Source organism: Anabas testudineus, chromosome 22 (genome assembly GCF_900324465.2).
Source record: "Anabas testudineus chromosome 22, fAnaTes1.2, whole genome shotgun sequence".
Lineage (NCBI taxonomy): Eukaryota > Metazoa > Chordata > Actinopteri > Anabantiformes > Anabantidae > Anabas > Anabas testudineus.
The window spans coordinates 11,864,054-11,924,281 of NC_046630.1; the positions used below are offsets into that span (position 1 = coordinate 11,864,054).

The 60,228-nt window shown below is 39.5% G+C and overlaps 2 protein-coding genes across 3 annotated transcripts; one reads left to right on the plus strand and one right to left on the minus strand.

Moving 5' to 3' along the window:
• Positions 1-2,196: 2,196 nt before the first annotated feature.
• sppl3 (signal peptide peptidase 3) lies at positions 2,197-20,374 on the minus strand. The gene is made up of 11 exons (XM_026339164.1): positions 19,862-20,374; positions 11,459-11,536; positions 9,226-9,317; positions 8,972-9,091; positions 8,653-8,731; positions 7,718-7,830; positions 6,905-7,011; positions 5,555-5,718; positions 5,005-5,195; positions 4,789-4,898; positions 2,197-4,209 (listed from the first exon to the last, which is right to left on the minus strand). The coding sequence occupies exons 1-11, from the start codon at positions 19,885-19,887 to the stop codon at positions 4,138-4,140; spliced, it is 1,152 nt and encodes a 383-aa protein (XP_026194949.1). The 5' UTR covers positions 19,888-20,374; the 3' UTR covers positions 2,197-4,137.
• A 7,405-nt stretch (positions 20,375-27,779) lies between these two features.
• gnaz (guanine nucleotide binding protein (G protein), alpha z polypeptide) lies at positions 27,780-49,882 on the plus strand. Of its 2 annotated transcripts, none has more exons than XM_026340216.1 (3): positions 27,780-28,078; positions 39,217-40,504; positions 48,400-49,882. In XM_026340216.1, exons 2-3 carry the CDS (start codon positions 39,782-39,784, stop codon positions 48,742-48,744), a joined length of 1,068 nt encoding a protein of 355 aa, XP_026196001.1. In that variant the 5' UTR covers positions 27,780-28,078; positions 39,217-39,781; the 3' UTR covers positions 48,745-49,882. The 2 variants fall into 2 exon arrangements, with proteins under 2 accessions (XP_026196001.1, XP_026196002.1); XM_026340217.1 differs by lacking the exon at positions 27,780-28,078 and adding an exon at positions 38,525-38,615.
• The last annotated feature ends 10,346 nt before the right edge of the window (positions 49,883-60,228 follow it).

Consider the following 60,228-nt stretch of genomic DNA (forward strand, 5'->3'; position numbering starts at 1 on the left):
TCATAATTCTCTCTGAGTATTTGCAGATATTTATACTGTGTCGCCATCTGCTGGAGAAGGTCAGACACACTTTTATGCTAATCACTGGTCGATAGCGATGGATTCAAACCCAAATACGGGCTGGTGGGAAGGCCATGAAGGGATTTCCTAAAAAGGTGAAGATGAAAAGCAGAGGAATTTTAAATGCACATACTTTGTTGGAAAAATGAAGCATCCATTGTTTTCTACATCTTATGTGTCCCCCAACCTATTTATTAAAAGTTACACAATCTGATTAGATGACTTCTTTACCAGCCATAATAACTGTGTATACTATATAATATCTGTGTATACTATACACCTTTGGCTGCATTGCGTATAAAACTATTTAAGCAGTGTTTTGTGTAGATTTCAGCACCTAGATACTTTTACAGGATGTCACATGTTCAGTGTTTCCTTGTGTTAAATCTGTAATTGAAAACCGAAAATGTAACAGTGTCAAGTTTTTATTAAGACTGTAAAGACAATTTTATTACTGAAAAGTGTTGAAGCTTCTGTTCTTGTTGCTACACTAAGGTCACAGCTTTCGTTTTATTCAAGATGATATTGAGAATCACATTAAACATCAATTCTTCAGTCACAGCAGACATGTTGTTTCACATTACTGCTTCAAAAGGAGATTTGCTGAATTAACTTTGCACAATTCTTACTGTCTGAGCCAATAGTGTAGACTCACTTAAGATCCCTCTCAAGTTAAATGAAAAGAAAGACGACTGCAGTAGCAGATAACAAAATAACTTTGCCTGATGCTTCTGCCGATAAAAGCTGAGCTGTAAGCAAAACAGTGTCCATTCATCCAAATAAATTTAGGAGAACAGATTTAATACAGCAGTAAAAATGCAGGAGAATCGGCTCATGGTTTCATTATTATTGTGAATCATCTCCAACTATTTCTTAATGACGAGAAGCAGGATTTCTCCTATTTAACAAGAAAAACGTGTCCACAGAGCGACATGACCCACATCATTTACAAATGTCACATTATTAGTATTAAAATACGGATGTTAAAGGCATCTCCTCATACAAAAAAAAAGATGAGGCTTTAATAAACTGTGACACCAGCGTTACAGTTAGAGTCATGTTTATTTACAGCAGGATGCTGAACGAGGAGGGGAGGAAGGGGGATGGGGCGAAGGGGAGCGTTAAAAGGAGACAAAATGTTTTAGATCAAGCGCTTCAGGGTTCATGTTTCACTACACAGTTCTTATTTTATTTTATTCACCATTTTTCTATACAGAATCCATTCGGTCATAATGTCAATGCACCAACAGAGCTGTAGTCCTCTGCTGGAGGGGAGAGGAGGTGGACAGAAAAACTAAAACACTAAAGAAAAGAAAAAAAAAAAAACTTTACAAAGGGGGTAAAAACAAAACCTTTTTCTATAAAAAAAAAAAATCTTTTGTCATCACCATGATAGTCATCAGTTATTTATATATATATATATATATATATATATATATATACACACACAAACACACATTAACATGTATATGTGTGTGTGCATATAAATTTATATTTTCTTTTCCATGAAGAGGTGATGAGGGCTTGTAGTTCCACACTGTCCGAGATTAGACCACTGCAGTGAGCAACAGGCCGCTTGTCCCAACCTGAGTCCATTCAGGTGAAAGTATTTCACCTTTGTGAATCAGTCAGAGCTGATCAATCAGTCTTTCTGACCTGCCGCCCTTCTGCCACCCAGTGATGTAGGCTCATAGGTCCAGTGCCTCTGCTTCGGCCAGCAGTAGCCCAGTAGTCGAAGAAATGATACTGTACATTTAACATGCATGGCCAGATAGCGTAAAAAAGTAAAAACGACATAAAAAGCCAGCAAACTGCGTCGTTTGTACATGTTTCAGACTTCCTGTCGTACGCTCAGTTTCACTTCTTCCAGTATACATTAAATATTAACTAACAAGCACCACAAAACAGTGGATGGACCGAAACAATACAAAAAAACAAAAACAAACAAAACAAAAGGACTGTCAGTTACCAATTGTTGACAATAAAACAAGCTTTAATTTCTAATTTCCATTGTTGATTTGTGAAGGGCATAATTGATTTTCTCCCCTCCCCAGGTCCAAACAGACTTAATGATATCTGCTGAAGCGCACTCTCTCTCTCTCTCACTCACACACACACACACACACACAATTTTTCTCTCTCACACACACACACACACACACACTTAACTGTCCGTGTCCTGCTTTGTAACTACATATGAATCTAACTACAGTACATCTTCATATGCCACTGACCCTCATTTCCAGGCGTTAAGTCCAAACGTCCACAATAGTCAGGTCTTCATCAACTGGAGGTGAAACACTGACATTTACAAAGTTCAGATGAGATGTGCTGTTATGTCCTAATGCATAATGACCTGTCTTTGTCAGAATATATAAAAAGTTATCTGATATTGTCGTGCTTAGACATGTATTAAGTCCTGAAAGATGAAGTAAGATCATTTTAGTGTTCCCATGACCACGTATAAATACACGTAAATTTAGGATGTGCACAAATAAATTTCAGTACAAAACCCAGCATGATGTCTGATGTTTCACGATGAAAAGCAATTTAAATTAATAAAAAACAAAAACCCAAAAACAAACAAACAAGGAAAAAACAATGTTTACATTTCCACCTGCCATAGAAAAACTGAAAAAGGAAAACTAATGGTGCTGAAAACAAGTTCTCAGTAAATGTTTTACAAGATTAAACAGTTTCCATTTGACCCGTCGTGTTCATGACGCTCAGCTCAATGGAAACCTGACTATTGTTATTGTTAATAACAAGTTCATGATTTCAAATAAGAACCTAGTAAAACAACTGTTCACTCACCTGTTTTGTCTCACACACGCACACAGACACACTTTAACACCAGAGCAGGAAACTAACTTTGTCATCACCAGCCACTGATGAAGATGTATTTGTTGTTTTTTGTTTGTTTGTTTTTTTTTTTTCCAAAAATCCATTAGCTACGTTTCTATCACACAAGCTAACAAACTTTAGAAAAACAACCTCAGAATGATGGATGCTAACTGGTTGACTTTACACAGCTGCAGCCAGAGATTTAACACAGCTAGGCTGTTGGCTGGCGTCAGTTTCCCACCCTAATCAACATGCTCCCCAACACAAATACAAACTCAAGATACCGCAAATACATGTGTACACATATATACAAATAGAAGTGCCCCCTCAAACACTGGGGGCAGCTTAACAATTTATAATGCATCATTTCTGTATATGCCAAGAATAAAACTTTTCTAAATAAAATACATAGTTATTTGTGAGGGTGGGGACAGCAGATGAACAGAGAGGAACGATGGGCTTGCAGGGGGGGTGTCAGAGGAGGGAAGGAGCACTGAATAGAAGCCAATATGGAGAGATGATGGGAGAGATGAATCAAGCCTGTGGGGGGGGGGTGGGGGGGGGGGGGGGGGGGGCAGATGGAGAGGGAAGACTCTTCTTCTTTACCGTGTCGCTCATCCAGAGGACTGTTGTGTGTAACTGCAACACTCCATGTCTTCTCCGTTTGTTTACATCGTTCCATATTAATAATATTAATAACAACAATAATGATGATGATGATGACCACAACAATGCTAAAAAAATATATATAAACCCCAGCCATGTCTCACAATAGTAAGTCCACAAAAAGGGTGGCTTGAGTTCATTTGAGTCATTGACAAACAGAGATGCAGAGGAAAATAAAAACACAGAGGAACATGGAGAAGGCAGAGAAGAGACCTGGCGAAAGGAGGGGGCCAGGGGGGTGGCAAGTGAGACCAAGGGAAGGAAAAAGGAAAAGAAGGGAAGGTGGGTGGGGGGTAGAACAAAAGCAGTACAGGCAGGATGTGCAATAATGATGGAAATAAACTGAAAAAAGGAAGTGGACATGAAACGAGGACCAAAGATGAGTTGTGTTGGGGCATTGTGATCCACACACTGGTGTCCTTCTGAGGGTTTTCACAGAAGATTGGCGGAAAGCATGAACGAGTGATGACAACATGGCCTCACTGTGAGTGTGCCCTCTCTCCTTCCCTCTAATTAAGGGAAAGGATCCACAGTCCTCCCCATGCTGGTCGTTTATCCCAGGGTGCATCATACCTCCAGGAAGCGGGAGCTGCTGGTCTTGGCATGGAAGGGCTCAGACCACATGCGCCGCAAATCCCCCTGACGAGCAGAAAGAGAAATGTCTGAGAATGTTTCATGATACCTGCAACAGGGTGAAGGTTTTTTTGTTGAAGCAAAAATAACATGTTCTTTCATCCTATTTGTATCAAATTTTGCTCCTAGCTGTCCTTAAGTATTTTTCAGGTCACTGGTGACTGGTGAGTGATTAATCAGCCTCCTCTAAAGACGTAAGTAAAAAAAACAAAAAACAAAACAAACAAAAAAAAAAAGCAATGAGCGAGGTTTTGGTGCAGTCAGTAGTGCGGTTGTAGCAGAGGAGCACTGTTAACCTGCCTGATGTGTCATCTGTTGTATTCATAATGTCACAATTAACTGTTACTATTAAGCTTATTACATCAAGAATTTCTAGAAGAATGTTTGAACTGTTTGCACTTTGACCACATGTGAGCGAATTACATAATTTCAACCATCAGATCAGCTGAACTGTTGAAATTAAAAAATAGAAAAATCAAAACCCCATTTCCTGCATTTTACTTCACAATGATAGAATGCAAGGAGACATAGATGAGCTAGATCCTCCAATCACACAACTGTTGCTGTCCCGCGCCCTCGTCGTACCTTCAGGTAGGCCATAGTGAGCAGAGGCAGCAGGGTGAAGGGCACCAGGTAGAGCAGCGCAGGCTGAGCAGCACGATGGATCCTGGAGGCCACAGTGGCAGTCAGCAAACCTGAGAACACATCAACAACATGTTCACGTAAAACAAAAAAAAAAAAAAAATAAGTCGAAGGACCCTTGACCTTCAACAGCCATCTGCTCATTGATTGCTTGCTTACCCACAAAGTATCCGATGAGAGTACAGTGGAAATAAGAGACGCGCTGCATGCGTCCGGACATGTTACCAGGTCCTGGGACTTCCCCGGTTGCTTGCTTCTTATAGTTATCATAACGCAGGACAAAGCACAACAGCAGCCCCGGCATCACAATATCTCCTATTCCCAGCATTGAGAAGTGGCTTCCTGTGGAACTGCATGAATAGGAGGAAGAAAAAAAACGTAGAGATAGGTTTGATCAACATTGGCTGCACAATGCGAGAAAAGAGAAGAAGAAGAAAAGGGCATGTTATGATGAAAACCGTGACTATTTTAGGACCGGCTGAACTCTCTTATCTTTAACTGTGGTCTGTCAGCTTCAGCTTTCAGAACAGCTGCTCCTAACATGTTAATGGCAGTGTGTAAATAAGCATGTTAACATTTAGGGTGGGCAATAATTGTTTTCTCTGCTTATTACCTGGTCTATACAATTAAAAGAAAGACATAGAAAAGCATTAAAACTTCACAATTGAGAATTTGGGTTTAGGCAATGTTTGGCATTTTCGCCTTTTACCTGGGAAAGACAAGTTTGCCAGGTAGCGAGAGGCGGGGGACATCACGACCCATTCCCGGCCCCAGGTGGAGCTTCCTGGACAGAACGTCTATGGGATTTTCAGCAGGTTGCGTGGCAACTTTGACCATAACATTACTATTGAAGATGTACGCTGAGAAGAACACCTGGAGATAAAGAAAATGAAGTCATTCAAAAACAGCCAAAGTAAAGTTTTATACTGCTTTATTTTGATCGAACAACTTCCATAAAGCCCTATTTAATTTCCTGCTGATAGTTCCAGCACTAGATATAGATATAAATGTCAAAATGTTCTGCTGGTGCAATCTTCGGTTTCCTGGATTTATTTTCAAGATGACGACAACGACGACTTTTGTCCTCAAAGCAAGATTCGCTCACTTAATGGTTACACTGTGAACATTAGCGTTCAGTGTCAGTGGGGAAATAAGAGAGAAGGCAGTGTTGTGGTGGCAGGCTGCTATGAGCCCAAAATGAGAGAGCGATGAGAGCAATTACAGCATTTATGTGTGCAGCAATGTGATTTTATATGTAACGTGTATATGATCTTTCTTTTTGACAGGAAACCTGACAGCAAATATTCCACAAATGTGTGATTAAGGGAATAAAATAAAAAAAGAAGAAATATCTGAAAGAGCAACATGCTTTGATCCCCCTGAATGCTGTTATTCTCAAATCAGACTAACTATTTCAAAAAAAAAAAAAAATAATAATAATAATAATTACACATCACAGTTTTTAAAAGAACATGACTTAACATCCTCACTAGTTAACCGCTACACACATTTAAATTAAAATCATTATACAGATACAGCTTCTCCTCGATTTTGCCTTTAAGCAGCCACTTCTGTGTTTTGCACAGATCCAGTGAAGCAATACAGATGTGGATAATAAACTGCACGTATAAATCAAGAAGTGCAAACAAAAGACAGCTAAACTTAAGTGTTTTTAATTCCTCAAATGAAATAAATATGTTTATCCTTGTTTTGAATCAGGCTGCTGTCCTTTATTACATGCTCTTGTTCCTCTTAAGAGATTACTCTGTTCATTTCCTTGAATTTTCTGTTTATGAAGGTTGAGTTTTTGTAGGCAGCTCCTTTATTTGTTCAGCCACAACATCAATCCTTGCCATCAATGCTAGCTATGCACCTTCTTAAAAACAAATTTAAAAGTTTTCATGAGCTAAATCACTACTGCTTTTTTAATATGTATTCATAAAGAGATAATAAGTCTGGACATTTTTATTATGACTGCGTCCTTAAATGCATCTTGGTGGCAGTAGCTTGTATGTCCAGCTGTGATACTGGTCAAATTTGGCATTGGAGTATTTCTTACCCAGAACACATCGTAGATGAGTAGTCCTGACAGCAGCAGGCAAGACACCTTCAGACTGGGAAGCCGCACGAAGGCTATCATGGCGACACACAAGCCCATGGCCAAAGCTAAGGAGAGGAAGAACACGAGACATTTAAAAACAGAGCTCCGCATTTCAGCAGGAAACAAGGGGAAAGATCAACACAGGAAATTATTTTACTGATGGTACTTAATTTATTATGGTGCATGCAATGAGCCTAATTAATCAGATTATTATGATTGAATTCCTCATGTGAGCATAAAGGGTATGAGCATATACTACAACTGCTAGATCTGTTTTATATAGAAACTGACTAAAACACACACATACACACAGTATAGTGTATAGTGAGTATATTCTTCCTGTGTTAGCATACAAGATACTGTAGCACTGATATACTGTTACATGGTTATATATATTATATGATTCAGATCAAGGTCCTTCCTCATTAGATGATGACAATGACTGAAGTCCAGAATCCACAAACTTTACTTAAGACTGTGATGGTTTTATTTATTGTCATAGTTTGCAGCTATTCTAATAAAATTGCTGACTACTTACATAATTAAGAGATCTTTCTATGCTGATATCACAATACTCATCCTAACAGGTTATTGCTGTATTCAAACATCCACTAATATAATTTATGTGACCCTGCCATGCAGTTTAGAGAGATGCGTCTAATATGTGGGTCCCCCCCATGATGTGCTACAGAACTACTTCTTGCAAAACAACCTTCTGAAGTAAATGCAAAACTGGCTACAGACACAGTGACACACGACAGAGTTATGTACCGTCCATGAGAAGCCAGTGTCCAGTCAACACCCAGATGAGCACCAACATAACAGAGAGGGAGAAGGACAGGAGCTCAGCTAGAGTGAACCGCCCACAGCAGCCAAACGAAATCCTGCAACAACACAAATGAGAGATGCACTGACACCAGAAAACAAATACAGTCTAATATTTTACCATTGAGCAATAGTGTGTAGAGGACAACTAGAATGAAAGTGCACTTATCTGCATGTGCAAAGGGAGTAGAGTAAGAATACAATGCTCTTGCTTGTAATTTATAAAATAGAAATCATCTACAGTATTCGTTTTGAGTAGCTCATGGATTGTTGTTAGCTAGCTAATATGAGCTGAGCTAAAAAAAAAAAAGCAAAAAAATAGCTGGTGCATGTTAAGATACACAAGAAACAAATTTAACTGACCAAAAATCATGATTTTAAAGGTTTGGTTATTACTGACTCTGAAAAGCAGACTAAGGTTTACTGAAAACTGACAACAGGCTTTGAATAGAGAAGAGTTGTTCATATTGGTTAGGTGTAGGTGGTGGTGTGGGAAGTAGGTGGCTTATGTTTACACAGTTACAGTATATTACTAAACTGAAACAGCTGATACGTCCTGAGACCTGATGCCGCAGGTTATTCAAAAGGACTTGTATGCAGTAAATGTTATTAAATGGCAACTTACTCCCCGCCATAAAGCCTGGCTGAACATTACAGTTTTATTTCCTGTATTTTGGTTACGTCAGTGAAGATACAGTTATGTATCAAGTTATCATACAGTATATCCTTATTTTAATAAGATTTGACTATTGTGCAGCTTGTAAATGATACACATTATGCTGAATTAAAGAGCTTTATAAATGTTTGCAGACCAGTATGGAGCAGTCTGAGGACTAATAAACATGACTTAAACATACAAAGAATCCACAGGATATCCTTACTTGTTCTGTGGAGCGCAGGGTCTGGTCAGATACTGGCACATTGGCAACAAGAGGAATGCAAATGCAATTGTTGCAAGAACTAATGAGAAGAACAGAGCAAAACAGTGAGACCAAAGGCAAAATACACCTAAACCGCTTGTTCACATAGTATTCTGTCATCTTAATGGGGCAATTAATGGTTTTTACAGTTCCAATAATGAGCGCAGAAAAGAGGCCTTACCAAGTGTGTAACAACTGAACACCATTATAACTGAGCAACATCATATATAAGATTGACAGCTAATGTGTTCTCCACATAACGTTTAAGAGCAGCAGTTACCTGCAGTGCAGATGGTGAAGACCACTTGTACCGAGTCGAAGAAGAAGAACATGACAAGCAGAGAGACAGAGGCTCCTATTGGCAGGAAGAGGGCCTGTGTGGAGTCTATAGTCTGAATACCTGAAAAACAGTGCAAAGTGATTTACAACTACTGCAGATTTTAAAATGTAGCCACAAACACATCAACAAATAATGAATCACTCATTGAATTCAGTACATTTCAGGCCTGGCTATGTACTGTGTGTGACACTTACTATTGTTTGTGTTGTTGTTATTGAAAGACCCCGCTGTGGAGGGGTTACCATCTTTATCCTTCTCCTGGTTCTCACAATCCATGTTTAATGATCTGCAGACGAGAGTAGGAGAGTGTGCTGGATGATGGTATCAGTAATTAAAATCTTAAAAACATATAAGCTGTTGTTATGAGGCACAGGGCAGTAGCTTTTAAAAAATACAGAGAATTTGACTTTTACAATGAGTGAATATCAAGACCGAAACGTAATGGTGGGGAAGTTCTATTAAAAAGATAAAAATTAATCTTTCTTTCCTTTATGCTGATGATTCAGTGTAGAATTCAGTTCAAGTGACAAGAATCTATAGAAATGTAATAGCCTTAGGTCTTCTCTACCACATAAAGCCACATCAGCAGGTAGCTGTGCTTTATGGGTAAATAAGCAAGCTAACGTTAGTTAACTCCAAACTCAAGATTCAAATAACTTTATTAAACCCAGGGGGAAATAGTTTTGCTTTGATACAGTTGGTCTCAAATCAGACAGAAAGAAACTGAACTACAACCAGAAAAGATCCACACCAACACAAAAAAACTTAATAAATAGACTAATCTAATTTTAGATCATACTGAAACTCCTCCAGCTGATTTTAGCCACTTGATTCTTGCGTGATGCTTCAGCCACTATCTGCTGCCAGGCAGTTAACCCATAATAATACATTAGCATTTATTAGTAGCTTCTTCCTAAAAAAATCTTAGACATGTCATTTGGTTTAATGAATATACTTTTTTCAGGAAAAAGTAAGGCAACCTAAAATTTCCTTCAAACTGCCACAATTTGCTGGAGCCGAGAGAGCAGCTCAGCCGCAGGAGGTCTATGAACTTAAAGTGAACCATTTACATTTAGCTTGGCTGATGCTTTTATCCAAAGCGACTCACAAGTAAGGTACAAGGCATTAGTGAGGTAAGGAGGTCTTGCCTAAGGACCCCTACTGGGCCACAGCCGGGATTTGAACCCCAGTCTCCCACATAGAGGGCGACGATCTCACCACTACATTATGCAGACATGGAAACACTCTATACTGAAACCTAAAACTGTCTCTTTCACATAAACCCACAAAAGTTTCTATTTACTTGTTGTTCTGTCCCTGCTCACATCTGACACAGTTCTAGACACACACATCTTGTAAGAATCAAAATATAATATCATTAAAATATTATTTCCACGATATTTCAATCATTGCTCAATTCTCAGTGGGTCCTCAGTTTTACAGGCATCCACATGATGTTACAGTAGGAAAAGCACAACATGGGCAAAAAAAATTAACGATGGCTGAATCCAATTTAACTTCAATAGCAGATTCTGGCTCACTGTCACAACTTAGTGAACTGTTTGCTTTTTTACTGCGACAAGTCAAAATACCAGCTGTTAAAAAGCTTTTGACTGGAAACATCTCATTTAGCTTCAAACAATGAACTCGTCTCTATACTTGTTCAATGCATACTTAAAAGACAGAAGTGGTTGTTTTTGGGCCTTACAACCTCAGAGATATGCCATCGATTGGCTTGAAGTACTACTGTGAAGAACTATTGTGAGTTACTTGTTTCACCTTGCATAAAAAGGAAATCTCTACCTTCTTTCACCTGAGGAATATCACTAAAATTAGGAGCATCCAGTAACAGATAGGTGAGCATAACACACCAGTCTCTGAACTCTGTCTGAGAATCCTAGTACATGAAGCCATTTTCCTCATAATAACACTCATCTAAAACTAATGTGTTTTAGTCAGGGTCCTAATGCAACTAGATCAATCAAAATGCTATTAGAGGCAGGACTGTGGATCCTTTTTGATGTGGAAAATGTACTAAAATCTGGTTACACCTAGCATTCACAGGGCACACTGTGAGAGCCTAACAGTGCAGCAACAGGTGTTTACATTTATCAGATGATGTGCCTTTTTGCTACATCTAACCCTGAGAATCTGGTCCAACTATCAATGCATGGTGAATAAATCATTTTCCCATATTAAACATAATAAACACATGACATTTTCCCTCCAGGAGAAGATTTCTGGAAATACACTAGTGCTTTTCCTATATTGGACAACAAATGCAACAGGCCTGTTATTGTGGGTTGGAGTATAAACTATCATTTTAGAAATTATAGATAAGCCTATATGTTTTGCTTATGTGGCAAATAAAACGTTGCTCTGGAAGTCCACTATCCTCTTGACAAATGATTATTTATTGTTACTTACCTGAAGCTGCCATAGACAATGAGAAGGATGGAGATGAGGAAGGTGGACACCTGGCTGGAGTCAACTAGGGAGTATGCCCTATAGAGGAGAGAAAAAGAGATGTACAAACATAAGCCTTTTCCATGAAATTTAAACACAAATTAACAACCATAATGTAAACTAGTCCTAAAATACAAATCACATTTAAAAAATGCGTCAAACCGTCATTAAACTCACTAGTTCAAATTTGAACCTTCACCTACTACAAGTTATACTGCAGTTGAAACGCTGGTGGATTGACTTTGGCCACTGTTTAAATTTTGACCATACTGCTGATTCATTACAAGCTGAAGTACAAAAAAACCCACACACTTGTTGCTCAAGTTTGCAAACTGACATGAAATATATTCCTTTTTCTTTCAGATCAAATGTATTTAAAATCTTCAGTATGTAATGCTTACTAGGTGTATCGGACATTTCTTCGTTACTAAAAGTAAGTAAGTATATATATATTACAACATAGTGTTGTATAATTATCTGACTAATCATGTCTGATTTCTAACAATGCATCTAAACCTCCAGCAAAAATACTATTGAAAATTGATCTTTACAATAGACAACACACATTTAAGCATTATCTGGGCTATAATCACTTGAATTAAAAGAAGAACAAAATCAGTCAATCAGTAATCTGCAGAGGCAGAAAACTCTAACCTTGCTTTTTGAATAAAAGGTTGGTTTTCTACTGGATTCTATCCTATAATCAATTGAATTCAAAGCAGAGGAGTGCACATATAGACATAAAACCAGTCAGTGTGAATGAAGAATACATCATGGTTGCACAGTTCAATCATGCTGTGGAAAATAACAAAAATGGAGACAAGTCTGCAACTGTAATTTCCATCAGTCATTTCAGATTCTGCTCTGACAATCTGACGTTGGTTCTGGCAATTTTGTAACAACAATTTGAATCGCTGCATTCACACAAGTCAGTTCTCCCTCTGAGGTAGATGGCAAAAAGATACTCTGACAACCACAACTAATATGTAGGATTGGGCAAATTACACACCAGGAATTCGGATTGTAAAGTACAGTATGTGTGTGTAAAGCTGTAAACTAACAGCCGCAGACCAGTTTCATGCAATGGCCAATTAAACTCTGGATGGTGTCTATATGAGAAGCTGGTTCTGCAAAGTTCTGTCTAGCATTTCTAATGGACACCGTATCACTGAACAACATACATGAACATGCCAACGTGTTGCACAGAGCTGAACATATGTTCTCCTGAGATCACTGGGCCTCATTAAGACACACACCACAGAAGCAAAGGAGAGAAGAACCAATTCGAAAGTAAAAATAAGAACTGCACATTTGAATTGCAAATTTTGTTGCATTTTAAAAAAAGAACTGTGGAGAAAACAAATTATTGATTATGAAAATCAATAAGGCAAATGAAATCTATACCATTCGAGGGACACTAGAAACTGTCTACATAGGCAGAGAATCTCCGGTCACAACGGTGGTATAGTTTCGATTTTTTCCTCTACATTTTGATTAGGTATACTGATGTAACTGGGAGCTTATTACTTCGAAAAAGCTTAAAATAACTTTAGTTTTAAAAGCTCCTAAAAATTCATGATGCAAACTGCCTACATCGTGTTTCTTATCGTCTTCTTTCAGTTACAAAGAATATAAAAAGACACAAGGTTTAACGTCTTCTATTTGCAGTTAGTAAAATATTTACTAACCAAGTATGTCTTTATTATATTATGTAACAATATTTAAATTTTTAATGTTTGTAAAAAGTATCTGTATAGAAATTTGCGTAATGCATCAGATTTGAGGTAGTTTAACAAAAAATTGTCAGGCTCCTACCACCACACAGTTTGTAGATGTAAACTAACATAACAACAACCGATTATTGCAGCATAATGCATAAACATGAGGATTTGTGTAAGACATCCCAATAAACAGATCTGTTCTAATATTTACTATGTCAAAAAGCAAATGACATTACAAAGTACAGTTGCCAGTCTGAACTTACTCCAATAAACTTTACCAACAATAAGCATCTCCAGTAACACAGTACAAGTTTCCTCTGAAAAACAAATACCTCTTGGCCTACATACTACACACACTTTTTGTACACGTTATTGTGTTTTGTGAGACAGACTAGACAAAATGAAACAAGAGCTGATGAAAGAAAACACAACACATTTCCTCCTCTCAAGGCTGCTGTTGAAAGAGTACCTACACGTTTCAGTTTTCACACACTAGTGCATGAAAGATTACGTGCCCTGTCTTGATAATTGTGCAGTTGTCTGTGCTCTCTAAAATAAATTAGACATCTTAAGCAATGCCAAATCTTTTTCTAACTAATGTGTAAGACCTCTAGTTGGCAACCAATATTGTGTATCGTATTGTTCCTGAGTCAATGAACTGGGGCCTTGACATAGCACAGGCTTGATGTGCAGCCTTGTAACACAGGCCTTTTTTCTTGGGGAAAAGACAAGGCTGACTTTGTGAAGTGCTGCTTTCAATTGAAAGGTGGAGCTCTAACCGTATGAAAGGTGTAGTTCTGACAGATCCAGACCTGTCTGCCTCTTGGGTCAGGAATGTAGGGTAAAATTAAAAAACAAAACTAAAACCAACAAGACCAATGATATTGTAATCAAGTTCTCCAAAGAGATAGATGCATATGACCTGTTGCTGTCACAGGAAGTAGTGTAGATAATATCTGTAAAGAAAATGCTATCTATTGCATACATATACTAGAACCTGAAACTAAAATCAGTCCTTTTCCACTACCTTTCAATGATGTTTATCTTTTGAACACCACTGGGCTGTATCACTATTGTCACTCGTTTTCTCCCAAGTACTGACAGAGAAAGCCCTGTTGCACAGAGATACCCAGCCCTTTAATTCATTTTTCATTCTGGTGTCCATGTGACACAGGTTTCTTTGAGATGCTGAGGAAAAAGCAAGAATATCTTGTCCCTTTCATTCAGTCACAAGTACAGTAGAGACTACTGGGTGTCTTGGAGGGGAGGGGTAATATGTTATTCATTGTGGAAACAGGACACCAGGATAATGCTGCATTACACGTCTCTGCTCTGGTCTCGTTAGTCCAATACAGCCCTCTACTTAGTGATTGAAAAATACACTCAGCAGGGATCATTTTTATGAATGCAGAAAATTTCAATGGTGCCCAGTTTTTCCTGACCCAAAATTTTGACATCTAACAATTCAGCCAATCTTAAATCTATATTCAGGCATCTCTTCTTCGTAGGTTCTAGCCTGACTGATTAAATGTCTTTCCAACAGCATGACTTTAAGCCTTAAGAAAGTGACCTTGTTCTTCTACACTACTGATGTCACCGTCTCTCTGTCAACATAGCAAGTACACAGACGTGGTAGTTTAATCTACCACAGACCTAATTCATATTCTGGTATCGAACTGGTTTGTCTGAATTCTGTGCACAGAAGCCTGTAGAACATGGGTGAGATAGATGAATGGAACATTTAAAAACAAAATACAATCCCGGACTGTTGAGGGCTGGATGGCAGCCCAAAGTGCCATAAGACGTCCTTGTTCACTGAGAGACTAGGTTTTCAATAACACAATTCCAATACCATCCTCCATCAAACCAGTTGCATGCATGACTTGACCACTAAGGGCCAGGTCACCGGGCTATAATGAAGACATCTGCATATGCTGCCCCCATGAGGCATGCCTTTTAAAATCAAGTGTCAAAAAACAAAATCCTAGTCAAGTCTGTCTGCATACAAGCAGATACATAACTCAATCAAAAACTGTGAGTCCCATTGCATATATATTAATTTTACTTGCACTTCCATCATTTATACCAGCTTACAGTCGCCACTGGATGGAGTTGTATAAGATTGATCTGTCTCCACTTTCTGATCCAATTATGGATCTGCCCTGCATTGCTGCTATTCTGTAGAATTACTGTCACTAGATGGGTGTTAAGGGATCAAAACAGATATGGAAAGAAAAGACTCATATAGAGAGCAGTGAGGTGCAGGGATGAGTTTGTTTGTGTTTGTTTTGTTTTGTTTGTGTCTCAACTGAAGAGTCACTAGGATGGCCTGCAGTACTATGTTCTTAGAAATCTTTAGAAAAAGATGGATCTATACTAGCTGCTGGTCACACCTACAAGGACTGAGATCAAGATGTGATTAATGTGTCTCTAAAATAAAACTAAGCAGGCCTTGAGGTTCTTAAGAGTTAGTGGTGCTTTGGACACAGGACAAAGGCAACAGGTGTGAGTCTCTACAGTCCTATCAATAAAATCTGTAAGACCTACCAACAACCACATGGGACAGTGTTTGCTGTCAAGTTTGGTCTTTGATTTATCACAGCTTCTTATTTTACTGGCTTTTCAAAATTACAGATATCCTTGTTCTTCTGGTCTAGAGTCTTATTTAAAGGTGAAGAAGTCAACAATTTTAATTTTTCCTACTTGGGAAGGTGTGTGAATGATTAGTTTAATAGTGAGTGCCCAGAAAGGCTAAGCTTAAATTAGACTGTGGATAGTCTTAGTGATAGGATTTTAGGATTAGAACGTAATTACTGTGTTTCCTGAGGAAGTGTTTTTTTTTCCATTAATAAAAAGGCCAAATAAAAAAGAAAAATGTATTTTTAGACTACTACTTACTGAATGTGTTTAATGCAGACATGCAACAGCAGTCTCAGTATGACAAGATACTTCTATTACTTGATAATGATATAAAAAGTGAAGATTAATGACTTATTTGAAAAAAATTACCTTTATGAAACTGTTGCTGGAAAAGTGTTTCTGAACAATATGCTATGCAAAGTACAGAAATAGTTTAGCACTACAGGAGGCAGCTAGAATTGATTGTCAAGTAAAAAACTAACCTAAATGTCAACTCATAAACCGATTTATGGCATTGCAGAAACAATCTACAGTAAGTAAGGGAACTATCCATACGTTGCAAAATATGACTTATTTTGACAGTTGTGGTTTACTGTAGTGTTTATACTGGAGATATAACAGCCATGTGAGTACAGTGTATGGGCTCATTTTTATTAAATCCCAGAGGTGTCAGACCTATATTAAACAAAGTGACACACCCTTGTCATGAAGCAAGGTGTTTTTTTTGGACATGTGCCAAATCTTAGGGTTATCAGTTATATGCACTTTCTAGTCAAGCTTGTAGACCATACAGAATGAAATAATTTTATTATCAAAGCCAAAGCAAACACAGGCTAAAGCAAAAGTTATAACTGAAAATTACACAGAATTGTAGCAAAAATGAATACATTAGGGTTAAAGGAAAAATGTTTTGTTGAGTCAATGTTTAATTACCATATTAAAAGCTTTCATAAGATGGATCTTAACTTGACCAAAATATAAAGAAAAGCAAAACAAGATTTTTGCCATTTTCCTGGATGGACAAATAAAATGAAACACTATACCAACTGCAAACGTTTGCTCTAATTTATTGGATCCGTGTACACTTCAGGAAGTGCCACTTTCCTAATTCTACATAAATGTGGTGAAGAAACATTTTGACTTAATGCACTCTGCAGTGAAACTGAAAATGAAGAAGTGAAACCAGAAGAAATTTACACGACACAGCACAATTAACTAAACCACACTAAGTACAGCTACAAGTGTTCATAATGAAAATGACCTACACATATTTAAGAGTGCATACTGCATGAATCACAGGAAGCAGCTGAAACTGATTTCAATTAAAAGGACATTTACTAAAAACGCTACCTGTCATTTGTCACATGGAGATGACTGAAGGTAAGAAGAGGGTAAAAAACGGAAACAATTTGCCCACATTATTTTCTGAGTTCGTTTGAAAAAACTTGCCATGTTAGTTTTAATACAATAGCTACATTGACATGTTTTTGCCAAGTTTAATACAGAAATTTGAGGCTACTGCTACCCAGTGTTTTAACTCTTGGATGGAACATTGCTGTTTTACATTGGGATTCCCACTTGACTAAGCTTGGATTACCAACTCTAACAAATCTTATATTTTAAACAATGTTTCCATCTGGCACTAACATTTAACGTGTATCTGAGTACAAAAATACACATTAATGCTAGGAATAAATGCACAATGCATGTAATGCGACAGGAAGGTGATCGGACCAGACTAACGACATCCGGAGGCTGTCTAGATTTCAAGTAATCTCATCTCATTGGAGGTGTAAATGCAGGCTGTACAGTGCAATCAAATTCTTTACACAAGGGCATACCCACAACCCTCCATAATTACATCATTGTGGCTAGCCTAGAGGGCCCATGTGTGCCCCTTCATTTTTTTTTTTAAACTCTTCCGCTCATGTTGAGGTTCGTCTTTGTGTGACTTATTTTTTCCTTTGTTTCTTCGACCTCTTTGATCAGTAAACATAATGATGTTTGTTATTATTACAATCTAGGTCATTTTAAACAGCATTTATGTAGTTTGTAGTACTGTTAGATTAAATTTATAGGCTGTACACAAAATAAGTTGGTTAGCTTGGTTTGTTTAGCTACATTTGAAACCTTCACACTTTAACCACGTATACATGATCTCAGTCTTACTATCTATTATAATTTATTTATAATAACAACACAATTGTGTGTGAACAACTTTAAACTTTCCAATGTTTAGGTATGCACTTTAAAAAAAAGGACAATGGCAGCAGAACAGTTAGCACTTCATCTTCATCCAGGCTAGTAGTTGTGGCACTATTATCCAATGAATTTAACAGTTCAGTGGTATTCACGTAGTAACAGTACCTAATAGTGTTCATTCATAAAGGTATTTTATATAAATATAAATTAGTAATATAAAATTTCATTTAAAAAGCAATGGCATTGCTTTTTCTAGCCTAAGATTTGCTCATCATTCATGCCTTGAAAAACATTTTATTTTCTGCACAATGCATGCAAGTCTGAATTCTCTGATAAAACTGCAGCTGTTTCCTACATGATGAACATTGATATTTATAAAGGATGCCAAAACAGCTGCCCACTTGGCCTGACAGAAGGCAGGCCAAGTGAACAAGATGAATTAGATGAACAATATATATTGTGAGGTAGTTATAAATGCGTACTTATAACAACTTTTTTGCCATTGTTAGTGATAAATCTTTGGCATAATTCTAGATCAGACTGAATCAAGTGGATTTCTCCTCCTGTAAGAAATTCTCTTTACTATACAGCTTTGTGACAGCATGTTTCTGAAAACTTCAATGACACAAAGCTCATGTTGGCATGATTGAAAAAAAGAGAAAACAGATCGAAGAGGCATGGTTATTATCATATCCCTAAATCCTCTGGTTAAACTAAGACTAAAAGCTGGAATCTCGAACTAATAAAAGTCCAAGTGATGTTGTTGATGTGAAAAGACGAAGAAGGCAGGTCTGTACAGACATTAAATAAGACATAGCACAGTTTAAAAACACTGCATTTTTATGGATCCCAAACGTTTGACCTACTCTGGCTCTGGAGAGTCGGCGGACTTGACTATTCATACACAATAGACTGATCATGATGTGAAAGTCGGAACCATATAACTGTTGTTACGGAATCAAACCAGCAAAACCTAGCCTTCGTTAATTAGTTAGCAGGCCTCAACAAAGTCAGGTCATTTTCATTCACAGGAACAACGCATTTCACTGATCACCGCTGTGTATCAAGCACTAAAATTCAACAACAACGTTAACAATGCTTTTAAAATGTATTCCCTGTAATTCTGAAAATGTGTGTGACAATCTGTCGTGTGTGACAAACGCCAAGCTCACGGTAAAACTGCCATCTGGGACTGCGATGCCAGTTAGCTAGCTTAGCTCTACGGCAGAACCTTTGTTATTGTGTGAAGCGGGTCGACGACGAAAGCTAGCCACCTAATCTGCTAACGCTAATTTGTTGCTACACCTAGCATCCACTAATCTGACAGACACCATCATCCAGCGTTGTGCTTATTGTCTTCAATTATGAGTTTCAGAAAATAATAGCAGATAATACAAGCGAAGCGATAATTCGCCAAGTGGCTAACACAACAAGCGTTATGAGACCCAGCTAGCTCTTTAGCATTCTCCTACAATAAACCCATTGCATTTGGATCGAAGCTGGGTTAGCACCGCGTCAGCTGGTGCGGCTGATTAGCCGCTGCTAGCTAGGCAGTTAACTCAGTTTAGCTGTTAGCAACATCACAGCTACGAGGAAAATATATCGGGATGCCTGACATTCGCCCTCTTTATGACAATAATACATCTGAGTGAAGAGCTAAGCGTTTATGTGGGTCCTTGGAAAAGCAATTTTAACGTTAAATGACCTAACGTTATATCAGTTAGGCTGGATGTAATAGCAACAGCTAGCGTTAGGTAGCTGCTAGCTACTTGACAGTAGCGAGATGCCTGTACGCACTCACCAAGATGAGTAGCCCTGCTCCGCCATATCGCCGAAAACAGTTGGTTCTGCGACTGTGGCTAACACAGATTCAGGTCCCGGCAACAACCCGTTGGGACCTCGGCGAGGTTTTTCTGCTTTTCCTTCACAATCCGACGTCCTAGCAGTCACTTCTAGGTGATAACATGATGAAACATCCCGGCAGCAGCTAGTGATCACTAGCTGAATATCTTGCGATTGAAACGGGAATGATGGTTTGCTATCGTTAGGTGGACAAGACAAAGCACCCCGAGAAAAAATACACTGATGTTATTTTCGTAGGTTTTTGCTAATGTCCTGCCGTCACCCCAGCCGAGAAGGCTCGGTCTCCAACGATGCTACACCCACTGTAAATCCATAGTCCGCTCGATATATCCAGAATATATTCGGATATTCCTCAGGTCTGCAGCCCTGGCTGTTATGGAAGACGTTCAGCTTTGTTTTCTATGGCGAGGATCGCGGGGACGCGCACAGTCGCCCTGCCGTAGAGGTTTACAAGTAGGACGTGCACTGAAATGGCTTTTGCAATGGTTTCGCTTCAGCTGGCAGCATTGCAGCCTATCACACACACCTACAACTAAAGCCGGGGGCATCACATCGATGTAAAATGGAATTTATGGTTAGAAATGAACACGTGGAATTCAACATCCCAGTCCTTTGTTTTATTATAGCGGTATATTATTTGAATTACTGGCACCTTCAACGCGGACAATATTGTTATCATCAGCTACAAAAATGATTTTTAGTGACTACATTAAAAGTGAATACTAAGTAAGATAAACATATAAAATGATTATACATGACGTATTTTATATACAGTTTTGCAAAGGAAGACTTTGCTGTGTTGACCTCTGTCACAAACACAGTTTACAGACTTATCTGGACAATTTGCTGATAAAAATACGTAACAACGTTACTTAAGCTCCAGTATAAAGACACCGGCAATACAATAGACATAATATAGGCTAAAATACATGCAGGTATATAGTACAGGTATATGACAACAATACTTACAGAATCACACAATATAAAACGTTATGGTATGTTACAATAAGTCAGTCAATTAAAGATAATACAAAATACAATAGGTCCAACATTTCTTTATATTCTGATTAAATAAGTGTTGTGGCGCCCCTTTAGGTTAATAAGTGTAATTACCACAATGGTTGCTGTTGCTGCATTCTGTTTCATTCTACTTTGATCAGCTGTGCCAGAGACACTGTGTGTAGAAATACGTCATCAGATATTGTGATTTCCAACTTAGGCCAACTGGAATTAAACTCTACCAGCATCCTAAGGCTACTACACCCTGAACCAAATGACATATCATTTTTATTAGCACTAGCAGCAAGGCTTCAGGTATGGTGGTGTCAGTCCGTTGGTTTGGTTTAGACTGAAATATAGCAATAATAGTTCAATGAATTTCCAAACCTATTACTGCCTCACAGTGTTGTTAGTGTTGCTGTAGAGGCTTTGTCTTTTTCTGTTCAAAGGGTATTATCAGTAGACAAACAGCAAAACTGAAGGACCACGGCACATTACAATAACTGTTTGGACATTTTGGAGAAAAACCAAAGTGTTCACAAAAACAAACAAGTTGCTGAAAAATGAAGTGGACCGAATTAAATTAGGATGCAGTATCAAACAATATGCAGGATAGCATTTAAGGGATATATCATCTAAATTCTCTTTTGTTTCAGTGCCAGTTCTGTTTAGTGTTGCACATTCATAAGCTACTAACAGTACTTAGGTGTGTTGAGTATAATGTTAAAAAGAAGCCTCACAGTTGATTCAAGTGACCTGTGCTTGACAGTAGTGGAGTGTGAGCCTGTAATTCGCTGGTGTTGAGAATGTGTTGCTCAGAATGACACAGCAAATGCTTCAAAGGCCATTAAACTACTGTAAAAAAAAAAAAAAGCAGAGTAAACTATGTCAGGACATGACCTGACAATACATTTGTGACAGCATCGACAAAACTGTTGCATGAAACACAAGGTACTATTAGGTCTGCAAATTTTAAAAGCTGGTTACACATTGGATTATCAAATTAAATATTTTCGAGTCTCACATTCAAATCTAGGTATTAAAAGAAGTAGTAGAAGAAGGAGTAAGAGTAACTGTAAGCATACAAACTAATATATTTTTAACAGCAACAACACAAAAAGACTCTTGTTTGGACCCATCTGAATGTTATTTTACATACTGTAAGCGGCTGATTTTGTGAAATAGATATTTGTTTAATACCTCTTGTGGGCAGTATACAGTGTTTTCTTTCATCCCACCATCTCCCCTGTTCATTATGTGTATAGGTCTGAGGTAAGTTCCCCACAATAATGTAAGTCCACTGGAATAAATAATTGTACTTGACATGTGTAAATTGTCCAAGAGCTTAGCTGATGCCAGACAGTCCTGTAGATAAAGATGGAATTAGGGTTTAGAAAGGGGTCAATGGGATTCCCTCTAGCCAAAGAGTGTGGGGATTTACCAAAGTCTGCCAAGAGCTTCTTTTCTTCCTGATTATTGACAATCTGTTCTGAGCAACAGAGCCTCATATTCATAAGATACAGTGAACACCATTAACCATAAGCCTGATTAATTCATTTAATGTAATTTAAAGTGCAACATCCATCAACCAGCACATATTGACTTTGAGGTACAAACTAGTGCTGCTAGAGGTTTATTAGAGACAGTTTAGATTTCCACTACATAGAAGAGAAAAGGCTAGCCTGTACTTTTGGTGTATTCTGTTTTAGTTGTTTATCATTAAGTTTTTACGATAGTTGGAGAGAAAGCTTTTACATTTGCATTTAGTCACTCAGCAGATGCTTTTATCCAAAGTGACTTTCAATTAAGGTACAAAGCAAGCAACAAATCTCAGTCACACAGAAACAACATTTTAAGAGAAGTGCCGTGAGAAGAAATGTTTACTTCATCAGACATAATAGGTAGATAGTATTTTGAAGTGCTTAGCAAGTCGTGGAATATTGGGAGTAAGTCTGCTGAGCAGAGTTAGAATGAAAGATGGCTGGTTCCACCATCATGGGACCACTGAACTGAAAAGCATTGCTTGGAATGCTCTTCTGTGTGGTGCAGGAAACACCAGATGCTGTTTGTTGAATTGTAGACCTGGATTAGGGTGCTCAGGTAGGATGGTGCTGTTAAGTTGACTGCTTTGCAGGCGAGTGTCGGAGATCTGAATCTGGCGCGGGCAGCCACTGGAAGCAAGTGCAGAGTTATCAACAGTGATGTGACATTTTTATTTTTTGGTTCATAAATGAGATGCGCTGCTACATTTTGGATCACCTGGAAAGGCTTAATTGCACGAGATTGCAGCCCTGTAAGTAGGGCGTTGCAGCTTAGTTGGTCACTGGGTCAGTGATCATCAGTGAGATTCCCAGCAGATTTTGTGGGTACAGTCACTGAGGATCCCAAGTCGATGCTGATGCTGTGCTGTATGGAAGGTCTGACTGGAAAGATCAGAAGTTCTGTCTTAGTGTGGCTAAGAGCTGCTTCAGAGAGACAGTAGAGTCATCCAGAGCAAAGGAATTTGCCTGTCATCAGCATAGCAATGGTAGGAAAACACATGTGAATGGATGATGGATCCTAGGGACAATGAGAGTTGGATACTTGTCCCGCATAAGACACCTTGAAGGTTCAAGCACATCTCACAGATGTCAAATTGACAACCAGGGATATTTGAGGCCAAGGTAACACCTTTAACTCTTTGTCATGTTCCTCAAACCATTCCTGAACATTTCTTTGCACTGTGGCAGGGGGGTCATTGCTATTAGGGAACACTGTTGCCATGAAGGGGTGTACTTGGTCTGCAACAGTGTTTAGATAGCTGTGCATCCACCTTACATCCACACACAACAATGAGCCTCGTTACCCTGTTGGCGGTTCACTTCTTGTCCTTTCTTGGACCACATTAGGTAGATACTGATGTTTCACTAATGTAGGTTTGTGAGAAAAAATAAAAATATATGTAATTTATAGAAATCAAATCATTTTGTAGTAAATCTTTTTTTATTCTTAGCTCAAAAACGTTTTGAAACAGAAAACAGTATAGTACATAGGCATGTCCACTAGATGTCAGCATTCACTTTAAGAAAAGTGGACAAAGTTATTCACAGCATGACAGAACAAAGCCAGTGATGAAAAGGTAAAGAGTTGTACAAAAAGAATATAAATTCATTGAAAACCTACCACTTTGAGACATTTGCTCAATTGGTCATATTACCATTTTCATCTTAAACAGTTTTATGCATAACTATTTGGTGCAATAATTGAGTCAGGCACCTTGCATTCTTTTACAAAAACAACACTCTATAAAGTAAAATAGTGATGGCAGTAATATCATCAGCAAAAAAGTTGATGAATGGAGGCCTCAAATCTGATTTGCACATGTGCTACACAGACTGGCCCTGCTAAATGCTTCATTTCTCTAGCTGATTTAAAGCACCTGATTACACTTCTGGACTGATTAAATGGAGAGACGGAGAGAATGAGTACACTGTCAGTATTGTTGTAGCTCTGCTGTGAGCTCCAATCACCAGGTTGTGAGAAGGAAAAACCTTTAATGTATCATTTCTGTTTCTATTTCATTTCTACAAGGCTGTGTGTCCTGTTTAGAATCTGCATACTGATGTGTGCATCAAGACACTGAAAGAACACGGTGATAAATTCACTGGTAATTCCATAATTTTAGTTTTATCTTATTATTCTTGCACATCATAGCACTGAGTGTGCTACTGCTTCATGCCAAGTCAGTAAATGCTTTTCTTTCTGATTCTTTTTCGTTTTTTTTTTTTTTTCTTTACAAAGGTTGCCCTCTTCAAACACTAACCTGAAGTGAAAGCAGCAGGTTTTAGTTATTCCATTGCAATGAACATTCAAAGGGTAGGGTGCTCAAACTAAAATGTGGGCATAAATCAGGAATGATTTTGGCACAGTTCTGTTTGTGTATTTGTTCCTGACTTTGTTAGATGCTCAATACAAAGCTGACCTTTAAAGAAGGCTAATTTTCCTGCATGATGCATTGTAATACACGGTCACCAGGTGTTTTGTGACATGCCTCCCACTCAGATAGGTATTATTCCTGGCCATGCTTCACAACAACAAAATACCCGTGATACAGATTCCATGCTCTCTGTCAAGAACATTACAGAAAAGAGCAGAAGTGACTTTCACATCTATGCATTGTGCACTGTTCTCAGTCACATTGCCTGCTGATCTCTGTTCCCACAGCAAGTTCACTCCACCCGGAAAAGACTATCCAACAGCAAAGTCAAGGTGCAAGTTAAGTTTAATAAAAGGGAGACTGTTGCTGTCAGAGTCTGTATCTGGCAGCTTAGACAGGAACTCTGCAACCTCCCTTTCCTCTTCCTCTCAAGCAGAGTCAGGGGGTGAACGCCTGTTTGAAGCTCTCCCCTTGGGCTCCAGGGTTCTGTGGGATCCGGGTGTGCTGACACTGTTAGCACGCCTGATATGAGAGCCTGATCAAAGCTGGCTCATTCTGCCTGACCGATTTCTACAGGATTAGGGATTAGGGAGACAGGAAGCTGGGAGAGGCAGAGAGACAATCTGGGAGAGACAAAAAGGGATAGTTAGGGCTATGGAGAATGATAGGGATGGAAAAATGCTGAAGGTAAGACAGAAGAGTCATAAGGCACTGGCAGAGAACTTGGGAAATCTTGGGAAAGAAAAGAGAGAAAACAAGGGGATGTCAGTGCAGTGATTTACAAATCAAACAAATCAGTCCACTAATAAGTAGAACAAGTTCATTAAAAAGAACATGTTTTAAAAGGGCTTGCAGCTCTAGCTTCCCCAGCTGGATCTTGTGGGAGCGGTTACCAACCAAGTTCCCTCAGAGGACTGGGCTGTGCTCCAGTTCATGTAGCGTTAAGCCTGATGTTTAGCTGGGAGACTATCCCTGCTGTGCTTTAGTAGTGAAATCTTGGAAATCAATTTTTAAACTAACAGGCTGCAACTAACCAGTGTCGAGCTGCCTAATGGGAGTCGATTCTTTGTTCTTTATTTGGTGAAGGCTTGCTGCTGCAGTTTTGCAAACATGAAAGGGAATCTGATAGGAATGATAGTAGTATAAATGTAAGAAGATGAAGGCATGGATAATGCTCACTGAATGTTAAAACGTATGTTTTTAACTCAAAATAAAGATTGAAATTAAAGGTGAAGTCCAAATGATTATGTGAGTATGTTACGTAATGCTGCAAGGTTTCCAGGAGTGTCTCAGTTTTGAGGATAGCTGTTTAAAAAGCTTCTAGTCATGTAAAGTCATTCTATATTATAATATGATATAATGATATAATAGTAATTAAAATATGTCAAAACACACATGAAGTTAATGTTTGCATCACATCTGGAAGTTTGGCACATCAGTGACATGGCCTGGAACGTCAATAAGAGCAACTGAAGTGAAGTGAAAGCACTAAAGTAGTTTAAATGGGACATCTTGTGTGAACAGTCACTTTCTGTACGTGTTGTCTTCTGTGTACTGTAAAGGCTTTTAAAGTTGCAAATACATTTGAACTTGATTGATGGAGACAGATAAATCCCAGAAAGGAGGCTTTGTGGCTTTGGTGGCAGGTATCAGTTTTGTGCACCTGACTTATGGTGCGTTATTATACTGGTGTTTGTGGTTTCTGTTACTCACTTTTGAGAAGTTCCCTGACACTAAGAGAAAATACTTTTTCTGCAGTATAAAATGGCAGCTAAACAGGAAGTGACTCAGTGATATGACTGAGCTGCTGTTTAGGGTAATCAGTGATATACTTTATGTTGAATAGGGACAAAGAGTGAGGGAGAAAGTGACAAGGAGAAAGAATGAGGTCAGCACACCACCTGCTTGTGAGACTGGATTAAAACAGCCAGATGAAAGGTCAGGGAGTGGCAGAGTTTCTCACCCACACCAGATGTGCACTTGTGCTGGCCTATAGCTGATTAATTATCTCACAGTTCATGACACCAGGGTTAGTGTCCAGGCAATTGCATTACACTACACACCCTGAGCAACCTGATCTTGTTTTTTTTCCCCCCTGCTAGCCAGTGTATGTTTGTGTGTGTCTGTGTGTGTTAGGAGGAAGGGAGGAGTCTTTTTACACATTGGTGGCATCCATGATGACAAAGCAATAATTCTGATGCTCAGGCGCTGCCATCATTACGCTCCTCTCTGTTCGTGCTTGTGTTCTGTTTAGCTGCTGTCATGCAAAACGTATTATTTATTTTTTGCCGCTGTCGTTGTCCCCATTGATTAGCAATAGGTGGAAGAAACGATATGAAACGAAGCAACCTTTCACACCCCGTTGCATGCTGCCTCATTTGCCCAAGTCTCTATCAATTCTTGGTTATAGCCAATAGCAATAAAGGAAGAGGTCCCACTGTCACAGAAACAGTTGGCACGGAAACAGCACATTACACCATCGTCCAATCCCCCTCCCATTCCTTTGTCGTCATTTCTCCCCTCCCTTCCTCTTCTCTTCTCTCTGGTCCCCTCCTCCTCCTCTCTCTCTCTCTCCCTATCTTGTATGTTTTTTTTTCTGTCATCAATGAAATCACAACCAATCCTGCTGCTGACCTGTCAGCAAGCACAGAAAACCTCACAAAAACCACAGATCCACACTGTATCACCTCCGTTCTAGCCAGCAGGGCTCAGATTCCTTAACGGTTAATGTATATTTTATTGTTAGAGCATGAAATAAAGATACTGGATCTACCCCGTCAAAGCCTGTTTTCTCTCCCTCTCCCTCAGTTACTCTCATGTTTTAATCCTGACCATTTCCCCCTCCTCTCTCTATCCCTGCTGACTCCTCCCTCCATTTCTGTCCTGCACTCCCTCTCTCTGCCTCTCTGCCTCTGACACACTCAAACACACGCACACATATATACACGCCCTCCACCCCCATCGCTGCAGTGTCTCAACTGCCTTGGAGCAAACACAAGAGGATATAGGACACAGACGTTAATAAAACAGAGAAAGAGGGGTGCTGAATAACAGAGGGAGAGATATGTGTGTGTGAGTGTGTGTGTGTGTGTGTGTGAGAGAGAGAGAGAGACTCTGTGAACATGGGGAAGATTTGAAGATGAAGCAGCAGGACTAAGGGTGGATTTCATATAGCCTTTCTCTCCCTGCATGGGCTTGTCTGCAGTATCTCTTGTAAATGGATGCTGGCTTGTGAACACGGTAAGCCTGACTACACTCACAGCTTTTTAATTTTAATTTTTAAATCACTGTGTAACTGGCCTGTTTTAAGCACACAGGAGGAACAAGATTCAGTTAGATTATAGCCATTGTGTGGAGGACAAGTGTGTTTTCATGATAAAATGGGGAAGGTGATGTTGGTAGATGGTACCAAGGCAGGCAGTCTGTCCGGTCCCCTCCTCCACCCTGCTAGCTCAGTGTCAACGGACGCAGCTATCTTATGCTTGCAATTTGACTCATCATCTCCCCAGAGCATCCTCAATTCAATTCGTATAGAATGGCAACTGCTTAGTTTGTGTAATTACTGTATGTAGGACAAGAGGAGGATGCATCAAAGACATCTGTGTACGAGTATGCGTGTGTGTGCTTGCATGCATGTATGCCTCTAAGCTCTGTTCAGGCCATAAGCTATGAAATAGAATGGAAATAGAAAGAGGGGAAATGAGAGACAAAGCATCACACACACACACACAATCAGGTGATCAGTGCTAACAGCTGGCTGTACGACACATTGAATAAGAATGTGCAGTGGGAGGTGTACAAATCCTGCGGGGTCTGGTTCTGCGGGCACTGGGAGAAGCGGGCAAACTGTGGCCCAACAGCAGCACAGGAACACTGTGAGATTTGCCACTGGAGCTTGCTATCTGGTGATGTGCAGGGCAGTATTTAGATTGACACTGATTAATAATCTGCAGCTGGGATTTATTTGGTTCATTTGTGCCTAGCTGTGTGTTTATGAACGGAAACCTTAGTGGTGAAGGAGGAAAATGGGAGAGAGTGGAGAGTGTTCACCAGGCAAAACAGGACGATTTGTGACATTTTCAGTCTTAACGGTATTTTTAACAAAGCATTACTGTATGTTGGTGTTGGGCATGAGCATGTGCATTTATGTGCACTGTGTGTGTGTTTGTGTTACATGCTTGAGAGAGAAAGAGACAGAAGCAATGCAGGGAGGGGTCGAGGGGCTGGGTGGGGGTACGTGGGGGGCAGAGGGGCGGAGGTTGATGCAGTAGAGAGCAAGAGAGAGAGAAGGATGGAAGGAGATTTGGAGCAGATTGGATGAAAAAGTGATCATTTTGTGGCGGTTGAACAAAAGCACTTTTATGAGCACGTTACACACACACAAAAAAAAAAAAAAAATGCTGGCTGTGTCTGTGACAGCTGCTCACGCCGAGGCCCTCAGACATCTGTGAATCAATGCAAAGATGGTGGATAAATTCCACCATGTTTTTATCTCTCAAGCAGCGCTGATACCACAGTGGATCAGGAATATTAGATTGATCCTGTTGCTGGACCCTCTGTCATGTTGCTTGATTAGAGGTTTGTAAGAAAAAGCAATAAGTGGATCAGAATATTGATCGCTGTCATAGTGTAATGCTGACAGATTGGGACAAGCCTTTATGGGTGGCTGCGAGTTGAATTTACTCTTGTTTTTGTGCCATGCCAGCTGTATTTTTTAAGCATGAGACTCACCACTAGCGAAAATGCATTAACTATCGTGTTTTAAATAAATACATTAAATTAATTTGTATCTCTTACTGTAACACAAAAATTTCATGGTGTTAGAACTGGAAAAAAATAAAAAAACGTTACTTTGCTTAATGCTCGGGGTGAGTTTTTGAGTTCTTCACGATTCAATCTCAGAAGAAGATGTATGACCAGTTGCTGCTGTATCAGTTATTGAGAGATAAAAACTAAAAACTCTGCGTGCTGTAATATCACGACCTGAATCAGAAACACAGACACGTCAATAAATGTTTTACATGCAAACAGCAGTTTGCAACCACAACTGCCAATGCCCCTCACGCACAATTCAGACCGTCTTTGATGAATATTTCTTTCAGTCCTGATTTTCGTCTTCTCTCAATATCAACTACTACAGGATCATTTAGTGGTTGGTAACTTTCAGGCGACAACAAACCAAGGACACTTCTACTGTGACAAAAGCTGCACTAACATCTGATTCATTGTTTCATTTGATTTATATATATAAAAAAACAATATACAAAAATACGTCAGAGGCCATGAATGGCATTACCTTTAAAATGATGAATGGTGTGGTACAGTGTGAAATACGTATAAAGGCTAATCACATGCTGACTTAATGGGCCTTCACTAAATTTCACATACAAACACACATACTGAAATATGTAAAATATGGAAGAAAACAACCGCCTTGAATTTGATTAAGTGATTCTGTTAAGCCAAACAACTTCAACTGCAAAGTACGCAAACTTTAATTCTTAAATAAGCTGAACACACATCACATTAAGTCTCGTCCGGTTCCCACAGTTAATGTTTTCTTCTCTTTTTGCTGAATTAGTATGTTCTAGCTCAAGTAACATTTATGCTTATAAAAAGAAGCGCAGTGACAAAACCTATGCTGAGTCGACCTCCTTCCACCTCTTTTGTTACTGCTACATCGTCTGGTTGAGACAAACTAGGTTTTAAATTGACAGTGGCAGTTGGGGTAACAGCGCTTGCATCAAGAAGGCCAGTGTCACTGTCCGATACACTTTTAGTCATCTTTAACCTTGTTGGTGAGCACACTGCCGACTTGAACAATTAAAGTCAGCTCTATTACACTGAAGTACCATGGGAGCTGAATGTAGTCCCCTCGGCAGTCTACTTAATAAAATGATTAATCTAAGATGTCATTTATTTCCTGGAGGTGAAGCAGCAGAATTATCACACAAGTCTTTTCCTTTAGTGGACGTGATAATTACATGAAAATGTATCTTTAATATCATGCAGAAGCCATGAAATATCTTCTAAAAAAACAAAGAAGAAGTATGAGACCCTAAAATCCATGTCTGTCACTTGCTTTGTCACTCGGTACGTTCAGACAGGGCATTGCTCAGATTCAGCTGGCTCAGCACTTGTGTTTGTTTTGAGTCTTTCATCCAAACCAGGTACTGGGACAAAGTGTCATCTTCACACAAACGCCTGCCTTTGGCAGCCATTTCCCTTTTTGGTGCTGATGTACACTGATAAATTACTTAACAGCAAGGCATCATTGAGGAAGTCTCTCAGTGTATTGAACAAAATCTAAGGGCGGAGCTGTGTGAATGAGTGAGGATTAAGTTATCTCTTGGTGATACATAAACCAACATCACCGCAGTCCATCTGTCTCGTTCTCTTTGCCTCCTTTCTAATCTTTGCTGGTAGTCACATACAGGGGCCTGTCTGTTTTCCTGAGGCCAGCGAGTGAGAGGTCCTTACTTGCAGCACTCAAATCTGAGAGGGCAGAGCAAAGGGGACCAACAGAGCAACTTTGTGTTCCACTGCGCACACACAACAGTGGTCATATGACAACAAGGAGGTGGTGGACAGGGAGGGGCGATGATGGGGGAGTGCTATGGCCTGCTACCCACTGGTGAGAGATGTTGATTTGTACTGAAAGAAATGTGTGTGTGTATGCAAGCGTAGATCCACATATAGTACATTATATTGCATTCAGGCTTTCTGGAAAATGGCCAAAGTAAAGTTTGTAGCAGAACAGTTGGCTTGTTTCAATGAGGGTGTGCTTTTCTAAGAAAAGACCTGTAAGTGGAGTGAAGTTGCTGCTGAATGTCACGAACCTCTACAGTCCACCGGCTTCCCTCCTTTCTACTTCTACCATCAACCTTATGCTGCCATCTTTATCTGCTGGGCATTACAGCAAGAATTGATTTAATTTGACTAGTTTTTGGGAGATTATTTTAAACATTTTCTCTAAGTCTGTGCAGGGTCTAGTCTTTATTATTAAATGTCACGTATTACTAAGCATATAGAATCTAAACTTCTAGCGCTGAGCACGAGGGTTGTACTTGATCAGCACGCTGTTGCATCTGCTGCAGCTTTGGGGTTTTTCTGTTCCAGTTATCAAATCTTCAACTGCAGATAATGTCTATGGGTTGTACAAGCCTAAATGCATGTGCTACCCACAATTTCCTTCTGTTGCACAGAGCGTTTACATTATCTGTCTTGACCCAAATGAGCATTATGGCGTAGTGAGTGTCTGAATAAAGATAAAGATTGGTTTCCATTGTTGTGCTCTGCATTATATACACACTACATTGAGAGAAATTCTTCCATTAAATGTACACATCAGCAGCACAGATAAAACAGACAATTTCCTGAGTGCACACACGTGCGCATGAGACTCTAGTGGCCACCTTGTGCCATCTTATCCCTTCACATCAGACAGCCTTTCTCATAGCTCAGCCTGTGCACAAACATGCCATTGTCATCACTGGCTGGCCTTGTGACTCAGTGTGACCCACTGGAGTGGAGAAGGGGGAACACAGCCACTTAGATCAGGAACGTTAAATAGAGCATTATCACGAAAAAGCATCTAGCATACAGAAGCCTCCCCCCTCCCCCCGCCCTGTCTCCACCCTGTACACAGCTCACTGTTTTGGGGGAGCAGAAAGGAGAACAGTGCCCATCGTTGTTTTCCATTAAGAATGAGTAGTGCCCTCACATGTGGACAGTATACAGGCATCTTTCTCTGAAGTCGGCATTCAAGACAACATGTCAGAAAGCGAAATGAACAAACTATCTTATACATAGAGATTCAGTTTACTAGCATATATTAGATTTAGCAACTTACAGATGGTGAATAGGTTGATTCATGTAAATTACTGTAAAAAGCAATTACTGTATGATATGCTTTCATGCATATTATAGACGCCCTAAGCTAAGAGAGCTTTCAGTTGAAAATAATGTTTGATTGTAATATTGTAATTTTGTTTCTAGGGAACACAAAAAATTTCCAAATTAAATTGTTATTACTAATAAGTTATAGTTATAAATCCACCAGACACGGAGAAACATTAGCATTCATTGTGTTTCTCCCATTTCAAAACATCTTTATAATCATTTATAGCCAAAACAATTCACTTAAAAGAGGCTTGAAATATTTGTGAAGCTGCTGAGAAGAATGACAGTTCAAATTCAACAAACCTACATTTTACTGCGTGATTCACCTCTAAAATATGAATACAGGTTTAAAATGATACAAAATGCAACCTAGGATAGCATTAGCATGAGGATTGACATTATTCCACTTTGCACTGCACTGCCCTCCCTCACTGCCCTCCAACATGCTATGCCCAGCGCTTCAGGTAGTCATCGTTATGAGACTGCAATAAATAAGAATGCTCCCAAACTCTCTATTAGACATAAATGAAACTCTCTGACTAGTTAGAGGTGCAAGCCTGAAAATCATTTAGAAGCAAATATCTTTGCACTGCACAAAAGTTGCATACTGTCTCAGCATCTACTATTAAGGTACACAGAACAGTTGTAAATGTAACCACATATATGAGTTGAATTTGTGGCAAGACTGCTAGGCAAAGCATTAGAAAAAAATCACACGCTATGAGTTTGAAGCAAAGGTGCTCTCTGTATTTAGAGGCTACAGGCACCTCCTTCCATGAGTGCTCTTGCAGAGAAATCCCAAACACACAATGCTGAAGATCACCTTGCCTGCGACCTATATGATTCTGACGTAGGATGGTGCGACCACAAACCTCTGACTCATCACACAGAGAACCATGCCTTCTAGGTTAGGGTATCTCATTTAATTTGCACTGAGACGTGCATTTTGGTTGTTATGTTATTTTATTTTTCAGCAGAATCCCATGATACAGTGCTATCCACCGTGTGAGCAACTGACATTGGGGTGACATTGATCTATCATTCTGCAGCAAAGCATGAAATTGACTTTCTGATTTTTGTCCCAATTTCCAACAACGTTTGTGCTGCAGCTAACCAGCCTGTTGCAGTGTAGAGCCCTGCAGATCAGACCACTTACAACTGCCAGCTGCACTGTGTGCTTTGGCAAATCAGAAATTGCTTCATAAACACGATCTGCTTTGTAGAGCTGGACTTATGTGTTGAATTTACTGCTTCACTTTACATACTCAATACTGATTACAGTAAAGAGCCATTTGTCAAATCAAGTCAATCTCAGTTTCTGTCTATGGCCTGTGGAAAAGGAACAAAACACCCACTCTGTTTGCTACTACCGCTAATCAGTTCAAAATGCCATTACCTGAGTCTGGTTTCTATGACATACAGGCATACAGTAAATAGTGGGTGATACAAATATTGTCAGGCACACAATAGATCGATCATTTGTGGTTTAGGATGGCAAAAGGATTTTGAAAGGTTACGATGATAATCAATCAAGTAGCCAGTTCTTATCTTCTTCAAGATTCCTATCGTGTACAGTATCAACTGCTGGATGCAAGAATTCCTGGAAACCTCGCCACAGCGCCAACGTGTCCATTGTGCTTTTACAGTAGCTCTGGCAGAACTGATTTAATATTAAGATTCCTCTCGGCCATATTGTGATTCAGGACACCTAAACAGAAAGCAATTGGGATAAATTAGTTCACACAAAACAAGTGATTAAATAGCACTTTCATAAGACAAATTAGGATTGGGTTATATAATTGCTTGTATTGCTCCCAGGTGATTTGTTAGTGGTGCTGTCTGTAACGTATCTATTATGTATTAGTTCAATATCTTTCAGATTGCTTTGGATATAAATGTAAGATGCAGCAGCAGTAGTAGTAGTAGCTAAAAGTGAGTTTGAGCTTTAATGACTTAATTTGAGTCATGGGCAGCCCATCAGCCACAAAGATTGAAGCCTCATGTCTTCAATCAAAACCAGACTTTTTGCTTCTTTAAATGCTAAAAAGCAGATTTCCTTGTCGTTGATCTATTTACATTCATTCTGGATGTTAATGGCTCCATCTAAAGTCTATTTTATGACAGATGTCTTGTTGTTTTAACTTAAACAATAAGTAGAATTAACTGCAGGTGAATCGAATGTTGGTTCCATTTATTGTTTGAGTAACGCGTCACAGAGCAAGAAACAATGCTTTTGCGAAACGAAAACTGGAAGTCATGGGAATGGTCACTATAAGGTGTGTTATATAAAAAAGGAAGGAGCTGCTAAAACATGTCTGCCACAGACCAAACGCTAAAAAGCTCCAGTGATTACAACCTCTGCATTGTGATTTTTGTCAATGACCAACCAAGTAGCACAGTTGAATTTTTATTTTCTTGCACAGATATATTAATGTCCATGAGTTGAACATCCGTTTACCAGATTGCCTGTTATATACGTAGGCCTTCATTTGGCAATTACAGCATTACAACATTTAGTTTTTGGTCCGACTGCGGGCCTCTTCTGACTTCTCTCCATACCATACACTCAAAAGTGTTTCTTCCACAGTACGTGAGGTAAGCACACTGATCATCTCACAACCCCATTGCCTATTCTCTGCCTCTCTGGCATCACATACACTAAAAATATCTTTCCATACACATAAACAGTTTGCATTTCATCTACACAATGCAACCTGCATATGGCTGTTCGACACAGAGCTCATAAATGTCCGACACAGCCCAAAGGTTTCACTCTTAGCTGCTTAATCTTGACACAATAGCAGGGCTTAGTAGAGATCTAGGGATTAGCTACTGTTTCTCTCTTTGGCTTTTGGATATTGTCATAAAAATCACTCTGTTAGGTTCCAGGAAGACTCTGATACTGTATATGGACATTGACCCATCTTTCAGTAAACTCTTTTTGTCAGGCAATCAGGAGGAAGCAAGAAGCAGTCTTCTGGCCACTGAAACAACTGCCTCTGGATGAGGAAAGCGCACGCACTGTGCAGCTGATCATGAGGCATGTGAGCTGTTGTTTTTCTATAGTTTCCTCCTTTATGTAATGCCTACATCCCTCAGAAAGACAGAGATAACACTGCTCTTTTTATTCTATTTATGTAACGATACGTCTATTACACAAAGCGAGGCCTGTTGTGAAAATGCAGGAGAGACGATGACACAGAGTTTAGTATTTTTCACTTTCCCTCAGGAGGAGCAAAGCCTCAGGTCGCTGCTTAGAAATCCTTTAGGTGTGATGAATGGGTTATTTTCTTGCTTTGGTTAGTTTTGAAGGAAGTGGGTTCTGGTGAATTGGTTCATAAATGATGAAGACAACAGTTATTTATGACTGACTTGCAGAGGTTGTGAACCGCTGTAATCTTCCTGCCACCTGTTTATTCTCACTGGAACACCATATCCGATCCCTCTTGAAATGCAAGTCAGCTGACACACACACACACACCTGCATGCCTCATTCATAAAGCATTACAGTATGACTAGAAGCACACCTGCACATCTAACCCTGCACACTTTTGGTTTTCATTCATGATCATAATATATTTTCTTCCATATCTCTTATATCAACAGAGCACCGCAGGACTCCGCTTACGCCATTGTGCCAGAGTCGCCTTCAGTTTGTCTTTATTAGCATGATTACACTGATTTTAAACCAACACCTACTAGATTTATCATGCTTTTATAGGTCTTCAAAACAGCTGCTATGAGATACAATTGGTCCAAGTTATAATACTGACCTGCAGCATTGTGTTCATTGTCACCCTTTACCTGGTGATGTGTTCACTCAGTCTTTGTGGCTAAGAACAGATGACGGTTTACAGTCAGTTTCATTTCCTCTTTTTAACTTGTGTTTTTGATATGAATACACCTATTATGAAACTCAATAACTGATTTCCTGAGCACTTTATCAGAGCTTCATTAGAGCTTTGCTTTTTATAATCACTGTTTGTAATGTAGTCACGCATTGCCTGGGATCTGTAGGTCTGCATCTTTCTTTTGACAAACGGAAGGAATAGACTAATAAACTCCCCACTCAGTCTAATGTGGAATGATGCTAATTTTCATTTAACAACTGCAAAAGAAAAGTAGAGAACATGATGTGACAAAAATGCACTGCGATCACATGTAATTATTTGCAGTATGGCAAATTAATAACAGGACATAAGCATCTGAAAGAGTCATGGAGGGAGAGCTGATGTGCAGCAAGAGCAGAGAAGGAAATGCTTGAGAGTGACCGGGCTTATTTGACTATCACATTACTTCAGCTGTCATCATAAATCGAGATGCTGGCCTCCCTCTGTGGCCCCCCATGGTTCTTGCCTCCACTAACTCACTCTTAAAGTGACACACCTGTTTTTTGAGAGCCAACAATGTGAAAATGGGCATAGGTAGATCGATTAAAGTTAGGCAACAGAAGGTAAAATCAAAATGTACGGCAATAATTTGACACAAAGAGAAAGCATCCTGTCATCTTGTAGGCGGTTTCTTATTAGCTGTGTTACACTGCGACTGTCATAATGTAGGTAAGCAACAGAGCACTCTGTCACTGTGTAACGCATTAAGGAATATATTAATAAAAATGTATTGTATTGATTTACAGTCCCTGCACACAACATCCTCTGCAATTATATAAAGTGGTATAACTTTAAAAAATGCTGAAATGCAAGTTCTAGCTATTTCTAAAATAGCAAACTGAAAATACTTCTCATGCAGCTGAAATGTGTTCTGCAGGCTCTCAGAATCAGTGATGTGCATTAACCAGTTTGGCTGGCTTTGCCATTTTCACGGCGTAGCCAGGTGCCGGAAGCCAGGAAACAATGTTCTCTACTTTGTATGTGTTGTGATGCTTTGCTATGGCTTTGTTCTGCTCTGTTTGGCCTCACAGTCTTTTGAAGGGTGGACCTCACTCACCGAGCTCTGAGAAAAATGCTCTCTCGCTTTCCTTATCTATCTGACAGGTCTGCAGAGTATAGTTTCGCCAACAAAACTAGGCCACAGAATGATTTCACATTCGTTACTCAGCCAATAGCATGCAGCCTGTTTCACTGGGCATTTATTTATCACAAAATCTCCAAAGGCCTTCACCACTTCAAATTAGAACACACCTTAGTTTTTTTTATTTGAAGCTATGTCCACAAACGTCTTAATTCAGCATTTGTTTTATCAAACTACATATGCTGCTTTCTCACAGCTACGATATCAAAGCAGGAGCAGAATGAAAAAGAATTTGTATTGTTTCTGATCACAGTGTATCTGAAGGATAACAACAATGATGTCAGGGCAACGAGACCGGGCTTTACAGCACTCTGAAAGCATGAGAGGTACCTGCTGGCCTGAGCTTGTTCTTTTCCACTGTGAAAGTAAATAAGCATTTCACCTGATGTCATTTTCCTGAACAGCTCTGAAAGTACAGCAGATTGAAAAGAGGACAGTCAGAGGTGCTGGGAGTGAATAGCAGAGGATGCTACTGGTCACAAGGGAATGCATTTACCGTGTTTATCCTCAAACCAAACTATGGCTTTCCCTTCAATAGTAGAGTTTATTTTTCTCAGCCTGTTTCTGTGCATGTGTTTGACCTCAATTGTGTATATAATGGGTCTCTATGTGTGTGTGGTAGTGTTAAATGGGTAGGCGTGGTCAGCTGAGATCTACTTTGGCTCAGAGTCTATGGTAACACAAGACTGCAGATCGAGAGAGTCGGGATGTGTGACTGTTAAGAGCAGAAATCTGAAGAGGTAGTGTACACAGAAAAAGGGTAGCATGGCAATGTGGAATGGGAAGTGCGCAGCTTAGCATAGCTGTTATGTGCCTTCACTCGGTTTCCATTTGTTGATGAGAGGTAAAATATTGTATATATTTTTTGTGTGCTCACTTTTTGTTTATGAATTAGTTCAGCAGTGTGTGAAGTAGTGGCATGGAGCCAGGAGATGGTTAACCCAGCATATAGACCAGAGTTAAAAGGAAATGGCTTTTCTAATATAAGATAAGATGAAACTCACTAGTTAAGACACATCTTGACATCTCCGTGCGGAGTGCCTCCATCTATGAGGGCTGCTAGTTTCAGTTGGTGAACCCTCTGAAACCACTCATTGTGTCATTTTTAAATATTTGTTTATGCTATGTTTAACCAAACAGTATATATGTTAATTAGTGAGCTCTAGAAAGGTGCCTAGCCATTTCCCCTTCACTCCTGTCTGTATTCTAAAATAAGTTAACTACCCTGTTGCTCTACTGTAGCCCAACTATACACACTGCGCCAGCGATACTAATCTTCTCTTCTCATGCACGAAGCGAACATGGACAAACATATTTTCCAACATGTTCTACTACTAACCATTCTTTTAAAAGGTGTATTAATGATGGGAAAAATATTGATGAAAGTGCTCCTATTTGTGTCCAACCTATTATTCATGTCCCTTCTCTGTTTTATGTGTTGGCAGACTTGAAGGTCTTCATTTGTCGGGGGAGAAATATCACGAACCACAGAAAAGATTTTATCAGGAAGATCAAGCGAAACAGGCCAAATAGCGAACTGAGATGGATGGTTGCAGAAGCCAAACAAGGGCAACGCACCACAAGAGCCATGTGGGAGAGTGAGGGGGTTTTGCTGTTCGCACACATCAAGTCTGAACACTTTCTCTACTGACATACGTTGATTGTTTCCCAGACGTTCTCCAGAGCTACTCCTCAGAGGGGGCCCCTGCTATGATCTCCTGCTCCCTAGGCTTCAGCAGGCAGTCCAACCTCAGTGCCACGCACTGTGTGGGCATCCCACCAGTCTGGGTTCTGCCCACACAGAACTCACAGGCTGCCCCAGAACTAAAAGTATGAAACACTCCTGAGTCACTCCCCTGTATGGTGGCTTTCCTGTCTATTGCTAAAGTAGTAGTAAAAACCCTCTCAGACGCTTCCAACAGCTCCTTTTCAGTCACATCTTCATCATAATTTGCTTTTCCATCAAGCAGCAGCACGAGTTCCTTTGTGCTCACCACGTGGTGGAGGACCATGGGATGCCGACAAAGCTCGGAGGAGAAGGAAGCGGCTCGGCGCTCACGGCGAATCGATCGCCACCTGCGCTCAGAGAGTCAAAGGCAGCGGCGTGAGATCAAGCTACTGTTGCTGGGCACAAGCAACTCTGGCAAAAGCACCATTGTTAAACAGATGAAAATCATCCACAGTGGAGGCTTCAACTTAGAGGCCTGCAAGGAGTACAAGCCACTCATCTTGTACAATGCCATTGACTCGCTCACCCGCATCATCCGTGCCCTTACCACCCTCAAGATCGACTTCCATAATCCTGATCGCGCCTACGACGCCGTGCAACTCTTTGCCCTCACAGGACCAGCCGAGAGCAAAGGGGAGATCACTCCAGAGCTGCTGGGGGTCATGAAACGTCTGTGGGCCGACTCAGGGGTGCAGGAGTGCTTTCAACGATCCAATGAGTATCACTTAGAGGACAACACTGCCTACTATCTGAATGACCTGGACCGCATCTCTGCACCCGAGTACATCCCCACCGTAGAGGACATCCTACGATCCCGTGACATGACAACTGGCATTGTAGAGAACAAGTTCACCTTCAAGGAGCTCACCTTCAAGATGGTGGACGTGGGTGGACAGCGTTCGGAGAGAAAGAAGTGGATCCACTGTTTCGAGGGTGTGACTGCAATCATTTTCTGTGTCGAGCTAAGTGGCTATGACCTCAAACTCTACGAGGACAACCAGACGGTAAGACACACGGTGAAGGGCAAAACATCGACACACTTGAGCACAAACTCCTGGTTGAATGCAGCAGCATATATTAACTTTACAGTTACATTCAACAATTTTATAATTATACTTTTTACCATGCAAGATGGGTAAGATTCTGTGAGATATTAATGCAACCTATACACTATGTGTTTCAAATAATTGAACTGTTATGAGAACCATAGAGAAATCAACCTTTTCGACAGTATCACTTCCTCTCTGTACATCCCCGTCTACAATACAATAACCAAGTTGTGGTTACACAGCTACAGGGATTACAGTTTTTTTTTCCTCTTGTTTCTTGTTTGCTACAAAATCTTTTAAGATAACTGCTGTTTGATGTGGGTACTTTCCAAAAATCATTTCTGGAAATGGTGCTTGATGATTACTAAGGCAACAGTTGTTTGTGCTAGAATTATTGGAATGATCCTGTCGCAGTAATACTACCGTCATTTAATTGCCGTAGCTTGAATACATGTCATGTCAACTTTGGTTGGTTGTGGTCGTTTTCAGACAAGCCGCTTCCTAAACTATACGTTCTGTTCACTCTGTTTTTCAAATATGTGAAAAAACTTACCACATTTGATTGGTTATTAATTATTAGTCCTCATCCAAAGTTCTTTAGCCATGGGCGGCAGTAGACTTACTTAAATGGGTGAACTACATTCATTCTGCTTTAATGTCATAACAAACAAAGCCATTTTGAATGAATGAAGAGAGTTGCCAGGGTTTGTTATCTTTTATTCATGCTTGTGGAATTTGAACAATTTCTAATCCATCTTTTTATCTGAGTGTTATAGAATATTTGGTTAGTTACTGCTTGTTTAACAGCCTTTTTGATAATGGAAAGTCAACAATAGATACCGTTTTACCTTTTTTGAGTAGGACAACTATGGAGGGTCAACTATTTTCTCTTTCTTCACAAGTGTGATCACATTTTTTGAGGTTGCAGTGTGCACGCTCACCTTGATTTCATAATACATTCCTGACTAGAAATAGCTTCAGTACATTGTCGTGTCTGTAACTGAACTAGTTTGATAATTTGTGGGATACCCAGCAAAACTGGGTGTACACTGTTCCAGGTTGGAACATGAAATCAATTAGTTGTGTAGGTTAAAAATAAAGTCTGAGGAGAAAAATGCAGTATGGTGTTAATTGAGTTCACAGAATAAAGTGTGAGGCTGTACCTGTGAGAATTAGCAGATTGTGAAGGCACTGTGTAGCAATGGGAGTTCATAGGTGCTAGAAAAAAACAACATTTATTATTCCAAGATAGGAGAGGAAGAAGAACGCAAGGAATCAAAGTACCAGAAAGAACAGCATCCTGAAATTAGAGCAGCCATACTGCTGCAGAGCCTGTACTGCCCATCTGCAACAAAGAGGTATGAATTACATATTGCAGTTTTGGGTGCATTTCTGCAACAGGAATTCTGACATTTTCATGGTTGGAAAGAGGCTTATTCATTGACTGTGGTGTAGTCTTAGATGAAACCCTTAAAGACACAGTCGTTTCTTACATTTCTTGGGTGTCTGTGATGAGCACACATCTATAAGTTAACAATATAAAATCCCCAATAGAATATCCTTGTATTTTATGAACATTTCAGTCTATTCAGGATGAGAGGTTAGGGCTTATCCCAGCATGCAATAAGATGGGGTGGGGTACATCCTAAACAAGTTGTTATCGCCTAACTGTCTCGCTGTGAGGCAACAGCGCAAACCATTGAGCCACATCTAATAACTGTACTTGTCAAAATTATTGATGAGACCATGTAACTGATGAATCAATTCAGAATTTCTAAACAGTTTTCTTATATGAATGTGGTGAATACGAGCGAGTATACACTATAAGCTGTTCTACATGCAAATATGAAAGTACATAGCTTCTGCTCAAGGGACAGCAAACAGTCTCATAAAGCCAAGATAATTGCTCCGTGCAAGTTGCTAAAAGGCAGTCACTGGCAAACAAGCGTTTCTGTGGTAAATTTGCATATCAACAATGCCCCCAAGGGAAATAACACTTCCAGCATCATCTACCTGTGTCTTTCACCGCACTTTGTAAGAAAACCTTTAAATTTTAAAAAAATTAGGATGCTAACATTTTTAATGTGATTGAATGTTGTTCGCTATTTTATTATCAATAATGAGCTCAAATATATTTGAAACACAGTAGTGTGCAAAAAAACAAATCACTGAGTATGGATTTGAGTGCAGCTTACTGGTAGCAACATCACATAAAGCAAAATTCAGTATACATGATGCTCAAGTGGGTGGTTAAATGCTCAGAGGATCTAAAAGATATTGCCATTCTGTAGGGCTTACTATTTGAAGCCACAACTGTAAATAGCGGCAAATCACTGTAAGTTGTCTTACAATACATGTGAGAGTTTACCTTAGTGTCTTGGTTAAATGTTACTATTTAAAAGTTGAATTTGCGTCAGTGTATCATGACTGTGTCAGCTAACAGGGTTTGTTAATATAACCTACAGCGATGATTCACACATATTTTAACTAAACATTATCATCAGTATCATTATACTTGTGAGCCTGCCAGTGATGGTGCAGTACTCCTACATTCACATGGAAACACTAAACTTATTATGGCACTCGTATTTGAACATTTATACTAAAGACATATGCAGGTTCATAAGCAGAGGCTGGTGTATACAACAAATATTGGTCATGCAGGACATCAGGCCACACCCTCATAAATCTACAGGATCGTCAGGCAGCCAGCATAACAGAGCAGAACAGCTAAATGTCACATCCACTGAACATCTAATCTGCATCTTACTGGACTGAGTGTAAGTGCTGTATGTCGCAGTTGTTCCTTTAACATCTACAGAAGATTGTGCAGTGAGTTTCTGCATCGTAGAGCTGTTTGCTTCCACAACCACGGTCAACTGACAGGAACAGCTGTTACCTAACACATAATCTAGGCCTTACATGCTTAATACATCTGCAGTGTGCGAAAGACAAGAGTGATTGTATTTGTGTATTGTGCGTGTGCTGGTTACAAATTTTACATGACGCACCAGCTGATGGGCAATATACAGTAACTGCAGTGAAGGCCTAACTGGCTTCTGCGAAGTTGTGGACCAGTTCTGATTAAGGTCTGCCACTTAATGAAGTCATTGTATACAGCAACAGAGCTACACTACTGTAGGAAATAAAAGACACATTTGCAAATATATGGGCAAAAATAATCCTCTCAGGATAAATGAGCCAATGCATAATGCATCAGCATAATATATAAAAAAATGTGAAAATAGTATATGCCAAGCAAAGACAAGGCAACACATTTCAATCAAGGAAACGGACCTAGAGCAAAACATCTCTGAGAAACTGTGAACATACTGTGTATCTGTTTAGTCAGCATGTGATAAAAAGATTCAACCGTGCACACTCAAAAGATTTAGAGATATTAACAAAAACCACATCCTTGAGTTACTTTTCAACAAAATTAATTAACCTGAACTGAACCCTCAATATATATATATATATATATATATATATATATATATATATATATATATATATATATATATTTATATAAGAGTTCACATCCATTTTGCATTTAATGGGTTGTACAATACACAAACCATGTGTGACCTTTACACACTCTCTCATGAAGTAGGATCTTATACATGTGTTTTTAAATTTGCAGGGCAGTTGATGAACAGCGAACTGTGTGGTAATAAATAATACAATCAACGTGTTATGACTTTAACTCCAGTTCATGTATAGTTAATGGAAAATGTAATGGGAATGTTCCAGTTAAGAGACCTTCCTTGCGACAGTTTAGAAATCTATTGGTGAGACATTCTCCACCATTGCACAACCACAACTGAGTCAATAAGCGGATGATGTGAGATAAAACTGAAAATGAAGCAAGGCTTTAGCGCAACAAAGTCCCTGATTCAACATTTTGACAACAGGTGACTCATCAATTTAATTTCAAGTGCAACTTTGACTCATGTATTTCTTAGTCTAAAATGCAAGTAACAGCAAATCATAGTAACACAATGCTTTGCTGAGCTGAACTCCATGAACTGTCTTATGAAAAACAAGACTGACTCCAGTGGCTGAATGGCACAGCCAAAGTTGGCAAAGCTTACTGATCGATGAAAAGTCTGTCAGTCTTACTGTCGTTAAGAATTCTGAGCCATTCATCGTGTGTGTGTTTGATGATAACCAATAGCCTGTAAACATTCTCACAAAATCCATTTCAAGACCTCGCTAGAGGAAAAGGTTTTCATGCTGATACTGTAGCTTGTCGTGTCCAGTAATCATCTCAGTGATCCTAACCTTCAAAGCCGTCAAAGTCACGTGAGCGGCAGACGAAGAGGAAAGAAACTTCAAATTCATCACAACATCAGCTCGCACAAGACAGACAATACTCCACAATAATTACAGTACAACATTTACCCATCAACCCCGTTCCCTGATGCATTTTCCCTGTCCCATCCCTGTCTTCATAATGAATCGGTTGCCGTGGTTACTGTTGCTTAGCAACAGGCCAGTCAAATGCTCCTAATCCTGCGCTGTTGACAGTGAGCTGTGACTAGGGAAGGGAGGATGAGAAGAGGAGAGGAGGTGGTGGTGGGGGGGGGGGGGGGGGGGGGGGGGTGTACAACAAACAGCAGCGCTGGAGAGAATAGATTTGAGGTGTACGTGTGTGTGTGTGTGTGTGTACGTGTATCTATTGTGTGCCTGTGTGTGTACTGCGTGCGCGTCGTTATGTACACGTAGCGCAGTCTTATGTGCAATAGCTGCGGCCGAGCAACTGCAGTGAATTCTGTGTGTATGTGAGGTGAAAATGAAAAGCCTTGATATGAGGTTAGTGGATGTGAAAGCCTGCGTTAGCCAAACGCCCAGGCAGACAGCGAGCAGTCAGATCTGTTTCAGCTGTTTCAATTAGTTTATTAAGCTCTCAAACATTAATTAATTACATGTCCCATGAAAGAAGATTACACGTTAATTAAAGGTGGTTCCTACTTTTATGTCATGTGTGCTTTTCATCAGAAATGAACTGACATCTTCTGTTCTCCAGAAACACACACGCAGGTGTCAGGCTCGAAATGTATTCAGGAATATTCTCCCTCGCTTAGCTACAGCATCTTAACTGCCTAATGGGTTATCAAAGACATTACTATCATGTAATTGAATTGCTTCTCATGACATAATGGTGTTTTGAAAAAGAGCTTTCCAGGAAAGGGAATGAGACTGTTCAAGGACACACCAAGTGGAAAAATCACGTCCTGCCCTTTTGCCAATGTTTTCCTTATCAGGTTATACACGTAGATTTCAATACATCTATATTCATTATACTTATAGATTTCCTATATTATCCACTGTTGATGATAATAACAATGTGTATACATCTTACTGTCCACTAATGTTTTCCAGTTTATCTTAAATGTTATTGAAACACTCTACAATGACCTCTAATTTCCAACCACAATTTCCCTAAGGGGATCAATAAAGTACGTCTTATTATCATTATAGTTGTAGTCAAACCCAGGTTACATGTTGAACTGAATTATTTGTCTCTTTTTCCCCCCATTTCATTTATAGTGAATACACAGTATTGCACAAGACCGTTATTATGTACATATGTGATGTGTTTATGTTTGTTGTTGTTGTTTTTTTCACCACTAAACCCAGGAGGCATTAGTAATTATACAAAGAGAGAAAAACAGTGCAGTGAGGGAGTAGCCTGAATAATGTGATTCTCAGGCAGAGCAGAAAAACACAGTGACACAAAAATAATCTTGGTGGGTAGGTGCAAAGCGCCCCAGTGATATTTAAAATCAACCTTAATGAATTACACATTTTATTTATGGGAATCCAAGGAATGAGCTTCCTCATTAAGGCTTAGGTAAATGAAGGTCTACACCTTTGCACTGACTACTCTGACAGGAGGGTGGAAACAGTGAGTGTCTGTTTGTGAGTAAGTGTGGGTGCAGAAGAAGGGGGTCAGCATGCTTTCACCCAGTGTTTCTGGGTGCCTTTCCGCCCCTCCTCCTGCTCCCCATTAAGAAAATCCCACTGTACTAGTGCGGCCGTGGCAGGTGAAGAGACTAGACGCTCCCTGGGCTCATGTGGCTGTCTCCTGCCATTCTCTCTTAGCAGCTGGGCCCTTGTTTTGACACGCTGGAAAGAGAGATGGCTGTGAACACTGTCAAACAGCTTGACATGACTTAGTCTGTGAAGACACATACTGAAGAGCTTAAATTTCTGTCTGATCGGGTAACAACACATCCAGATGACTGGAGAAGAAAGGACACTGTGGATAAACCTCATCTAACCTAACGAACGAAAAAGCGCGTTTGGAGAAAATCCATGTAGTGCCGAGGTTGCAGTAGTTGTGGTTCAACAGACATTTCAGTTTATTTTCAGGGTGATTATGAAATCCATTGTACCGTCTACAACTTCAGGGATGTATTTATTTTTGGGCTACTATATCAAATTTGACACACTGCTTTGAAAAAAAATCTTTTTCAATTAAAAGTGTCCCACTGTATTACTGCAATCAACTTAAACTGAGCCCCAATGTTTAATGACAAATAAATAAAGAGCAGTTTTGATTGTTGTAAACCATCAGGATGTTAACATAATCCTGTCAGCCTGCACTAGTCACAGTTTGCTCTGTAGGATTACATACAGCTCTGTTTTCTTATATCTGTAACATTTTCATCATTACCTAAAAATAATTCACTTACAGCACTGAAGAACTGGGGTTTTACTTGAATCTGCACTGCGATTGTCTAATCCTTTGCTATTCCCCTCAGCATCTTTTTTTGTTTCTTTTTCTGCGCTCTGCAGATCTTGTGATTTGCTCAGAGCATCATGTTGTTTCTGTAACCTTTTTAAAACAGCAGTCTTCTATCTGACATCCTCCCAGTCACAAGCTGCTGGCCAGTCGCCACATGCCAGCAGTTGTCATGAGCAGATCGACTTTCTTTTTCCTTGTTTTTTTTTCTTATACATTCAACATCACATGAGCACAAGCTGTGAGGAAACACACAGATGCATACATGTCAACAACAATTAGCTGTGTGTCCACATATCCGCACTGTTAAAGCTGGGGTGTGATAATGATACCAGTCACATTGTTCTGTGTCTTAGTAATTGATTTGTATGAAGAACATGGCCGACTTCAGTGACATTAACTGAAGTCTTAGATATTTACTTTCTAGCCTACTGTAATGGATAAGCGTCTATAGTGATACTGTAGTGATACTAAGCTATGCAACAGGTGGACAAAGTCAGTGCTGTATACGTATTATCCTTGTCTAAGTCTCAGTGGCTGCGTGATTCTGTTGTGAGAGACTGTATAAGGTTACACTAATCTGTCCTCAGTGTAAACAGCCTGTCTGTCAACAGTTTTTCTTCCCATCTCAACATAATCCGTTCACATTTTGCATATTCACAGCTATTGTCACACCAGTGCAATATGTTTCCGCAATAATAAAATCCCATGTGATTGATCATTCCACAATTTTGGGCTTGGAGAACGTGTGTAGTGGACATTTTAGACTGGACTGCGAGAGTTCACGCACAGGTCTTCATATGTCTGAGTCTCAGTTAATGTTGACATAACAGACTGAGTGGATGACTGGCCGAGTGGATGTCTGTGATGCGTGCTGGTTGACATTAGACCTCCTCTCATCTTGTCTTCATTTCCATCCTCAGATATATCTCTGACCTTAAATGGTCTAATTTTCACTTTTGGGCTTTGCCAAATCACATGATTTTGCTTGTGTGAATAAAGTCTGATGAGTGATTTCAGTAGCTTCAAAATAGACTCTGTGAAATGACGTCCTCTTGCCTTGATTTATTTTCTATTTTCTTTTCTATTTCTTTTACAGAGCCGTATGGCAGAGAGCTTGCGTCTGTTTGACTCCATCTGCAACAATAATTGGTTCACCAACACGTCGCTCATCCTCTTTCTCAACAAGAAGGACTTGTTGGCTGAGAAGATCAAACGCATTCCTCTGACAGTGTGCTTCCCTGACTACAAAGGTCAGAACACCTATGAGGAGGCAGCTGTCTACGTGCAACGGCAGTTCGAGGACCTCAACCGCAACAAGGAGACCAAGGAGATCTATTCGCACTTCACCTGTGCCACTGACACCAGCAACATCCAGTTTGTGTTTGACGCTGTCACGGACGTGATCATCCAGAACAATCTGAAGTATATAGGCCTGTGCTAGGACTTGACGCTGGGTGTGGAGGGATGGGTGGGTGAAGCGGGCTGCCTGGCAGCAGTTGGCCCGCCATCAGGATGGATAAACAAAAGGCATGTCTGTCTGCCTGATGGTTTATCTGTTTGGAAAGGTACAACAGAGAACTGCAAAAGATAGAAATATGGAAATGAGGCGGTGAGATGTTCAGGGATGGACGGTAGAGTTTCAACTGAAACAACAGAGTTCGTGGGCCGTCATCAAGAGGGGATCTTTACCCAATGTGTTTGCACTGAATATGAGTATGCAGGCACACCCAAACACGCACGCACTAGCACACACGACAACACGCAACTCTATATTTGCTCACACACACAACATCTTTGAATCAACAGTCAAGCACTTGTTTGACAAGGCAACACTGGAAGTTCTAGACAGCTACCCCGACCTGCCTGCCAAACCTGAGACTGAGACGTAGGTCTGTGCCGGTGGTTTTCAGTTCCTTTTGTCTCTTTTGTTTTATTTGCCTGAGTCAATTAATGCTGCTTTACATGAGGAAATTTTGACAAATGACAAAATCAATGCTGTCCTTTGAATTTTCACCCTAACTATGGGAACCAGTGAATGCACCTGATGAGGCATAGAGATAGCTCGTATTTCTGGGAAATAATTGTCAGTAGACATGATGTCACATGGTTTCTGCCTGTAAGAGGAAACTGCCACAGTCTAAGGCTGAAATGAAATATGTTTTCTACACAACAGCTGTTTCTGGTCCCTTCTCTAGTGTTGTCTCCCCTTCTTTACTTTTAGGGTTTTTTTTTTTTTTTGTGTGTGTGTTCTAAAAAAAGAATATGTCTCTCAAACCTGCCTTTTATAGCAGGTCACTGACGTCTAATACCAGGAGAGTGTTACACTCTTTCAAAAGTATTTACTTTACTTTATGATCATTCCAGTTTCCAGCAAGAGACAACAAAAACAGTGCCAAGATCAGTTTGTAAATAAAGCAGATCCCATTCATTATGTTAAGTTTTTTTTTTTTTACTTTGTTTTTATGGACAAATACATCAAAGCGTGCATGATTTTGTTACTTTGGGATACTGATATATTTTCGTTGGGATTATGTTCTTATGTTCCTCTTTTCTTAGGTTTAAATAATATATTCCCAAATAAATATAAAAATAAACATATATATATATATATAAATATATATATATATATATATATATATATATATATATATATATATATATATAGTCAAACACTGTGTACGATTGTACAGTCGTCAGAGAGGAATCTATTGAAAAGAGTTATATCAATACAATAACAGTGATTATGATGTTATGACGATGATAATGATGATGATGAAATGGTGATGATGACAAGGACAACCTCACTATGGATCAAAGGAGAACAAGACTGTAGAAAAATATGAAAATGAAGAAGCAAACCTCAAAACTTCAATCTTCCTTGCATTATCTAAGTGGAAATTGTTAAACAGTCAGTCAGTATGATGTGTAAATATACTGTAAGGTACACTCTTTGTTCAAACAAATGAAAATAAAGGTTGAGTTGCGATACTGTAAGTAAGATACAGAGAGAGCGAGAGGAAGAGGAGGAAAGCCCCGCTCCACCTCTTACTCTTTCTTTTCAGTTCAGAGGGTGATGTGCAAACAACTCAGCTAAGGGCTTCAGGCTTGACTTTACGGGATGTCCACTTCAACAAAAGACAAAAAGATTAAAAAAGAAATATAAAAGGACAACAACTATGAATAAAACAACTTATGCAAATTTCCATGGTGTAGTAAATGTGTTTTTGGGCGGTGCTTGTGTGAAGTGTTGTAAATATGTTTGGCACAGGAACATTTAAAGATGATAAACTGCTACGGGTCCTTCATGCCATTAATCCTTATTATGCTTTCATAATTATGCTGCATCAATGATTTGCAACCTGGAACAGAGCGTACTTCCAGCCTCAGTTTCTGAAATCATGACATAGAAAGTGTTTGTCCCCGACATACAATGTAGTCACTGGGGCAAGAATAATTCGGACATAAAGTATACAATAAAGCTACTCCTGAATGAATTTGGCCTATGTGTGATGGGGCGACAGTGTACACTGCCACACAGATTCCACTGTAATTAGTGTATAAACCCAAGCTGACCCAGCATGTCTGCTAACTGGTTTGTCAGAGTCTCAAATTATACATTTTGCTTTGCAGCTTTTGGTACCTAAAGGGTAAAATCTTGCACAAATTCGGTTTTAGTTAATGCAGTTAATCAGTGAATCTGTGACAATATTCAGCCCCTGCATAATAACAGAGATGGCATAATGTAGAAGATTTTACACACGCCAAAGAAAGTGCATTTCAGTGTGTCTTCAGAAAAATATTAAGTTGATTCAGAAATTATGCAATGGTTAATATTAAATATGTAACAATGTGATGTTTTTAATCAACCAACCAACATGTTACTTCTCTGTTACACATAATTTTTCATGTTAAATATTATTCATAAGGTTCAGTACATCATACTGGGAACACTGCATTACTGTGTGGCTGTGTGAACAATGTCTTCAAGCCTTGGGAGTATTCTTCTGTAGATTGATTTAAGCAACAGTGGGAATTTGTTTGAGAGATGAACATAAATAAAATCCACTGCTGAGATGGGAAAATTCTGCAGAATCATGCCTTGTGACTGTCATGTGGTAGGAGTCGGTGCCAGCATAAAATGACCGAGTAACAGAATGGGAGTGGAGCTGCTATAAAAATCAAAGGAAGTATAGGAACATTTATTTATTCACTCAGACGAACCAAAAAGTAACTGGTGAAATTTCAAGTGCAGTACAAATGGTAAACTTGTGTTTTCTAAGGACTATCTTGTCACAAGGTGGTGCTAAGCAGCTGATGCTGAAGTAATAGATTCATTGGGTGGAAATGCAAATTCACATAGTGGTAACTTATTGACAGCCTGGTTACACTGTGAAATTGGAAATGAACAAAAACAACAATTCTGAGCACATGCAGCAGTTTATCTTGTACAGACTGAGCACAAAAGCCAATTCAATAGTCATTAAAAAAGGCAAAGAAGCAACACTCCTCTGCTGTGCATTACAATTTAACAACTTAAATTAACAACCAAGGCCAAAGATGTATTTTTTAAAAAATGTGGAAAACATTGCTTACCTGTAAAGGTGCCTTACACCAAAAACCAACGGAAAAATGGTACAAGAAATATGACACTGTGCAGACGCACAGAAGGCACGCTGTGTTCAACATACACCATGATCAATTAAAAGATTTACACATGAAAGTGAAGTGAAAAGGTACACTCAATTAAAAGTAAGGCATCAGTCCTGGGGCCATATTTTCCTGCAGGAATAATGCCAGCATTCCTCCAAACGCAGCTTTTGTGCAGCACTAGATTTTAAGGCTGCGCCTGCTTTGACCCGACACTGAGTGAACTTAAATGTACTGGTATGGGAGAAGAGGCACAGCTTGGGCTGTGTTTATGCAGATTAGGTGGCACAGGTAATTTATGGTCCAAAATTTTTGACCAAAATACTGATGGATAGAATCTCCTCAGATCCCTGTCCCTGCAAACTTAGAAGCAGCACAGTTTTTGCTAAGCACCAGCACATGCACACAGGGACCACTCCAAAATTAAAGACTTAACGTATGTATGAAAATACAATTATAAAAAGTTACTAACAATATCATAGTTATAAGTCTAATCCTGTGGCCTGGATTTCTGCACAAGTGTCTGTACAGCTGTTCTACATAATACATGTTGTGATGACTGCTCACAGGGACTTTTGCTGTGTAGTTAGTTAAACACTTTATCACACAGTAACTAAAATTATGTGTTGCCATTACGGTATCTGCATTTAGTAAAAAGGTTGTGCATCATTTTGGCACAGCAGCGTGACTTTAATAAGGTGACTGTATTATGCTTTTTGTGTTTTCATGTTAAATTTGTCATGTTAAATGCACTTCTCAGTGTGGTCAATGGCAAGAAAGTTTTTTTGTAGCTGCAAAGGTGCTGGTCCTACTGCATCTGGGTGGGTGGAGGAATCAGGAACCGGCAAGTTAAAATATGTCCGTCCATCCAGAGAAGTGCCGGAGCCACTCCCAGCTGTTATTTGGCAAGAGACAGGGTACAGCCTGGACAGGTTGGCATTCTGTCACAGGGCAAACGTAAAGAGACAACATTCACACCTATGGGCAATCTATACTCACCAAGTAAGTGTATGTCTTGGGTCTGTGAGTACCTGGAAGAAACCCACACAGGCTCAAGGAGAAAAGAAAAACAAGAAGAGAATTTTCTTGAAAAATCATATGACCCAATAGAATAAAATATAAACCATAGATTAAGAATAAAATGGCCACTTTCATTATTTGTGTTTCAGCGCACAGCAACAGGATCAGTCTGGGTTTATTAGCTAATTTTAAAACATGAAAAAGAAAAGTTTTTACTCACAGATTACAAGTTTTAGAGCTAAACCCCTGCTGGGTAATGCAGCTGCCTTCGCAATGAATCTTGAGCTCCATCAGATCTTAATCCTCATGAAAAAGATTATAAGGGTGAGAATAGGTGAGAAGTCCATTTTGCCCCTTGCGGTGATGTTTAAAATATGTTGCTTTATAATATTTGCTGTGGTCAGTGAAAATCCTACAAGGATCTAGTTCTGCAGGTCTAAATCAGACTCAACCTGTTACTACAACACTGAATTAAAGTTCACACCATGACATGATAAAATAAATAATAAAACAAATATATCAAAATCTATTAAAACACTGATGGTGCAAAGGCTGAAACAACTCATAAAGTCCATATGTTTTTCCTTCTTGTCAGAATCTAAACATGGTTCCTCTCCAAACTATTTGACACCTGACTTTCGCACTGCTGACGCATCTGTTAGCTTAAATATGAATATTAACTATTTACTGTTCCACTCGTCCTCCACATTGTGCCTGGTTGGGTCCTGTAACACAGTGCAACACTAGTGGTCACAAAAATTGCAGAAAGTTTGTTGAACATGCCGACAAGGCTGATGTTGATGTGCTGTGTTGTACAGAGGCAGTTTCTGTTTAGAGCAACAGCTCTGTTGGTTGCTATAATATTTAAGAACCCTGACAAGAAATAACTTTGTCTTTATTTTTAGATTTTAGAAACATAAAAAGGATTTTGGCGGTACATGTAAGATTTAAACTGGGGCCAGACCGAACTCAGATTTGTCATCAGCATTGAGACAGTAAGTATTATATTATTATGGAAAAGGGAGTGGGGGTGTTTCTAAAAATGCAAGTAGCTCACAAACCATGGACACAAATAGAAATTCTTGGCTCTATGACGACAGTTCTGAAACAATAAATATCTATAATTCCTGGCATGTTCCATCTCCCAGCCTATTTCTAGGTCTCTTGAATCATTCAGACATTTTTATAAAAGGAAAAAAAGGTCTTTGTCAGTAGCAGTGATGAAGTATTGTTGACCAGCCTATCCCTCTCCAATCCTCTAAACTGGTATCTTCACATTGACCTCCACATCTATACCTGTCGTCTTATCTCCACATGGCCTTCTCACCTTTCCCTACGCGCTTGTCTATTTGGTCCCACCTGCTCTTTAGGAGAAAATTCCCCGAGTCTGTCAAGGATTTTAGCGTCTGATCTGCTTTCTTTGCCTCTATCTGCTGGTAAATCTGCCACTTACCACTTTGAATCCAGTCCACTGCCTCTAACTCTAAGCTCATCTCTATCCTCTCATCTCAGCACTCCCCTACCCTCCTCAGCCGAGGCTCACCCTCCAGACGTTGACCAGACTCATCCGGTCACTGTCGCTTCCACTGACGCCCTGACATGAGCTTAACTTCTCCCTCAAACTGTCAGAAATGAAGTCCTTAAAAAAAAATACATGAGCAGACTTAACTTCTGCCCTCTTGAACCCTCTGCTCTCTCCCCCTCCCATACCATCGCTGTTGATCTGCTCTACTTCCTCACTTATATCATCAACCCCTCCCTGACATCTGGCTGTGAACCATCTGTCTTTAGATCCACTGTTCTCCTCACAGAACCTTAGTTTTAACCCCTTCTCTTGACCTATCCGACAATCACAGACCGCTGCGGAGTTCTAATTTTCAGTTTTGAAAGTCTAGGCCACCATTATATTTTTTGATATTGATTTTTTGTGATATTATAACCATGTACATGTTTTATATAAACCTCTGGGATTCATAAATAACTGTACAGAGGTTCACAGCAATCCACTCAATGGCAGGTGACATATTTCAATCTGGAAAACTGAAAAGTGGGGGACAGACCAACCTGCTGACTGGCTGATAACCAAAACATGTAATCCTTACTCACATGGCTGTAAAAGATATCTAATAAGCACAAGTCATTTTCTAAGAATTACTACGTAACATACAGATGCCCCCTGCTGTTTTATACGTATTTGGTATTCAGGATTGTTACACTCCCTGAAATGTGTGTTGTGCTGACATTATTTCTTTTTCCCCGCGGCCAGCGTGAAACCTTCGCTGCTGGCTCTGTTGTTGTTTTGTTAGCACCCCGCTGGTCGTTCTGAAGGACTGCAGACCGTGCAGACAGTCTAGCCAGTGAACTCCCTCCTCCACAAAGTTTCGTCATACACGGCACTTCTCCTTTTATGGGTCTGTGTATCCGATGCTCCCAGGCAACAGTAAACTCAAGACTGAACCTCTCATTTGATTTAATAAATGAACAGAACATATGGACTACAAAGCTACCCTTGGTTGCTATGAGGAACAAAAACAGCACTCTCTGCTGAAGCCTGGGTGTACTGAAAACATAGGCCTACCTCACGAGGCCTTTGGTGAAGCCTGAAGCCTCGATTAGTTCCATCTCACTGTGATTTTGAGCATCAGATGTGCTAACATTCCTCTGCTGAAGCAAAAGGTAAAATGTGATTGATGTTTAACTCAGCCGCACAGATTGAGTGCGATGGCTGGCCAATCCAAACTGAATTGTAAAAACAACCTGCGGGTTAGGACTCGACTGTACCAGCTTTTGTAAATTTGCAGTCAAAATCCATTCATTTCAATGAAATCCCTACAATCAAAGTTCATCCTCTTCCAATTGAAGCATAAACTTGTTCCATGCAGTTTCACTATTTTTGTGAGAACATGCTTCTGAATTTCCTCGCACCAATTTTTGGAGCGATGATTCACTTAGACCCACTTCAGAGGTGAACAGCTGAGTAATATTAGAAAGCAGGTAGGAATGCTCATGCAGGTGGGGTCAAAACAGATCCCAAATACCAATCCCTGGAATGTCTCTCTGAACATCCCAGCTGTATTTCTCTCTACCAATACACTGAGGATGAAACCAGTACGTTAGACCAACACATGGTGTTTGATCTGAGTCCCAGCATTACATAGTATTCAATTCTATTCAATTTTATTTGTAGAGCGCTTTTTACAATTGACATTGTCACAAAGCAGCTTTACACAACCAAAGAACAGTACATGAACAGTGATTGTGTATGAATCATGAAATGAGAATGTCCCTGATGAGCAAGCCGAGGGCGACGGTGGCAAGGAAAAACTCCCTGAGAAGGCAACAGGAAGAAACCTTGAGAGGAACCAGACTCAACAGGGAACCCATCCTCATATGGGTGATTACATGCTGTGTAGGCAGCAGTCCAGTATAACAGTTAAAGTCTTTTAAGTTAATGTGGAGTCCAGTTAGTTAATTGCAGGCAGACTTGTTCCATTCCTGGACTATCGAGTGTTGAGTTGAGACCTCCGAGAAACAGCTGCCGACGTCCGCCGAGGCCAAGTCCGACTTCATAGTAGTATGTGACCAACTCCAGTCTCCAAACGCATCCCATAGGGCAAACGGTGGATCCAGGTGACGAGATCTCCAGCCAGAAGTTGGGCATCAGGACGAGCCAGACAGGTCCAGATGGCAGAGGTTGGAATGACGTGTAGCTCGACAGAGAGACAGGAAGAGGGAAATAGAGAGGTAGAGAAAGAGAGAGATGGCAGTTAGTTGTATTCACAGTCAGATAAAGTTTGAGGTGAATGTATATAATATTAAACATAGTAGAAGAGAGCTCAACTGCATTAAAACCTATATTAACACATACAAAAGCTCAGATACAAGACACAAGAAAACTGAAAAACAATTTACCAACACAAAGAAAATAATCCAAATTCAATACAGCACATTATTAAATAAAACCTTTGGCAGCGCTATTATACCTGTCAGCCTGCACAGAAAACTGTGTGGGACCAGTCTGGATGGAAATATTGACTGTCCGACTGAAGGATGCAGAATCCGAGTGTATAAAGTTGAACTGAAGGTCACTGGTTCAGACCGGTAGGATTCAAACTGGTTAGGACAAGTGTCCCTCTTTCATGAACACCACTGAGTAGCCATAGGTCAGATTTTGGCTGTACGGGCAGCTTCCAGTTGTGAAGGTGTGTAACTATTTACTCTAAGTGTGATCAGGGTGTCGCACAGCCAATCCTCTTTGCACAATAATGGGTAATAGAAACCGATCTCAGGAAGGCTAGGGCACAACATAACTGTATTTCTGTCCATGTCATTTGGTACTAAAATACTAATTCATTGCCGCAATCACCATCTTCAACAACATGATCAGGTCTCACTTGACAGATCCTTATCTCAATGAGGCTACATGATAAAATGCAGTTGCAGACTTGCTTGCAGTATATAATAGGTTTAGAAATATCACAATGCTTATAGTTTCAGTGGTAAGTTTTAGTCAGACTGCCAATCGTAGCTTTGGGACAATGTGACTTGTGGTTGGCAGCTGATCTTGACCTAATTTGTACCTTGTAGCAGTGGCCATACAACGAAAAGGCATATCTTCAGCCTCTCTGTGTCTCTGCTTTCAGTCTAGTCTCTTCTTTTGTGAAGCAAAGGCTGTAAAAAAAAAAAAAAGCCCCAACTTGGCACAGTGATTCCATGAACAGCTTGCTCTATATTAAATTGCAATACTTATCCAGTTTTTAGAACCGTGGAGGGACAATGTGTCATCTGTTCACATTTCCCAAATGCTCGCATTTCCAAACTGCAATCATTTGTGTCTGTATCAGTGACTGTAGGTGCTGTAATGTTGGCACAGTAACCTGTAGGCATTATCAGTGTTACTGAAGGTATACTGAATTTTTATCTCCACCCATCATTTACTACCCTGCCGAATATACACAAACATACACTGTACACCCCTTTGACTGAAAGATTTGTGCTTGAAACTGCTGCTTCGAGGTTCACCTGTTTGTGTCTCTTTTCCATAGGACCTCTAGAACTAGCTTGCAAGTGGGAAACAATAGACTTTGCCTCAACTGGCTTCTATCTGAGGTAAGGGGGGGTCTCTGTGTTTTTTGTTCCAACATCCAATCACTGGATGTTGTAAAGAAAGGACACATACTAATTTATTTATTTAAATTTCTCAAATACTGTTGTATTGTTGTATTTCTTAGAACAAATACAACTAACAAAGCTCCTGTTTGTGCTGTTGCTACTGAGTTGCCATTAAGTTTTGTACGGCGCATGTGTGGAACGTGTTTATTGAAGGGTAACTAGAAAGGATAAATTGGCCTTTTGTCCATTTCTTGATAGAGCTCCAGACGTCACATGACTAGTTTTGTTCACTGCATGTCACCATGCACCAGCAAATAGGACATAGGTATGTTGTACTGACAGTAGCAGATATAAGAAATAACATTGAGATGATTAAAGAATTGAGGGGAGGTGGAAGAAAACCTACATCTCCCACTGCACTGCTTAAAACTACAAATGTAAGTTTGAAATGCTTTAGTCGGCAACATTTAAAAGGTGAGAAGGTGATAAAATAAAAGCTGTCAGTCTCAACCTTGACAGTGCGAGTAGTTAATGTAAAGATCTTTCATTATTCATCATCCTACTGATGATATTCTAAAATTTTCTGGTTCACAAACATAGAGTTTCCCTTTTAAAAAGACATCATCATCTGTCATTTTAAAGAAGTAATAGGAGCAAATAGTAAATTAGTTTATCTATTTTGAACTTTGGATTAAAATTTTATTGATGAATATGTGTATTACTTGTCCACTACAGGGTTTCCAAAATGGTTCAAGAGGGGCACCTAGGCTAGGCCTACTTTATAAAATCCCTGGTTACACAATAAGCAAAAGTGTATGTTTTTAAATGTCCATTAACATTACATTTTGGATTTACAGCCCTAATGGACGAAATGAGAACACGATACTCTCTCCCAAACAGGGCAATTGGAGAGAACATACACTGTCAAAATAAATACGATATCTGAATGACTGTGAAGCATTTCTTTCTGTTAAATAACTAACCCTTATTTATAAAAACCTAATTTTCAACCACATCAAGAACACAGCTGCAGCCATTTCCCAATTTATCTTCCATTTATCTCAATTTCCATGGTGACCCTCCATTTCATGACCTCACTTAAAAGACATGATTCATTTTGAGCCCCTGTAAGTCCTTTCGTTGTCATATGTTCCATTACTTCACAAAGATCACAAAGATATTATTTCAGTGGAGCAATCCACCTATAATTAATAGGCTTAATGGCTTCCAAATTCTGGGCACTCTGCCCTCATGCCATACTTTATTACACCAGTCTAAAAATGCCCCCAATGCTCGATCACTGACATGATCTAACCTTCTTAATCAATTTACCCTAATCTAATAATAATATTAGAAAAACACATCCTATCTCCTTTTTTTGACTCCTACAAACTATAAACTTTTTGTCCTGTACCTTCCCATCCATGTATTTGAAAAATGTTAATATGTTCACAAAATAGATCAACATAAAATATAATTTATATATAGTTCTTGATCATTTATATATGACACAATGCCAATAAAAAGCCTTTACCCCTGTTTAAGAAGATGTCAAATGTTTTACATATATTATTTTTACAATTATTGACTCATTATTTATTTAATTCGGCAATAAAAACTAATAAAAATGTAAAATCTGAAAATAAGTATTTACCACCTTTGAAGTAACTCACCTAACTCAGGTGTAAGCACAAGTTCTCTAAATGAATATTAAAGTAACTGCTGCAGGTATGCTACAACACAGACTTTTGTTTACAGTTTATTAGTTTTTACATGGCACAATATGATACTGAAACGACCTGCTTATACTAAACTGGAACATCCATACAACATGTCACACAAGAAAGCAAAATGTACCTTCAGTGGGGCTTAATTTAATGGATATAGTCTCGCTGTCGATACTGAGTTGCTGCCCAACAATATATGAAATGAAATGTGGCTTCTGACCTTTAAATGTACATAAGGCGGTAGCCTACAGTTCATGGAATAAGGCAATATTTAACAATATCATTTTGTGCTGCCTGAACTGCTATTTCGCTGTGATGTACAATGTTTGCAATGCCATACTCCTGTGCCACCTTGTGGCTAAGTTGTGAGGTCATGGTTCTACTCATAACAGGATTTTCTATTGGCTCGATGTGTGCTC

Excerpts from the sequence above, each read along its gene's own strand:
- sppl3 (XM_026339164.1), bottom strand. The coding sequence starts at position 19,887 with ATGGCGGAGCAGGGCTACTCATCTTG. Across the intron at positions 9,092-9,225 it reads TAACAACAACACAAACAATA|GTATTCAGACTATAGACTCC; the intron begins GTAAGTGTCACA and ends ACTGTTTTTCAG. Across the intron at positions 5,719-6,904 it reads TCATCTACGATGTGTTCTGG|GTGTTCTTCTCAGCGTACAT; the intron begins GTAAGAAATACT and ends CTTTATCTCCAG.
- gnaz (XM_026340216.1), top strand. The coding sequence starts at position 39,782 with ATGGGATGCCGACAAAGCTCGGAGGAGAAGGAAGCGGCTCGGCGCTCA. Across the intron at positions 40,505-48,399 it reads TCTACGAGGACAACCAGACG|AGCCGTATGGCAGAGAGCTT; the intron begins GTAAGACACACG and ends TTTCTTTTACAG.